We start from the raw sequence: 72,089 nt of genomic DNA on the forward strand, positions 1-72,089 counted from the left end.
AGAGTCATTGTGGCTATCCCTGCCCTGTCTCGTCATATGCCTGCCACGCCACTCCAATTCCGTTCTGACGTTGGCCACACATAGCTACCTGTGGCAGGCGTACTAGCTGTTGGTGTGCGGTCAGTGGTCTAGTTGTCAACATGTCACTCCCACTCCCACTTCCTGAGGGCAGGTTTGCACACACACACTACACCCATCCCACACATGCGTCACAGTCCATGTGTCCACGCAAATATAATGGATCGACAACGTCACATCCTTTATTGCCGGTGGCGACTGCATGGTGGACCCTCCACGAGTCTAAATCATAAAGAGCCCATGAAAAGTTGCTTAGAAGGTTAGTTGCACCCTGAGCTGTATGGCCATCATGGGCCTACCACTCCGTTGCACGGACTTGAGTTGCACAGAGTTAATGCCATCCGAAGATGATTTGGCCGTCAAGAGCCTATTACAACGTGGCGCTGACTTGCGTTGCACAGGGTTAGTGACACCCAAAGCTGATGTGGCCGTCAGGGGCCTACCACCATGTGGCGCAGACTAGAGTTACACAGGGTTAGTCGCACCCTAAGTTGTATTGCCGTCAGCGGCCAGCACCATGTGGCGCTGACTTGTGTTTCACACGGTTACCAGCACCAGAAGCTGATGTGGTCTCCGCCATTGATGACTCAGGACTGAGCGACATGTGTGGGATCTGCTGGGACGTGGAACGAGTCCACATAATGTGCACCAAGCCATGGTGGTGGGACCGGGCACTGGAGCTTTCATGTGCACGTGTACTGACCACTGGTAGATACTTCAGTGGCAGCAGGTAATTTATGTACATGGGCTGCGGTGTCTCTCTCACTTACCTCTCTTCACTCTCTCTCTCACTCTCTTCCTTCCTTTCCTTCTATCTCTCTCACTCTCTCTCCCCCTTTCTCACTCCCTTCCTTTCCTTCCCTCTCTTTTTCTCTCTTGCTTTTTTATCCTTCTCTCTTTCTCTAGGGTTGATTCCGATTCGGGTCAGAAATCGGCCTGACCGACTCATACCCGGAATGGAGTCCGACCGACACCTACCAACACTCTATGACCCGTGCAGTACGATGCAAAGCCTATGATTTACAACCGAGCCGCATGGAAACCAAGCCGTACGACCGAGCTATACCAAATTCAGCCATCCGAACGGAAAATGGACACAAGCCGCACCGACCGAAGCAAACCTGGAATGAACCCAACCAAAACGTACCCGCGACGTCTGACAGTACGATGCCAGACATATTAAATCCGACCGAATCGCACGGGCCCAAGCCGCACGACCGACCCGTACCGAAAACGTACCTGAAGAGAGAGTGATCACGGCGATAGACTCGCATGCAATACAGAACACAATCAGCATGAAAGACACGGAGCAGCCCGCACAAGCCAACATGAGAGTCCGACTTGGTCAGAAGAACGTCTCCTACATGCCCACCAAAAACAATGCCAAAAACACAAAAAAGGACCAGTCAAGCCTTGACAAAGTCAATAAATACACAAAACAAAACACAAAGACACACCCAAATCTCCACCTATAAAAAGGCAAAACTACACTACCATGATCCTTTGCAAATACAACAGAGCAGTTAGCACAGAACAACTTGAGACACGAACCACAGACACACACACAACTCACCCATCACATAACTTTCACACTATCAGCACCCCTCCAAAAGCTCTCACACATACACCTACCAAAACAGACACCCACCCACCCAACCTCACTTGCAGCACACACATCACTCCTTACCACCACCCATCACCATGCTGCCTACGAAGAATCCACAATTCACAGAGAGTGAGTTAGAAATATTGGTAGATGAGATCCTCAGAGTGGAGCCACATGTGTTTGGCACATTGGTACAAAGGACCCCCATGTCACAGAAAACCAAGATGTGGGACAATATTGTGGACAAGGTGAATGCACAAGCACCAATGTATCGCACAAATACGGGCATCTGGAACAGGTGATATGACGTGCGCAGGAGGGTCAAGAAGCTCCTCCAGCAGGAACACACCTTGAGACAGCGCACTGTCGGTGGGCCTCCTGCCAAACCAGTCTACTTCAGGTCCTGGGAGGAGAAGGTGCGGGACATCCTACCACCAGAGAGAGTCCATGGTCTACCAGACATACCAGAGCCTGGTGAGTACACAAACAATACACTCAAAATTATGTTGCAATACACACACATCACTGTTAAGGGGACAGTGAAACCATGCACTGATAGCAAAGGCATAGTAAACAAAAGTTAATCTGCCCAAGAAGTGTATGCTAGTCCGACAAACACAATAATGGCGACATCAAAGTGAATTGTAACTGTGTCATGACATGTACAAAGCTAACAACAAATAGGACAAGGCTGTGGCACTAATCTGCGTTAACACTGTCAGACATCCCTGCCACCACAACCAATATCTCACAGTGAAGCTGACTGACAGGAAGGAATACTGGGTATGCTTGTGAAGTGAGTGTATACCAAAGCATGATGGTGTTAATGTCACAGATAATGCACCCCCTCACAATTACACCATCAACACCTTTCTGAACAATGCTCACCTCACAGGGGCTGGAAATGGGCTGTCAAGTACTCTGGGAATGGGCTCTGTTGTGGGCAACACAAGGTCCTGCTGGGAATTGGCCACCAACAAACAACAGAACTCCACTGTCAGCCATCTTGTCAGCACAGGCACACCCCCTCACAGGGAAGCAGAGTCAGAAGGAGGGAAGTGAGGGCATGCTGGGAAGGGGGTGTAGCAAAGAGCATGCTGGGACTTGTAGTCTCTCACAATACCCACCCACCCAAATGGCCCCGCAAGCTCACACTAAACCATGCTCAATTCACAGGGAGTGGAAATGGACTGAAAAGATGTCTGACACTGGGTTCTGTTGTGGGGAGCACAAGGCCCTGCTGGGAATTGTGCACCAACAAACATCAGGACTGCACTGTCAAGCATCTTGTCAGCGAAGGCACACCCTCACAGGGAAGCTGAGTCAAATGTTAACAGGGATCACACTCCTGAGCTGGGTAAGAGCACATATCAACATGCACATTGAAAGGCTCCATGTTGGCAGGACAATGTGCTACCATAACATCAAACTCTGTCTGTGACAACTGAAGACAACGCAGTGTTCAGGCATTGCATCCTGACGTCACGTTGCAAATGTCATGTGTATCAAACATTGTTACAAAGATCAAGGAGGGGTGAATGGTCTACTACTCCTGTGCAATCTGGTTCATAACTGATTGTGTTGCCTCCATTGAAAGCCACTCATATGTACACATGCGTAGTGTGTGACATCATGTTTTTCAGCATCAGTGTACTGTAGCAGCTGCATCATTGGCTCCCCCTTATTGCAAATATGCTGTGCCTCCACCTGGAGGTAACTTGGCTGGTTCCCCAGTAGCGCCCAGAGGAGTGAACTGAGAGTGTGTGTTTGCGCTCAAGTGCTGTGAGTAAAAGACACACACAACACCCAAAGGGAAAGGAAATGTTTTGAACATTGTGATGTATGAAGTAACAAACAAAGGTGTTGTAATTGGATACAGGTACTGATCCACCATACCTTGGTTTGTCACTGTTGGTCAACATGTAGCAGCCCCATGTGATCCTAGACCTAATATCTCCTCTGCATACTACTGGGAAAGCATATGTAGAGAAAGACAGTGTAGCAAACTCTAAGGGCATAGATAATCCCTAGATAGGAATCACAACAAACTAATAGACCCTCCACAACATACTAATAGACCCTCCACAATATTCAAATAAATGTGTGCTGACACAGAAATTTATACAAAAATTCTTGAATTTATTTTGATTATATTATATTTTGTTTGTTATTTTTATCCTTTGTATAAATTTCATTTACTTATTTATTTCATTGTCCATATTTACAAAGAACCTTGGTATATAATGCATAATGTACAAACACAAGCAAAAAATTGGTTGTTCACAACTAAAGGCATATAAAGACAATAAGTGAAAACAGAACAAAATTACATAACCACAATTACAAAAACAGATAAACCCAGTGATATACGAGATATTCAGTCGTTGGAATAATTGATGAAGGCAATGCGGTTGAATGGAACTACGCGCGTTTCGGCCCAAGGCCTTCGTCAGGTGACCGTCATTCGTATAGTTAAATAAATAGAAAAAGTGATATGACACAACAATAGACAAGTTGACGAATCAACACTTCGCTTCCCATGGCGACAGTTTTAATTTCATTCGTATCAAGTTTGTTATGCTTATATATTTCTGCAAGGTGACTTTCTATGCACTTCGTCACGTGTTGATTTTAGTAAGTCTGATTGGATGGTGATAGAAACGAATCCTTAGGGTCTTTATTCAACTAGGCTGATTCTCAGATGTCCGATGATTAATATCTGTAACTTTTTTAAGGCAACCCGCAGAAAATGTCAGAACTAATGATCATCATCCTTGTAATCAATGTGTCCTTAATGTAGTGACGCTGGCACGTCCGCGATCTCCAAGACATCAGAGGCGTCGACCGATCGGAACCCCCGTCTAAACGCACGAGAGTCAAAAGATAAAGTGGCTTTTTAATCTAATACTCTCGGCCCGCGCATGTGCCAGCGTCACTACATTAAGGACACATTGATTACAAGGATGATGATCATTAGTTCTGACATTTTCTGCGGGTTGCCTTAAAAAAGTTACAGATATTAATCATCGGACATCTGAGAATCAGCCTAGTTGAATAAAGACCCTAAGGATTCGTTTCTATCACCATCCAATCAGACTTACTAAAATCAACACGTGACGAAGTGCGTAGAAAGTCACCTTGCAGAAATATATAAGCATAACAAACTTGATACGAATGAAATTAAAACTGTCGCCATGGGAAGCGAAGTGTTGATTCGTCAACTTGTCTATTGTTGTGTCATATCACTTTTTCTATTTATTTAACTATACGAATGACGGTCACCTGACGAAGGCCTTGGGCCGAAACGCGCGTAGTTCCATTCAACCGCATTGCCTTCATCAATTATTCCAACGACTGAATATCTCGTATATCACTGGGTTTATCTGTTTTTGTAATTGTGGTAATGTAATTTTGTTCTGTTTTCACTTATTGTCTTTATATGCCTTTAGTTGTGAACAACCAATTTTTTGCTTGTGTTTGTACATTATGCAATATATACCAAGGTTCTTTGTAAATATGGACAATGAAATAAATAAGTAAATGAAATTTATACAAAGGATAAAAATAACAAACAAAATATAATATAATCAAAATAAATTCAAGAATTTTTGTATACATTTCTGTGTCAGCACACATTTATTTGAATATTGTGGAGGGTCTATTAGTATGTTGTGGAGGGTCTATTAGTTTGTTGTGATTCCTATCTAGGGATTATCTATGCCCTTAGAGTTTGCTACACTGTCTTTCTCTACATAGTTTATCTTCCCTACGAGTAGCTAACTGAATACATTGTAGGGGCCCCCTTTTTCTCATAGAATTACTACTGGGAAAGCAGCCAGTCTACCTCCAGGTGGAGGCACATCATATTTGCAGTAAAGGTGATCCAAAGTAAATGCAGCTACAGTACACTGATGTGGCAATCCAAGTAGCACGGCCTCATTCCTGTATACGTATAGGAGGGAATGTACTAAGGAATGAAATCATGTACATATCATGGCAGCACAGGATGAGTAATCCACTGCCCCCTCCATTATTAGTACTACACATTGCAAGATGAATGTATCAGTGCCTCTTCCCCCTCCCTGTTGCAATATACATAGGTCAACCATTGATGTATGTAAGAACATAAATGACAATGTCTGTCTCTGCCACACTCAGGTGCCACTGGGGATTTAGCACCAAGTGAAGATGAGTCCCTGGCCCAGACTGTGGTGGAGGATGTGCTCTCTGGTGTCGATCTGGCTCTGTCCTCTTCGGACTTCGACTATCAACCTGGAACCTCCGTAGTGAGTCATCAGGCAGCCCCACCATCAGAAACACCTTCACCCCGTGCAGTCATGTCACCACCGTCTGGCCACAGACCTAACACCCCCACCAACACGGACCGACCTAGGAGACCAAGTTCAAACAGCACAGGGGCCCCTGCCACCCAGGATGCTACCAACAATGACTCCAGTGGCAACAGCTAAGGGGGCCCCGGGCCACCTGTGCCTGCCACCACAGGTACAGCCCGTGTGTCTAGGGGTGGTGGCAGTGGTGTTAGGCAGAGGTCATAGTCTGCAGAGGGGCCTGGACTGCCTGATGACCCCCAACAGGTATGCATCATAGATGCGTACCAGGATAGAACCGGAGGATTCAGCCAGGTAGTGGGGGTCCTCAAGGACATGCAACAAGAGCAGGCTGCCCATCATGCCCACATGGAGGCCAAGTGGGACAAACTTACAGCGGTGCATATGGAAATATTGACCTGTCTCCGCCAGATCAGCACTAATCTGTCCACACCTCCCTGTGTGCCCACAACATCTCATGCAACAACATCTGCAAATGCCACAGGGATGGAGGATGAATCTGGTGGAGAGTCTGATGCACCGTCGGCGCCTGAGGATCCCCCCCAGAAGAAGAGGAGGGGTCGTCCGAAGAAGGACAAGTGAGCCACAGTTGTCCCTGCACATCCCCCAGGAACCCAGAACCTGTTTTGGATGTTGGTCTTTGGGTGCAAAGCGTTCACCTTGTTGCACATTACACAAGTCCCCATCATGACAACGAGGGTCCATGTTGTACTAATGTAGAAGATGAATGTGGACTTCCCTCTGGACATTTCATCTACCAATACTTCTAACTCATGCGTGAACTTTGGATTCTAAACCTCATGTACAACACTATCTCTACACATGTATGTAAATAAAATCACTATTACACTATACTTGCCTATGTTGTGATTCCAACTTGGTATGTGTCATGGAGATGATGAAATGCTGAAGCACAAGGGGCATGCTGACTACTACAGCAATGTCATTACAATGATGTAACTCATGTTGTTGTGACATCTATGAGGGAGACACACCAATTGGGTTGCACAACACATACTCAGCATGGACATGTGACACATTGCCTACAAAGATGGTTACCAGATATACGGTGGAATGCACAGACCCCACACCTTTCCATAGTCACTGCCAACAAACCCACAGGTGAGGTAACCATATGTCAGTCAGATGTGTGAAGACAGATAACACACATTACTAACTGAAGCACAGGTTCATTACAAATCATAGACAAGTTTATTATAAAACAATATCAAGGTGAATCCACATGACAGTGGGCACAGGGTCACCAAGTGTCGTCAAATGGTGCATCAAGGGTGGATACTGGATGTCGGTGTCAGACTTGCCCGATCAACTGGCAAAGTACCTTGAGAAGGACAGAAATGATACACAGTCAGAAGGACACCAGAACATTATGGAAATGCAATAAAAATGTCACAAGGAACATACACACTAACAACTTAGCATGTCAACACCATTGTGGACTACAGACTATCTGATAGGACACATCACTGCACGCTTCGAGTCAAGTACCACATGGACAAACTCTAACATCAACTGAGCCGCACAAACACATCACAAGCTCACACAGGACATTGACATGACAAACCTGTGAACTCACATTCAGCTGAAGAAGTTGTTTATCAGCTGTCTGCAGACTTCACCCTCATCATCCTCATCACTGGCCTCGTGGCCCAGGCCAGGATCCCCCACATGTGGTGGATGTTGGTCTTCGTCGTCCTGGATGAGAGGCACCTCCTTCTGTACAGCCTTGTTGTGGAGCATGCAGCAGACAATGATAATTTTACACACCTTTGCAGGATCATATGGGAGGGCCCCTCTGGTCTTGTCCATGCAGCGGAAGCGGCTTGTCAGGAGACCAAAGGTACACTCGATGACTCAAATGGTTCTGCCATGTGTCTGATTGTAGCGTATCTCGGATGTTGTCACAGGGTTCCTCAGGGGTGTCAGCAACCATGGAATGTTGGGGTATCCAGAGTCACCTACATACAGAGAATCACACATTAGTTGAGTATTGTAAGGGGGTGGGAGACAACATAGCAAAACACATACAATGGTAAACATTACACACCAACAAGCCAGGCACGCTGGTTTGGCATCTGTGACATCACAACAGTATGCGACTCCTCCTCAAGATGTAGGCATTGTCGGCCGAACCAGGGAAACATACACACACATGTGTAATCACCATGTCCGCCAGGCATACCACCAGAGCATTGATAGAGTGGTATGTCTGTTCCTGTGCCCGTGGTGGTATCAGGGCCACATGTGTGCCATCGATTAAGCCAATCACGTGTTGCATCCTCCCCAGTACATTGAAGGCATCCTTGATCTCTGCAAGTTCACCCGGTGTAGGAAACTTGATGTAGGAGTCCAGGTGAGTCAACATCCCCTCCAAGACATCTGGTAGCACACGGCTGAACATTGTTTGTGACATACCACCAATACTAGCCACAGTGTGTTGGAAGGTAACAGTGGCAAAGAAGTGCCGGGCTGCATCACCTTCACTTTTGGTGTCAGTGCTGTCGGGTATGTGCGGCCAGGTAGCAGATTTGGTGCCAACTGCTCCGCCAACTCATCAATCATGCTCCTGGTGAAGCGGTACCGTCGGATGCTGTCACGTTCCACCATGGTCCCGAGGTCAGGGAACGGTCTATGGACTGCTGGGGCCCTGCAGTACAGAGATGAGCAAAGTCACATCATATATTCAGCTACCCATGTGGCACTCACCTTGCAAAAAATCACATTTCACATCATAGCTATTCATAATTAACTAAGGTGTGAGCGGTTGGTTATGGACACATATGTTACCTTCATGCCCATCATCTCACATATAAATCACACATGTGTACATTAGTTACTTGGGGTGCAATGGCAAGTCATTGGGCTGTGTCACCGTACCCATGGACTGCTGTCACGTTCAAAACACACAACACAGTGACAACGGAGGACTGATGTTTCACAGGCATCACAACTCCATGTCAGGGAAATAGCCATGGTCCCTGTATTGCCACATGTGCACTGGAATGACATGTTGTATCATGGATATCACACAACCAATAATGAGCCACACAGTTAGTGGCCCCTGTGGTCCCTGCAGGCCATACATGGATGCCACTTACACACACACACAGCATGAAATTGAATGCACAAGGCACATGGTGGACCCTGTCTCACATTGGGCACATGGAACCTCAAACATCAGAGACACAACATGCACACAGACTGTGTGGGTAGATCATGCTTGTAGCCATGGGTCTGGCTGTGTCCTACATGACATGCAACCCTGTAATCATGGTGTATGTGACAGGTCATACACATTTCAAAACTGGTACTGTGTCCATTACTCATGCCCATAATGCAACTCTTTGAAATTACATTTGTGAGGTGCACCACACCAAGCCTGGGTATGCATTACAGTCATCCGCATCTGATCACATTGATGCCAATGGGCAATGTGTGCACACGGTTCGGTTAATGCATGTTTGACGCGTATGCAATCCGACCCGACGCAGCTGACTTGTAAGCAGACGCGTCGTACAGGCATGGATGGAGCTGTGTGCACGCATAGCCCATAGAATCGTATCCGGACGGATGCGTCTTGTTCAAAAAATACGCGTCGGATAGTCACTTTACCGAGCCATGGACACTCATTGGCAATGGGCTGTCATGGAGACGGGCGCAAAGTCTAAAACATTTGAGTCTTGCGCTGGAAATACAGTTGGATGTGTACAACAATGTTGCAAACCTAGGGCGTCCAGAAGGTGACTGATTTGAACGATGCGGAAGACTTGTAGGAGTCTTACATTTCCATGGATTGGACAGATTCATAGAATGCAACCGTGTCTAGCCTATCAGTGAGGGGCAATGTCACATAATCTGCCTCTACAGCACTAATTTAAGGCTGGCAGGCCGCCAGGGAGCTCTCTTGCCTGCACTACTTGCTACAGGACCACAAAAAAAAAATGAATATGAGAGGTATATTAGACGAAAAGGGTGTAGGTACATTATCTTACATAGCTGACACAACTGAGGCCAGAATCCAGATCAGGGGTAGGGCCCCCCAATGGTGATACAATCGCCTAAGTTAATAAGGGGGGGTTCCTCAAGGGGGGAGGAGGGAGGTGGTGGGGGGCTGGGGTGCTAAAAAGAAAACATTTTCCTTATATATCTAGAAAAGATGAGATAGGCATTGAAGTCAAATTAGCAATTGGATTCCCTTCATTTTACGATAAATATGAAATATGGAGAATAAAATAAAAATAATAAGTTGGAATGTCAACGGATTGAGAGAGAGTAGGAAATTTAATAGAATCTGCGAATTTTTGAATACGTCTGGGGCCCATATTTTTCTTCTAGAAGAAACCCACCTTGAACAGCAGGAATGTAAGGCAGCCTTTAAAAATCAAAAGTGGATACAGGATCTCCTCTGCTCTGAACAGAGTGGTAACACCAGAGGAGTGGCTATAATTATTAGAACTAATAGTGGGATAAGAGTCGAGAAACACGAAACTGATTATACAGGCAGATGGCTGACTGCATCTCTAGCCATAAAAAATACAAAGTTGACATGTGCAATTTATTATGGACCAAATCAGGACTCTCCAGAGGCTCTGATAAGCTTAAAAACTAGTTTTCTTGAATTGAATGCTCCTATTATTTTAGGCGGTGATTTTAATCTTGTATTTGATCCAAGCTTGGATAGCACTTCTAGGGTTGCTTCGCCCCCATTACACAAATCTAAAAGAGAGCTCAGAAGTATGATGAGGGATTTCAACTTACTGGATGTCCGGAGGGTTAAGAACCAGAATAACAGACACTACTCATTTTATAGCCATATACACAGACATCATTCACGCATTGATTTCTTCCTCATTGAACAAGGTCTACTCTTTGAGACTGTGTCTACCTCTTATATTCTGGCCATATTATCTGACCATTCCATGGTAGAATTAACAGTCAAATATCGACACAGTACTCAAGTCAGGTGGTGGACCTTGGATAGATCCCTACTATTACAGGACGGGTTAAAAAATGACTTGCTGAAGCATATGGCTGAGTATTTCAAGTTTAATAGGGCCACTGCTTCCGATCAAATAGTGTGAGAAGCTTTTAAGTCTTATCAAAGGGGGATATTTACAACTATAATGATACAGAGAAATAAAATCAGGAAGAAGACCGAGGATGAATCTTTACTTAAAATAAAACAAAAAGAGCAACAGTTACAGAAAGCCTCCCTAGAACAGCAAACTAACTTGATTTCCATACAGAAAGAGTTGGAGAGTTTAAAGGCTAAATATTAGGCTAATCTGGATAAAATCATTAAAGAAAGGTGGGATGCAAGCAGACTGCAGAATTTCTCCTATGGAGAAAAATGTGGTTGCATCTTGGCTTGGAAGGCTAGATCCGATGGAGCTAGGAACCAGATAAGTAGATTAAAGATACAGCACTCTGGAGACACATCATTTGATAATGATAAGATTTTCGAAGAAGTTAAAACATATATGCAGAATCTATACATGGGGAATAACGATAAAACATCAACCGAAGGTACAGTTCAGTGGTTAGAGGGGCTATGCCTTCCACATCTAACTGAGGCTGATAGTCTGCTTTTAGGTTCTCTGATTAAAGAGGGGGAGGTCCATGATCAGTTGAAAAGAATGGCCAGGGGAAAAGCAGCCGGCCCAGACGGGCTTCCAGTGGAAGTATACCAAATAGGATCTGATATCGTAGTTCCCATCCTCACATCTTTATTTAATAAAATACATCAGGAAGGAGAGTCTATCCCTCTGACTTGGTTAGAGGCTACAGTCATGTTAGTTCTGAAGTCGAATAAGGACCCCCTGATAGTCGAGTCCTACAGGCCAATCTCGCTGCTAAATACAGACTATAAAATCTTTGCAGGTGTTTTGGCAGCGAGATTGGCCAAAGTAATTAAGTCTGTGGTCCACGAGGATCAGAGGGGTTTTATGCCTGTCAGGCAGCTGAACGAGCTGACTTTCCAGGCTATTGCAGCAATAGACTTTGCTACAGACGAAAAAATCCCCTTAACTATCGTAGCAATCGACGCCGCTAAGGCCTTTGACCAGGTTAGCTGGTTGTACTTGTGGGAAGCTTTGTCAAAGTTTGGTTTTCCAACTAATTTTATAGCATCCGTTAAAGCATTGTATCTCCATCCCAAAGCCAAGTTTCTTGTGAACAATTTACTTACAGACTGGGTCCAAATAACACGCGGCACCAGACAGGGATGCTCCCTCTCTCCCTTATAGTTCAATTTATATATAGAGCCCTTAGTGATTCAGTTAAGATTGGATGTTTTAATTAAGCCTTTCCACATGAATGAACTAGATCTAAAATTCGCTTTATATGCGGATGATCTTTTAATGTACACTTCCAATCCCGAGGTATCAATCCGCCGACTATTTCATCAGGCAGAAGTCTTTGGAGAGGCCTCAGGATATAGACTCAACAAAGAAAAAACAGAGGTCATGCAGTGGAACCAGGAGGACCAACTCCCCGAAACAAAGCCCCGGATGAGATATCTAGGAATACATCTGGTTCAGAACATCTCTGAGACATCCAAAGTAAACTTGGAGAGAGTCTACAAGTTTATCTGTGGACTCTTGCATCGTTGGTCGGGACTGCCACTAAACATCTTCGGGAGGGTAAACCTAATAAAGATGGTTATTTTGCCAAAGGTCACTTTCCTCTTCAACTCAATACCCTTGTCATTCAATCCTAAAGATGTTGCCAAATTACAGGGAAGAATAGGATCTTTCATCTGGAACTCTAAATCGCCCAGAATCTCCCTTAAAAAATTGATAGGAAAACTGAAAACAGGTGGACTCGCTATGCCAGACATTCTTCGCTACTGCCATTCTTTTCATTTTAAAAACTTTAGACTAATGGCCAAAAAAGCTGATACATCCTGCTTGGATCAGCTATTTCAGGCGCTACTACATGGTATTCCTCTAGGGCACGAATCCTTCTTGTTTAAATTTGGGGACCCAAGATTCTACAAGAAGGTTAGATTAAAGGTTTTAGATGCGGCCCTGAGGAATTGGGTGTTTGTCAGAAAAAAACTAGGCATCCCGTATTATACACCTCAGGCCCCCGGGAACACCTGAATGCCTCAGAGACCGACTATTGCTTCCCCTTAAAACAGCTGGTATCATGCAGTGGCAGGATCTTCTTGATAACTCACAGCTATTGGGGTGGTATTCACTCTTTAGGCTGACAAATGGAACTCTCACCAGGTTCAAATATTATCAGTCATCTAGCTGGTGGACTACAATATCTTGGGATTTAACAACTAACCCTAAGTTTGAACTGGTAAAGAAAAAAGGGAGATGGAAAAAAGAGATTTCCTTTTGGTATGAGGCATTAAATGAGAAAGATGAAGTCACAGAACTCGAACTTAATAAGCTGTGGGGAGGAGCGGAAGCTTTGCAATGTGATAATTTACCAACTCTATGGGGAGATTCCTTTAAATTGCTAAATACAGTGGTGAAATCAGCCCCCTTAAAACGAAATCATCTGTTCACCTTGTATAGAGCGTACATATCCCCGAAAAAATTGGTTAAGATTACGAACCTTGAATATTGTTGCCCACGTTGCAAGGCTTCCGCTGCGGACGACTTGCACATGTTTGTAGAGTGTCCAAAATTGTCGCCCTTTTGGTCTAAAATCGAAGAATTTATAACAGAAGTTTTGGGTATACATTTTCTCATTACCCCAAAGATAATTCTCTTTGGCCTAGGTGTAGATTACCAGCTCAATGATATGAGGACCAAATTTATATTTTATGTAATGATTTCAACTAGGCAGGAAATTTGCAAGGCCTGGGAGTCAGAGAATGCTCCTACCTTCTCTGACTGTCTGAAGTATATCATAAATATTAGTGAGTCTGATATAGCATGCAATAGCTCTAGCCAAGATAAGATCTGGGCGGCCCTAGTGGCTTGGCGGAACAGATGAGAGTATTCCCATGATTTCACCTGGGTACTGTTGGCGCTTGGTCTTCAACCCAACTAAGGGCCTTCCAGTTTAAGGGTATGGAGTGGACATAGCAAACAGCAAAGCCTAGAGGGGTTTTCTCTTTCCTCTCCTATCCTGGATTAAATCCTTGAGGCCGGTACATCGCAATATGCAGAGGAGGAGATACTCTATCTAGAATACCCATTATTGGTACATTAGGAATACAAAAAACATAGAAAAAATAAAAGGACAACATTCACAAATCCATTGCTGCTGCTGTCTGTGCTTCCACTAGATCCTGCAATGGCACGCACTTTGGAGAAGGCCCCAGCATTCACTGAGGAGGAGAACCAGGCCCTGCTGGATGGGGTCCTCCCAGAGTACAGCAAGCTGTATGGGAAACAAGGGGAGCAGGTAAGTGTACAGTCCACTGTGCTTCATTGTATGCAAGTTGTATGAGTAAAAGTAATAGAAGTGTGCACAGCAGTGTGAGGGATATGCAATGAGTACTTTGAGCTAGATATTTAAGTGGATACATTTGATGAACAGGTGTCCTGTTGCAGTAGTGCAGGAGTTCTAGCCTTAAATTCCTAGCCAGTGTTGCCATGTCAGACTTACAGCACAAATGCACATTCATATGAGCCCACTACCTGTGTACCTCTTTTACCTTTGTGATGACACAATTATGTGGATGTATGTCGTTACTACGCATGCTTTTACAACGCATGCCTTTACCACGCAACTTTTACAACGCAAGTCGTTACAACGACTTGCGATGGGGGGCGCTGGATAGTGAATATTTTAATTTACTATTCCAACTCCAGTTCCCGTGGATAGTAGGGAAGGTTTTGGATAGTAAATTAAACCATTCCCTATCCTACTGCGCCCCCCAGCGCAAGTCTTGGTAAAGGTATTGCGTGGTAAAAGTTGTGTTGTAAATGCTGTTCCCCCAATTATGTGCCATGTGTGGTAATGTCCTCTTCACTTTGTCATCCTCACAGGTTGATGCCCACCAGAAGCAAGAAATCTGGCTGACCATCGCTCGGACAGTGCGATCTGTTGGGGTCTACAAGCGCCGGATCCGCAACTGCCAGAAGAGGTGGCAGGACCTATGTGGCTGGACCCTGAGGATCGCAAGGGTCCAGCTGAAGTGGATGAGTCTATTCTTTGTACTATGTCTGGGCTCTGACATGTGTTCTGTATGTGCTGTTCATATGTATTCACATTGCTGGTGTGGGTCACAACATGTGTGATGGGGTTCTAAAAACATGCATATGCATCAGGTGGGTCCATTTAATGTCCTCAGGAGTATGTTTAGGAAGTATGTCACACTTGCCCAGACACCTGCCTACAGTCCAGGACAATACACTGTTTTAGGTTTACCTGGACAGTCATGCCAACTTCACAGCCTTGGGATAGTCTGTTCTCACACTCACGTGTATGGACCAACTGATTGTGCTTCCTGAAATGTGCCATCATTTGTCTGACACAATGTCATTGTGTTGTGGCTTCCTTTTTTGAGACAACTGGTGTGTAGAGGATTTTAGTGTCAGCAGGACATCTGAGTTGTGATAATGGTGATCATACCTATGCAACATAAAGGGGTATGGTCAGTTGAATGTGCACAATGCTGTATGCACGAGTGACTTTCACACAGCTGTGTGCCATTGTCAGCAGACTGTGAGGTGCTCATATTCATTTAGTTGTGTTTGCAGTCGCTCATATGTAAACTCTGAGAGATGTAGGTTCATCATAGTCCAAGAACAGAGTGTGGTAGGGGACAGAGTGGTGCACTTGTCAGCTGCAGAGTATGGTATGGGCCTGACCTATGAATGTGACGCAGTGCAGACTGATGTTGTCCAGATGCATTGCCCCATGACATGTGACAGTGAAGACTGACGTACCATGCATGTCTGTGCAAGGGCATTGACTTGAGATGAGTGATCCTGCATTGGAGTCAGAGGTGCTCCATGCACCCCATTGTGTCATTAACTTTCAGGACGTAAGGACATTATTGTGTGTTGTGCTGCTAGGCGTCGCAAGATTGGGAAATGTGAGTGTGGGCATACATTCATCCAGACCCCTGTACTGAGTGATTGGCATTTGATGTGATGTTTGTCTATAGTACTGTACTTCTGCATGGTCATTTGCATTCTCAACAACTGTGTATGTCGTGCATGTGTGCACTTTCGGGTATCATCAGCCAGCATGCAACAGACATATGGATACAGGTCCAGGAGGGATTTGTGTGCCATGGTTGATGTTCAGACTGGCTATTGGCCTATGTACACCTATGTGTGCATTATGAGCACATATCAGCTAAGGAGGCCATTGCATGGCCTTTGATGTGGTGTATATTATGTGCAGTCAGTGCAGGCAACTAATGTGATCGTTATTTTCCTACTTATATGCATAAACGTTCACGGGCATAGGAGACAGCGCCATTGAACAGGAGGAGCTGCAGAGCCAGCCTGGGCCAGGGACTGAGGAGTCGGAGGGACCCAGTGGCACAGAGGGTGAGGGGAGTCACACCGAGGAGTCCTCAGCACCATCCACCTCAGCTGAGGACCACAACAGCTTGGAGGATGACTCCCTTGTGGGGGCGGGTGTCAGCAGCCAGGAAACAACTTATAGTAAGGCTCCTGCCACCGCCACCACCACCACCACCCTCCCCTCGGCTCCCATCCCAGAGATCCATTGCAGCTCCCTTGTTCGGGAGCATGTTTCATTCCTGCCAGGCACCGCACCCCCTGCCCCTGTGTCCCCTTCTGCCCTGAGTGTGGAGTCTGTGTACCTATTTAAACAGATCCATGTAGGGCAGACATCAATGCTGAGTGTCCTCCGTGCAAACACCAGTCTGTTGACACAACTGGTGTCGTTCATGGAGGGCATCTCATCTGGCATGTCTGCCCTACAGATGAAACCTATAATGATTGAGAAAAGAAACACTGGTGTACCAGGCGTCACACCCCCCTCTTCGTGCCGAGGATATCCCCTAGGCACAAACCTAGAACCACTCTGGACCCTAGGTGGACGTCTCCAGGGGGAGGGTGGAGGCGGAACCAAGGCAGGGTGACGGGCGTCAGCCAAAGAGCCAGGAGCGCCCGGGGCGTTCCTCATAAATGCCAAAATATTAGGCCAGCTCCGCGTAGGCGATGGTGCTGGACCCAAGTCAGAGCTCATGAGAACAAATAAAATCACGATCAACAAATACACAGTAGAAACAAAATCTAGTAGCCAACCTGGCCACTCGTATCGCGATACCTAACAGGCACAAACACTATGTGCAAATCTGGGGAGCAAAACTGCCACGCCCTAAACCGGCGAGCTATCTGCTACCACCCACAGGGTAGAAAAAACTGCCACAGCTCACAATGAGGGGCCAACTGCTACAACCCAATACCGGATGGTTAAAATCCCCCCCCAAGTGTACTCACCGGGCTTCGTCCAGTCTGTTAGAGCATACCGACGTCCGCTGCACCCAATGGGAATGGTCTGGCGAGGGTATCCCGCATCCCAGCGGCCGGTGACTCTCTGCAGAGGGGGGGTGCAGACCTTCACCCTCAATGGCTGGCCAAGGGCCCACTGATACGAAATCACCAAAGAGTTACTGCCGGCCAGGAATCCTGCAGAAGCTTGCCGTCACCAGCCAGCCAGGGAACGTAGGGGACCAAGGCCAGACCCTATAGGATAAAAAGAAATGTATGTGAGAAAAGGCAGCGGACTTCAGGTAGCAATGACAGAGATGAACACACGCCTGTGGCACAGAAAGTAAGAAAGGTCAACAGCACCAAGAGCGGGAGAAGGAGAGAGAGAGAGAGAGAGAGCTAGACGGGAGTTACCTCCTGGGCCGTGTGGTGACAAAAACAAACATAAACCATCAGAGCCAGGAACAGCAGAATGAAGAAAGTGATCAGAAAAGGAACCACGAAAGACATGGAGTCCGAACAAGCTGTGCAAATATCCCCAGGACACAGGCACACCTGGTCAGACATAGAGAGTCAAGAATAAGAAGAGTCAGGAGCAGAAGCACAACACAAGCGTGCCGAGAGCGAAAAGAGCAGGACAACACCAAAGACAACAGAGAGGCCACAAACAGACCATCCACCGGATCCGACCCCCTCCAGCAACCAACCAGGCCAGGGAGAGATAAACAAACAGAACGTTATCACCTCAAATCCCCGCCCTCAGAAGGGTGCCAAAGGGTCCGATCACCAGTGTCCGCTCCGTTGGTGTAGCCAGTCAGTTGTAATGGGTCCGCATTCTCTCCACCAAATGTAGAAGCTCAATATTTAACAGCAAAAATAAAAAGATCAATGACAACAGTAAAATAAACAATTTGCTCCCAGCACGTTTAAGTTTGCAAGATTTATTGGGAACCCAATCAGAATGCAATCACAATGCAATATAGGTGCAGCACGGAGACCTCAGCAAAGCTTACTGAGTGCCCAATTGGTATGACAGTGCAGAGACATTTTATAGGTATAAGCCCCCACAGGATGGGCATCATAGCATTCGTAATCTGGATCAGGCTATGACCTTCTGGACCAATCAGTGAAGTGCACATGTGGTGTGATACCCTTTTAAGGCTCGAAGTGTGCCTATACCCTAATGTTGCTGCCCACGTGTCATCTACAAGAGCAGATATGGGTTTTCCCCTAAAGGTGAAATCTGCGTTTCTAGTGTACTTGGATTTGGCACGTACTTGACCGGCTAGGGCTGGTCATGTCGGCATCATTTTCTGAAGATATGATGTTTAGCAATAGCAAGCTGAAAGCTGGAAGCTGGCGAGTTTGTTCTCGGAAGCCTTGCGTTATTTTGCATGTTGCAGCTGACTGAGACTAACTTGACACACAAAATGGAGCACGCGACCATTTTGTGGATTTCTGCTGGTGTCTTTCTTTAGTAGTTCAAAGAAGACTATAGGCCTGAAAACACATGTATTTGGTATCATATAAATGTCTGCTTCGTCATCCCCAAATCTGATACTAAATCATATGTTAATCAGAAGTCATTCATTTTTATCATCTCCTGTCCCTCATCCTCATCCTTATGTGTGTGGTGTGGTGAATTACCTTTCCTGAATATGCAGTTGGCACAGGAACTGAAAATTGCTGCACAACAAGATGGGCATATTTTCATCAGAAGGCACAGTGTCAAAAGGGCTGCTACCACTATTATAACTGCCTCAAGTATCCATGAGCCCCAGCCTGTGAACTAGTTCATCACATCTTCTCATAGGCTACCTGTGTGTATACCGTGGGCCTCATCCCTTATATCTTTAATTTTTTTATGGCTTTTATTATATTCTCACTGTTATCCGGAATGAATACACAGCATTGGCTCTGAGCCAGGGAAGTTGCTAGGGTAGATGCCTCATGGAGGACAGAACAGACTCCTCCCTCCTTGGCCAGAATCATATAGAGAGCAATCCTGTTTTGAATTACGACAGCCCTCATGGAGGTGAGTTCTTCTGTTATATTTCCTAAGGCATCAGTGGTAGAGTCCGCTAGGTCTTCAATCGTCCTGGACAACTGGTGTATCCATTCTGAGGTATAGATATTGCCTGGTATTGGAACCATTGCCCCAACACCTGTTAACACGTGGTCTAACCAAGGGGCCGTTCTCTTGGCCCTAACCAGTGTCAATTCTGTCTTTTCTGCTGGCACTAATTTTGTGAAGTGGGTCATCTGTGGGATGATGGATGCTAGGTAGCAACTTCCGTACCATCCTGGGGGCAGGTAGAAGTATGCCCATGGACCACGAACAAAGAAAAGGCCCTTGTAACCTACCAGACCTGGTGACGGCTCGTCACGACTCCTAACTCGAGTTAGTCTGGTTGTGTGGTTACAGCTGCTCATTCCCATGTAAATCTGGGGAACTGCCTTTGTGGGTAGTATGCCTTTTATCTTGTTTATCCTGTCCTCACAATCAAATAAACCCTGCTCTCCTTGAGCAACCTCCTCGAAGGTGCATCCAAATGAAATGCACTCCTTCCAGTTGTCTTTGGACAGCAGTTCCGAAAAAGTGCATGTTCTAGTAGCTCCTTTCGGAAAAACCGGCACTCTTTTGGGTGTTACTACTTCTTCCTTGAGGATGCAGGAGGGGGCTGGAACTTCCCCCACCCTGAACCTTGGTATTTTCAAGTGGCCTGTTTCCATGTCATTCCAGCCTGCTTGGCCTTTCCATTCTTCATTTCTAGAAGCCCTGTCAAATCCTTTTAGCATCTTTAAGTCTCCCTTAGTTGGCTGCATATTCATACAAGGGATCCTCTTAGGTCTGAGAGGGGGGTCTGTTGTCCTTCTGCTATAGCTGTAGCCATTGCTACCACTGGGATCAACAGTTAGTATTTCTATATAGTGACACAGACATGCTGTGTTGACTTTGTAACATGTCTCGCAACAGGACACAGCCTACATATTTGGATACTGGCAGTACGTTGCACTTCAAACTATGTGTGGCATCTGTGGGCAGGTGTGTACAGACATAGCAGTCAGATATATTCAAAATTGTCACATACAGTTTCAGCATTTCAACGTACTGGTACCCTTCGTATGTATCCCATAATCCTTCTTGGTCCCCTTTATTCACATCCGCCCCCCCGTTCATTGTTATATTTTGTTCATAGTATCTTGGTGTTTTTGTTGGCTCAGTTCCATCACTACCACCCCCCACCCTTCCATTAAGATGTGGTATTTCAAGCTCAGCAGAATACACTATTAATATTGCCGTTACTATAATCCCTGGAACTGGTAACAATATTGCAAGAATCACCGCTCTCCAGTTACATGTGTGTCTTTCATTGGACTGCATGACTCTGTACAAACCTTTCCCTTCCCTATGCTAAGCAATCTTCTTGTGAAAAGGCCCTACATTTATTCTTGGTCCACTCGGGCTTGTGAATAGGCCCTAAATTTATTCTTGGTGCACTCGGGCTTGTGAATAGGCCCTAAGTTTATTCTTCTTCCTCTTGGCGCTATGCTAGCTGACCCTTTGAGTCAAGCATTTAACCACTGCTCTTCCCTTAATTTTTAATGTCTCGAACAGGTCTAGGACCAGTGACTTCTGTTGCAAAAGCGGCACAATGGATGGTGTTCAAGGTTTTGAATAATACTAGAACCAGTACTCTCTATCTCAAAAATAGAACTATTGAGAATGTCAAAACGTAGGTCTGTTAATTCTTGCTCAGGGACTTGCTGCTCTGGGCCAGTTGGAAAGGCAATGTCATTAAAAATTAATCGTATTCGCTCACTGAGCAATAGTGGCCTTGGTACAAGCAGTGTCAGAACTGCAGTTATGTCTCTTCCTGGGCACAAAATGGTTAATTGTATCCTGGACCGTTGTCCGCAGGCTTGTATTGACACAGATTGAAGTATATTTGTCCGGAGCATTTGCATTTAGCCAGCAGTCCATTGATGATTAACAGGTTTGTTCATGTTTCTGTTTGCTGTGAGAGCGAAGGTGGTATCCTCGGCTGGGCTCTGCTGCTGATATCTGAATCGGTGGCGTCCTTTCTCCGTCCGTTACTTTTTTCGTGTGGGACGCGTGAATCCACAAAGTTATGCCGTCACACTTAACAGCTGTGGCCGTCGTTAGAATGACCTGTCTTGGCCCCTTCCATCTTGGCTGCAAGCAATTCCTCCATGTGTGGGCTTTGACCCAAATCCAGTCCCCAGCTTTTAGATCGTGGGCTGGTGGCGTCGCGGCCTCTGGAAGGGACTTCAGCACCTGGCAGTGGAGGTAACGTAAAACACGGGTTAACTCTTTACAGTAACACAACAATAAGTCGTCCATTACTGACAGGGGGGCTGTTGACATATGGCCTGGTATTTGCATTGGCCTGCCAAATACTATTTCATGGGGGCTTAACTTTGTTACTCTGTCTGGTGTACATCTTATTGCTAGAAGCGCTAAAGGCAGAGCATCTACCCATGAGAGGTCAGTTGACGCACAAATCTTTGCAATTTTATTTTTCAGAACTCCATTTCTCCGTTCGACAGCCCCTGCTGCCGGTGGGTGATAAGCGCAATGTAGCCTTTGTTTTATGGCCAATCCCTTGCACAGTCCCTTTCTGACATGGGAAATGAATGCAGGCTCATTGTCGGATGCCAGGAGGGAAGGTACCCCAAATCTTGGCAATAGCTCCTTAAGTAGACACTTGGCCACGCTCTGTGCATCACAATGTTGGTGGGGTAGGCCTCTGTCCATTTGCTAAACATACAGACGATGACCAAAACAAATCTATATGACTGGGAGGGGGGCATGTCCATAAAATCAAGCTGAAGGCTTTCAAATGGTCCAGGGGGGGTGGGAAGTGGCCAGGCGCAGTTGGGGTACCTTTTCAAGTGTTGTACTGTGCACAGACAGAACACTGCTTGCACAGCCTTTCTGCTGTCTGGCGCAATTTTGGGTTATACCAACACTGGGAGAATAACCTGACCATACCATCACGCCCCAAATGTGAGGGTCCATGGAACAATCTGCTCATTGAAGGGAGCATGGTGGAAGGCAAGCATATCCTGCCATTAGGTTCTACCCATAGTCCCTCTTTTGTTTGGGTGCATCCCTGTTGCTCCCACTCCTCTTTTTCATTGTCTACTGCATCCCTCTGAATACGTATTGGATCAAAATGTAGTGAACCATTATCCTCTTTTGTGTCTGACCTGTTGTCTACTAGTTGTACCATGGCTCGCTCGCAGCCTGTAAAAACTATTCTCTTTGCTTCTTGGTCAATTAAAGCATTGCCTCTGGAGATGGGGTCTTTTGATGAAGTGTGGGCAGCACATTTTATTATGGCCACCTTGAAAGGTAGTAGCAGTGCTTGGAGGAGGTCCCAAATCAATTGTGCATGCTGTATCTGCTGGCCTGCTGATGTAAGGAGCCCCCTCATTGACCATAACTGGCCAAAATCGTCGACCACCCCAAAGGCATACTGACTGTCCATGTATATATTTAATTTCTTCCCTTTAGCCCATGCACATGCTCTGGTAAGTGCCACAAGTACGTCCGCTTGTGCACTTTTTGCTGCTGTCAGTCTCCCTCCTTCCAATAATTTAGTAGCTATGCCCACCGCATAGGATGCTTGTAATACTCCTGTGTCATCCTTTAAACATGACCCATCTACAAATAGATCTCCTTGAGCATCTGGGAGTGGTGTGTCTTTAAGGTCTGGGCGTATCTTAGTATGCCTGTCTATGGCCAAGGCACAATCATGAAAGGCATCATCTGAATCAAAGTCCTCCAGCTCATGTTCCGTGGGTAGCAAGCATGCAGGGTTCAAAGTGGTACACCTCTTGATGATAATGTGTGGTGTCAGGAGTACCAACTCATACCTGGTGAGGCGTGCATTAGTGAGGTGCTGTGTCTTAGTGGATGTCAGAAGTGTGTCCACGGCGTGTTGCACATGTAGCACTAGTGTGTGTCCTAACACCAAGTTGTCTGACTGTTCCACGGCAAGTGCTGCGGCTGCTACTGCTTTCAGACACGGTGGGAGCTCTGCAGCCACTGGGTCTAGTATGGCAGAATATTATGCCACGGGGTGGTAGAAAGCTCCATTTTTCTGAGCCAAGACCCCCATTGAGCACCCCCCTTCACGTGGCAAAACAAGTGAAAATCTTTTCCATAATCTGGTATGCCTAGCGCTGGTGCTCCCTCCAATACTCTTTTTAGCGCATTGAAGGCTGTCTCATTCTTGTGACCAGGGTACAGTGTCAGGTATGCCTTTGTGTGTCAGTGCCTGCAGGGGTTTTGCAATGAGAGAGAAATTTGGTATCCAGTGACGACAATATCCTGCAACTCCTAAGAACGCCTAACTTCCTTCTGAGTGCGGGGTCTGGGAAAATGTGTTATTGTCGAGATTCTGTCTGGCAACAGTTTTCTTGTTCCTTCTGTTAACTCATGGCCTAAGTATTTCACAGAGGTGAGGCAAAACTGTAACTTCTTTGGAGAAACTTTGTATCCCTTTAATGCTAAGTGGCATAGGACAGCGATGGTGTCCTTTACACAAGCCTCCTTTGAAGGCAAGGCCAATAGCAAATTGTCAATATACTGGATAAGTGTGGACCCCGCCTTTAGTACCAGGGAGTCTAAATCTGTTTTCAAGGCATGTGTGAAAATGGATGGTGACTCTGTATAGCCCTGCACCAGCCTTGTCCAACAAAACCTCTTTTGTCTAAAACTAAAGGAGAAGAAATGTTGGCTGTCAGGGTGCAAGGGGATGGTGAAGAAGGTGGAGCTAAGATACATTACAGTGAAAGTGGTAGCCGACACAGGTATATTAGATAATATTGTTGCTGGGTTTGGGACCACTGGGAAAGATGGCAAGACTATTTTGTTCAATTCTCCCAGGTCTTGAGTGAATCTGTAGACAGGGGCCCCGTTTGGGCCCTTGGAGGCATTCTTCACAGGAAGAATAGGGGTGTTACATTGACTGTATTGAATCTCTCTTAAAATTCCTTGCTTCAGGAGGTCTTTTATCACTGGTGCGATGCCCTCCTCCCCCTCTTTTGAGATCTTGTATTGTGGCCCTCCTGGGAGAACTGCCCCTGGCTTCAGTTTTATCTGTACTGGTGGCTAGTTCAATACCCGCCCTACGTCATTGGCACTTGTTGCCCAGACCTCCAGCGGCACACAATGGCGTAATTCTAGTGGTATTTGGAGGTCGGTGCATGTCATAAAGGCTTGTATCATTAAACCGTTTGCCTTGCTCTCTAAAAAGACCCCTGTTGGTGAGCAGTGTATGGTGCATTGTAATTTGCATAACAGATCTCTCCCCAGCAAATTCATGGGGCAAAATCTGCTTTGAATAAATTGGTGGTGCACTGTAATCGTGCCTACTACAAACTGTAGTGGCTCAGTAAGGTATTCTGTAATAGGTTGGCCAGTCATGCCTACTGCGGTTATCGTAGTCCTAGAAAGTGGAGCTTCAGGCGTCGTTAGTGCCTTCAGCATTGATCTTTGAGCCCCTGTGTCAATTAGAAATGGAACAACCCTGCCCAATACCTCTCCCTCTACATATGGTCCGGATTGATCTACTACTATTGCTGGTGCTGTTATCATGTAGTTTCCCACTTTCAGGCATCCCTAGAATGATGCTGGGGGTGGGGGTGGGGGCCAGTCATTCATTACTGGAGTCCATCCTTCCCCCATGCCCATTGCTGCTGGGACTCATTTTCATGTGTCGTGTTGTCTCAGTACCCTGTGTGCAGAGTGTAGTTGGCGTGCTGGTGTCTGCCCTCTTGCCCGCTGTTCTGTTTGTACCTACTGTCCTCATTTCTTTTCTTTAATATTGGACAATCTGCTTTCCAATGATTAGGGTCCTTGCAATAGAAGCATGCTGTTCCTTGTGGTGGCAGGGAGGTTGATCTGGGGGAAAGGAAGGTGTCCTACTGGTCTGCTGTCTTCCTACGCCTCGCCCCACCCCCACCCCTGCTCCTTTCCCTACCTCTGTTATTGCTATAAAACCATTCTTGTGCTACCATTAACCTCACTTTTTCTTTCTTTAATTTTTCTGTCTCCATCGCCTGCGCACTGGACTGGAAATCTGCGCAGTACTTGGCTGCCGAAAGGACCTTCTCTATTGACTCTTGTTGCCAGCAGACAAAAGAAGTCTGCAAGTGTGTTCTGATGGGTGGTGTAAGGCCTTGTACAAATGTAGTTACCAGAGCTGGCATGGCATATCCCATAGGATCTTTTAATCCACTGTTCTGCCTATATACTTGCAGGAGGCGGTCAAAGTATGCATTCGCACTTTCATCTTTCTCCTGTTTGGTACTTGTAATTTTGCTCCAATCAACCCTATCTTCAGGTACCTTCTCCTTCAAGTGTTCCACTACATTTTTGTGTAACTCCCCTACTTCTGGGCCTGGCGTCCCTCCTTTCCCCCGTTTTGGTTCAGCAACTGGCCACACAATCTTTCTTTTACAATCTTCCCAAAGATCTTTTGGGATGATGATGTTGAATAGCGTGTCGAGGTCTCTCCACAGCAAACCTCCTAATGCTGTCATTCTGCTAAGCTCTTCATGCCATCTCCTTGGTTCGTCTCTTAGCCGGGGAAAGTCTCTGCTGAACGTGCTAATGTCCTGCCTTGACCATGGGACATAAACATATGCTAAATCATTTGGCGCGTTGCCAGGTGGTGGCGGTATCTCTCGAAGGGGCATGATAAGTGATGGGACTCTGTTGTTGTAGAGTTGCCTGTTGTGTTGGCTGTGGTGATGGAGTGGGCCAGAGAGTGAGCTACGTCAATTACTGCACATGTGTGTATTGGCTGCTTCCATTGTTGTAATTTATCTATAGCATATTTAAGCGTGTCCTGCAACTTAGACTCTTCCCATGTTAATAAATCTGGGTCTGTGAATCCGAACTTCCCTACCTCCCAATCATATTTTTCTGGAAGTTGGGCACGACTACCTGTAGTCGTCTGGGCGTCGCCTTGCTTAGCATATGCTAAGTGGGCCTGGGGTGCTTTGTTCATTAACTCTGCCCGTGCTAAGGACAGTGTTTTCTCTAAGTACCACCTATGCTGTGATTGTATAAAGGAGTCCACAGTTAGTGAGCCCTCCACGAGCCGCTGTAGTAGCGCTTGACAATTTAAAGAATCACTTTTTAACAATCGTTTTGGTGAATTTGGATTTGACGCCGAAGCTCCTCCCACCATTCCCCCCCAAACTGCCTCTTCTTTTGTTCTCTGAAGCTGACTCTGTTTCTGTCAAACACTGCTCTTGTGTTAAAATGTTGTGTTCTGTGTGATGGACATATGTAAATGCATCCCATATTAGCGAGTGCCATTGTTGCTTGCTGAATGAGTCATCCTGTGATTCATCCTCAAATAATTGGTGCCACGGTCTGTCTATTAGTTTAGGTATTTTAACCTGTTTCTTAGCACATTCTTTGAGGATACTGTGTTTCTTCTCGTTGTAGTCTGAAGCGGCTTTGACCGCTATCTCTCTCATTAGTTCAGCGTACCCAGGTCTTGGATAGACTCCAGTTCTGGTCTCGCAACCTTATCTTGCAATGCTCTGTGTATAAAGGTTATGGCTGCCTTTCGTTCCCTGAGAGCTAGCTCAGTGTGTTCTGACTCAGGTGCATGCAGCGGTGAATCACCACCCAGGCATCCCAAGAGAATATCTTCTAAGACTTGGTCTTCTGCCCTTGCCCCACCTTCTACCTCCTCTTCTTCATTAACTTGTACGCATGGGAATGCGCCGTCTGTGTCTAATTGGTCTTTTGATTTGATTGATTTGATTTGATTTATAAATTTATAGAGCGCAACGATTGCCCATGGGCGTCTTGGCGCTAAGATAAATCCTTTCTAGCTATACGGCAGTGTCTGATGTTCATTCAGAGAAAAGCCATGTTTTTACTTCCTTTCTAAAGGTTTCTAAAGATGTACAGGTTTTTATGTTCAGAGGTAGTTGGTTCCATGTACGTGCTGCATGTGTCAGGAAATTTCTCCCTCCCCAGTTAGCTCTTTTAAATCTGGGAACAGCAATTAGTTTCATTTGGCCCAATCTCAATGGTCTTGTGGGTTCATACAGTGTCAAGTGGTCCCTCAGAAATTGTAAACCTTTTCCCTGAAGTACTTTGTAGGTTAGGCATAGGGATTTGAATTTCACCCTCTTTTCAATTGGTAGCCAGTGTAGATTTTTCAGTCTATGTATAATTGGCTCAAACCTGGGTATGTCTAGAACGAGTCTTGCTGCTGTATTTTGTAGACGTTGTAGTTTATCTATGATCTTTTTCCTGGCTCCGGCATGTAGACCATTTCCATAGTCCAGTCTTGCTAAGGCTAGTGCTGTAACTACCGTTTTGCTAGGATCTTGTGGTAGGTATGGAAATAGTTTTTTTATCATCTTTAAGATGTACCAGAGTGATGATGACAGCTTGTTGGCTTGAGCTTCAAATGATAAATTCATATCAAGTGTGAAACCCAGATTCTTTACTTTTTCTGATGACCCAGGGCATCTGCCCATGTCCTTGGGCCACCAGGCAGGGGACCAGATGTTTGTGTCACCCCCTATTATCACCACTTCACTTTTGTCTCCATTGAGCTTTAGGCAATTCCTTTCCATCCATTGGCTAACCTGTATCATACAATGTTGACATTTTTCTGTTGTTTCTTCTATGTCTTTGTTAATGGTCACTACAATTTGAGTGTCATCTGCGTATGATACTGGGGTGAAACCACAGTTTCTTATTATCTCTGCGAGTGGGGCAACATAAAGGTTAAAAAGGGTAGGACTTAATGATGATCCCTGCGGAACTCCGCATGGTAGGGAGAAGGCTTTAGATTTTGATCCTTCTACTTCTACTATAAACATTCTATTAGCAAGATAGGATTCAATGAGAGTACACGTTGAGTCATGTATTTCTGCTGTTTTTAATCGTTGTAAAAGAGTTTCATGACTGACCGTGTCGAAGGCCGCCGATAGATCGAGTAATATCAAGGCGGCCTTCGCTCCATTGTCCATCACTTTTCGGAGTTCTTCTACTGCTGTAATTAGAGCAGTTTCTGTTCCGTGTGCTTCCCGAAATCCAAACTGAGAGTCATCCAGCCGGTTGCCATCAATCAGATAGCGGGATAGTTGTTTATTCATGAGTTTTTCCAGTATTTTAGCAGCAAAAGGAATTCTGGCTATAGGTCTATAACTGCTTGGTTCGTCTCTGTCCAGATGGGCTTTTTTAGTAGTGGTCTAATGGAAATCTTTTTCCAGTCGTCCGGAAAGGTGTTGGTATTGATTATTTGGCCAAATAATCTTGCTAGTACAATGCTCAATTGTTCTGAACAAATGTGCATTATTTTGGGCGGACATGGGTTTGTTGGGCTGCCTGAATTCATGTTAAGTAATTCCTTCTAAATTTGGTCTTTTGTTGGACTAGTGAATTTGAACCCTGTAGGTTGGACTGATTGTTCCTCTACATTTATTGTTTGAGTCATGGCTTTATCTGTTTGATTGGTGTTGTCTGGTTTGTATTTTTTTAAAAGAGTCGTAGACTGATGAGACTTTATTTACAAAGAAATTACCCAGGATATTACAAAAATCAGGTGATATTTCTGCTGGCATGTTATTTTCTATTTTTGAAAGTTTTTTGACAGTGGAGAAAAGAGTTTTGCTAGAATTTTTTGATTCATTAATTTTTTGGACAAAGTATCTACTTTTCTCAGATGTTCTAGTCTTTTCTGTACCTCATAGTTAGTTCTCCATTTCTTTTCTGCTCTTCTACATTCTTGTTTTTTTTCCTTTAAAGCTTCTGAGAACCATGGCTGTGAAGGAGTTTTTCTTTTAATAGTAGTTTGCTTCATTGGAGCGGTTAGTTGTATTGCGTTCTCTAGCCATGTATTAATTTGTTTACAGGCTTTATTGCTGTCTGCATATAAAGTTGGGTATGAGGAGCATAAAGTGTCTATGAGTCTTTGGGGCTGGATTTTGGACCATTCATGATATGTGTTTTTTTTGGTTTTGACCGGTCTTCCCATCTCTTGTGTATTTTCTAATTGAAAAGAGACCATCTTATGGTCTGACCACGGGATCGAGAGCGTATCAGTTATATCTAACTTCCGACATGAAGTAAAAATTCCATCCAGAGTGTGGTCTGCGCAATGCGTATCTGTATATACTTTCTGCTCTAAGTCAAAATTTGCCATTTCATCTTTAAATGACTTCACCTTAGGGTCTGATGTTTTTTCTAGGTGTACATTGAAATCTCCTAGAATTGTATAGTCTCTGTACGTCAAGCTAGATTCTAGAAATGGGCTTATTAGTTCTATTAGAGGTGTTTTAGCATTTGGTGGTCTGTAAATTAGTAGACCACTAAAGGTGTAATTGTTGGTAATTTTTATTTGAAAGGATAACGTTTCACAGTCTGGGTTACTTCCTTTGTCTGAGCTTTTAATCTGTAGTCCCTCCTTCGCTAAGATAGCTAAACCTTCTCCTCGTTTTATTTTTCTGTCTGCTCTATAAATAGAGAAGCCCTCTGGGATTGCTAGGATCAGATCTGTGTCTGAGGCCTCATCTGCCCATGTTTCGGTTACAAACATAAGGTCCAAATGTTGGCTTTCAATTAGCTCAGCACATTATGCTTGACCATAGATCTAACATTTAAGAGGCCAGCTTTAATTGATGTTTTCTTGTAAGTTGTCTTTTCATGTTTGTTTCGGTTTATCTCTAATCTGTGAAAAGGCGAATGTTTGTGAGCAGGTTTTCTCCATCTGCCCTCCAGTTTTGCCTGTAATATATTTTTTTTTAATTTCCCTAAGTTCGCTGTGGACCTTAGATTTGACTGCGCTTGTTGAACGCATATCGCTTAACACAGAGTCCCAATTATGGTACGCCTCCCATTCTAAACTTCTAATCTTCTTTCCCTTTATATTTAACATCTGGCCCAAGTATGATAGTTTGGCCATGTCATATGTGCCATTACATGGGAACTGGAGATCCTTTTTTTTAGATGTCAGATCATGCCACTTATGTGTGCCTCTCTTTATAGCTACATTATATGCAGGTGAGTTCTTGGGTGGGGCTGGCTGAGCCGTATATAAATTCTTTTTACTATTGAGGTTTCCCATGGTTGAGTCGTGTGTAGCAGCTAGTTCTAAACGCCTTACAAATAACTGTTCAAGTATACCAGACGGATGGGTTGCAGGGTACACTTCAATAGAGTAACATGTGACACAATAGGTTGACAGAAATACTTCACTTATATTTCAGCCGCACATTATTTGCAAGAGGGCAACAAGAAAGCCATACATCAATCACCCCAACAGGTCATGTAGTGCCAATTCACCAAAGCATTTTCACAAGGGAGAAAAGAAGCCAGATCCTAGTTTGTTTGTTTGGGCCTTGACGGCCTGTGAAAACAGGTAAGATAGGAAAACAGACCCTGTCTGTGGCTGTGCCACAGGGTGCTGGCATTCAATAATAGAGCAATAGTGGTGAATTGTTTCGTTCAGTTCAGTCAATCACATAAAACATCTAGGACAAATACGGGGATCCTACGCGGCAGCGCTGTAGAGAATGTGTGTGGGTCTGCTTTACTTAGTCCCAAAGGAGTGAGGGGAATATCAGAAATTCTATCAAATTTTCAATTTTAGAGAGGTGCACTTTAATCAGCCTTTCCAGCCAGTCCCTTCCTGAGGCCAGGGGGTATTATGGGCGGGAGTGGGTGTGTGAGGTGAAGGTTTTCTACCAGATCTCCTTAAGTAACGTTCTAGTATCCAGGTTGAATGAATAAGCTGGCAAAGGTAACCTAGAACCTAGCACTAGGCAAAATACCCCACCTTCCTAGCAATATTTGGCCACTACATAGGCCAAGCAAATCACAAGTACACAATAAAAAAATGCAATCAAACCTATAATGATTGAGAAAAGAAACACTGGTGTACTAGGCGTCACACCCCCCTCTTCGTGCTGAGGATATCTCCTAGGCACGAACCTAGAACCACTCTGGCCCCTCGGTGGACGTCTCCAGGGGGAGGGTGGAGGCGGAGCCCAGGCAGGGTGACTGGCGTCAGCCAAAGAGCAAGGAGCGCCCGCGGCGTTCCTCATAAATGCCAAAATATTAGGCCAGCTGCGCATAGGCGATGGTGCTGGACCCAAGTCAGAGCTCATGAGAACAAATAAAATCACGATCAACAAATACACAGTACCTGTTTTCAGGACACTCCCGCACCGCACGGCCACCAGCTGTAGCTTGTGCTACTACCTCCCGCTGCCGCCCTCAGCCTCGCTGAGCCCGCCCCGTGGACCCCGCCCTCCCCCGCTGTAATTCCCGTCCTTTGTCGCCTTGCTGCCGTTTTTCAGTTGGTTTACTGCTGTACTTTTGTGCCCCGTCCTTTAGTTACCTTGTTGCCTTGCTACTACTGTGTGAATGTTTTATTGTGTTTTTTTCCCCCTGCACCTCGCTCTGCCCCTGTGACCCCTGACCCGCTCCCCGCTTCCCGCCGCCGAGCTCATGGCCACGCCCCCTTTGCCTTCTGTGCCCTCCCCGCTCCCGCCTCCCAGCTCCTCCTCCCTCCCTCTCACTTCGCCATATATGGCGACCGCGTGTACGCGCAGCGTGCACGCGCAGTGGGCGCGCCGATTGCGCGCCGAAAACGCGCCAAAGGTTAGCCCGTCTGCGCCCGTCCGGCCTGGACCGCGCCCAGTGCCAGGACCCCTGGCCCCCGCAAACACCAGCCCACCAGACCTACGGCGCCACCGAACTCAACACACTCAACGCCGGCCGATTCCCGGGTTGCTACCGAGCCACCCCAAGACGCACCCACGGACCCTTCTGCTGCCACTCCTGCAAGTTCACCTGCATCCGGCCCTGCACTACACCAGCACCCACCAAGCCGAGCACCAGCAGCAACCACCTGAAGTGCATCCTGCTCAACACCCGCTCCGTCCACAGACATGCCGTCGAACTCTGGAACCTGCTCGACACCACATCTCCCGACGTCGCCTTCCTCACGGAAACCTGGATGAACGCCTCCTCAGCACCCGACATCGTCATCGCCATCCCAGGCGGATACAAGATCACCCGGAGGGACCGCGTCAACCAGACGGGAGGAGGCATCGCCATTGTCCACAGGAACACCATCCGCATCACGACCAACACCGACGATGTCCTCCCGACCACCGAACACCTGCACTTCCAGATACACACCGACCCCAAGACCACCCTCAGAGGCACCCTCATCTACAGACCCCCGGGACCACACACACAATTCAGCGAAGACATCGCAGACTTCGTCAGCCCACACGCCCTTACCTCCGCTGACTACCTCCTCCTCGGGGACCTCAACTTCCACCTGGAGAACAACAATGACCGCAACACCGCCACCCTGCTGGACAACCTCACCAACCTCGGTCTCAAGCAACTGGTGACCACCCCCACCCACTACGCTGGACACACACTCAACCCCGTCTTCTCATCCAGCAAGGACATCACCTTCAGCCACACCACCGGACTCCACTGGACGGACCACAGCTGCGTCCACTTCAGCTTCAGAAGGACCACGGTCCACCACCACCAGCAACAGCTTGCATGCAAAAGCTGGAACAAGATCACAGCCGACCAGCTCGCTGCTTCCCTGAGCCTGAACCCTCCCACCAGCACAACAAACCCCAGCCAGGCCGCCAACAACCTCATGAAGTGGATCAGCAACTGCGCAGACGACCTCGCCCCTCTGAGGACCCCGCCTAGCAGACCCGGCAGCAAGAAAGCCCCATGGTTCACCGACGAACTCAAGAGCTCCAAGAAGAACTGTCGAGCCCTCGAGAAAGCCTGGCGCAGAGACCGAACACCGGACAACATGACCACCCTCAAGCTCGCCACCCGAAAACACCACCAACTGATCCACGCCACCAAGAAAACCGCATTCAGGGAACGACTGGACAACAACGCACACAACAGCAAGGAACTCTTCAACATCGTTAAAGAGCTCTCCAACCCCAACGCTGGAAACAACGACATCACCCCTTCACAAGACCTCTGCAACTCCCTCACCTCCTACTTCCACAACAAGATTGCAGACATACACAACAGCTTCCACACTCAACCGACGCACGCCACGACCGCACCATCGCCCCCCACCACCACCCTCCTCGCTTGGACCCCGATCAGCACCGAAGACACCATCTGCACGATGAACTCCATCCACTCCGAATCTCCATCCGACCCCTGCCCTCACCACGTCTTCAACAAGGCCGATTCTGTCATCACACCCCATCTGCGGGACATCATCAACACCTCCTTCGACACCGCTACATTCCCGGAGAGCTGGAAGCACGCCGAACTCAGCGCTCTACTGAAGAAGCCATCGGCGGACCCCACAGAACTCAAAAACTACCGCCCCATCTCGCTCCTCCCGTTTCCGCCCAAAGTGATCGAAAAGACCATCAACAAGCAGCTGGCCGCCTTCCTCGAGACGAACGGATCCCTCGACCTCTCACAGTCTGGCTTCCGGTCCAACCACAGCACCGAGACCGCCCTCATCTCTGCCACCGATGACATCCGAGCCCTGCTCGACAACGGAGAAACAGCGGCCCTCATCCTCCTGGACCTCTCCGCGGCATTAAACACTGTCTGCCACCGCACCCTAGTGCAGCGCCTCAGCAACATCGGAATCCAGGAGAAGGCACTGAAGTGGATCATCTCCTTCCTCGCAGGAAGGACACAGAGAGTCCGACTCCCCCCGTTCAGATCAGAAGCCACCGAAGTCATCTGCGGTGTTCCTCAAGGCTCCTCGCTCAGCCCAACACTCTTCAACGTCTACATGAGCCCCCTCGCAGCCATCGCACGCCAACACAACCTCAACATCATCTCCTACGCCGACGACACTCAGCTGATCCCCTCCCTCACCAACGACCCCGCCACCGCCAGAGCCAACCTACATAAAGGGATGACAGACGTAGCCAAGTGGATGATGAACAGCCGCCTGAAACTGAACTCAGATAAGTCGGAAGTCCTCATCCTGGGATCTTCACCCTCCGCCTGGGATGACTCCTGGTGGCCCCCCGCCCTGGGCAGCGCACCCAAACCAACAGACCACGCACGCAACCTGGGCTTCATCCTGGACTCCTCTCTCTCCATGACCAGACAAGTCAATGCCATCTACTCGTCGTGCTTCAACATCCTGCGCATGCTTCATAAGATCTTCCGGTGGATCCCCACCGAGACCAGGGAGACGGTCACCCAGGCCCTCGTCACCAGCCGACTGGACTACGGCAACTCCCTTTACGCCGGAACCAGCGCCAAACTCCAGAAGAGACTCCAGCGGATCCAGAATGCCTCAGCAAGACTCATCCTCGACATCCCTTGACACAGCCACATCTCCGGCCACCTGAGAGACCGGCACGGGCTTCCGGTCAACAAGAGAATCACCTTCCGTCTCCGCACCCACGCACACAAAGCCTTACACAACCAAGGCCCAAGATACCTCAACAGCCGCCTCAACTTCTATGCTCCCACACGCCAGCTTCGATCGACCGGTCACGCCCTCGCCGCCGTCCCCCGCATCCGAAGAGCCACCACAGGAGGAAGGTCCTTCTCCTACCTGGCCGCCAAGACTTGGAACTCACTCCCGACCCACCTCCGCCTGACCCAGGACCACCTCGCCTTCAGGAAGCAGTTCAAGACCTGGCTGTTCGAGCAGCAGCGGACCCCCCCTCCCCAAGCGCCTTGAGACCCTCCGGGTGAGTAGTGCGCTATATAAATGCCTGATTGATTGATTGATTGAGTAGAAACAAAATCTAGTAGCCAACCTGGCCACTCGTATCACGATACCTAACAGGCACAAACACTATGTGCCAATCTGGGGAGCAAAACTGCCACGCCCTAAAACGGCGAGCTACCTGCTACCACCCACAGGGGAACAAAAACTGCCACAGCTCACAATGAGGGGCCAACTGCAACAACCCAATACCGGAGGGTTAAAATCCCCCCAAGTATACTCACCGGGCTTCGTCCAGTCTGTTAGAGCATACCGATGTCCGCTGCACCCAATGGGAATGGTCTGGCAAGGGTATCCCGCATCCCAGCGGCCGTTGACTCTCTGCAGCGGGGGGGGGGGGGGTGCAGACCTTCGCCCTCAATGGCTGGCCAAGGGCCCACTGATACGAAATCACCAAAGAGTTACTGCCGGCCAGGAATCCTGCAGAAGCTTGATGTCACCAGCCAGCCAGGGAACGCAGGGGACCAAGGACAGACCCTATAGGATAAAAAAAAAAAATTATGTGAGAAAAGGCAGCGGACTTCAGGTAGCAATGACAGAGACGAACACATGCCCGTGGCACAGAAAGTAAGAAAGGTCAACAGCACCAAGAGTGGAAGAAGGAGAGAGAGAGAGAGAGAGCTAGACGGGAGTTACCTCCTGGGGAGAAACATCACTAACAACGCATTTATTACAACGCACTACCATTACAACGCAACCATTACAACGCAAACCATTACAACGCATTGCGCTGGGGGGCGCTCTAGGATAGGGAATATATTTAATTTACTATCCAACACCTTCCCTACTATCCACAGGGACTGGAGTTGGAATAGTAAATTAAATAAATCACTATCCAGCGCTTAAAAGCACTATGTGTTGTAGTGGTATGCGATGTAAAAACTGCGTTGTAACAGCAGGCGTTGTAATAGCCTGCGTTGTAATGACACCAATCCCCTCCTGGGCCGTGTGGTGACAAAAACAAACATAAACCATCAGAGCCAGGACTAGCAGAATGAAGAAAGTGATCAGAAAATGAACCACGAAAGACATGGAGTCTGAACAAGCTGTGTAAATATCCCCAGGACACAGGCACACCTGGTCAGACATAGGGAGTCAAGAATAAGAAGAGTCAGGAGCAGAAGCACAACACAAGCGTGCCGAAAGGGAAAAGAGCAGGACAACACCAAAGACAACAGAGAGGTCACAAACAGATCATCCACCGGATCCGACCCCCTCCAGCAACCAACCAGGCCGGGGAGAGATAAAGAAACAGAACGTTATCACCTCAAATCCCCGCCCTCAGAAGGGTGCCAAAGGGTCCGATCACCAGTGTCCGCTTCGTCGGTGTAGCCAGTCAGTTGTAATGGGTCCGCATTCTCTCCACCAAATGTAGAAGCTCAATATTTAACTGCGAAAATAAAAAGATCAATGACAACAGTAAAATAAACAATTCGCTCCCAGCACGTTTAAGTTTGCGAGATTTATTGGGAACCCAATCAGAATGCAATCACCATGCAATATACGTGCAGCACAGAGACCTCAGCAAAGCTTACTGAGTGCCCAATTGGTATAACAGTGCGGAGACGTTTTATAGGTATAAGCCCCCACAGGATGGGCATCAAGCATACGTAATCTGGATCAGGCTATGACCTGCTGGACCAATCAGTGAAGTGCACATGTGGTGAGATACCCATTTAAGGCTCGAAGTGCGCCCTTACCCTAATGTTGCTGCCCACGTGTCATCTACAAGAGCAGATTTGGGTTTTCCCCTAAAGGTGGAATCTGCGTTTCTAGTGTACGTGGATTTGGCACGTACTTGACCGGCTAGGGCAGGTCATGTCGACATCATTTACTGAAGATATGATGTTTAGCAATAGCCAGCTGAAAGCTGGAAGCTGGTGTGTTTGTTCTCGAAAGCCTTGTGTTGCTTTGCACGTTGCAGCTGATTGAGACTGACTTGACACACAAAATGGAGCGTGCAACCATTTTGTGGATTTCTGCTGGTGTCTTTCTTTAGTAGTTCAAAGAAGACTATAGGCCTGAAAACATATGTATTTGGTATCATATAAATGTCTGCTTCGTCACAGTGTATGTGGTGCATGTGTGCACTTTCGGGTATCATCAGCCAGCATGCAACAGACATATGGATACAGGTCCAGGATGGATTTGTGTGCCATGGTTGATGTTCAGACTGGCTATTGGCCTATGTACACCTATGTGTGCATTATGAGCACATATCAGCTAAGGATGCCAGTGCATGGCCTGTGATGTGGTGTATATTATGCGCAGTCAGTGCAGGCAACTAATGTGATTGTTATTTTCCTACTTATATGCATATACGTTCACGATCATAGGAGACAGTGCCACGGAACAGGAGGAGCTGCAGAGCCAGCCTGGGCCAGCGACTGAGGAGTCGGAGGGACCCAGTGGCACAGAGATTGAGGGGAGTCACACCGAGGAGTCCTCAGCACCATCCACCTCAGCTGAGGACCACAACAGCTTGGAGGATGACTCCCTTGTGGGGGCGGGTGTCAGCAGCCAGGAAACAACTTATAGTAAGGCTCCCGCCACCGCCACCACCACCACCCTCCCCTCGGCTCCCATCCCAGAGATCCATGGCAGCTCCCATGTTCGGGAGCATGTTTCATTCCTGCCAGGCACTGCACCCCTTGCCCCTGTGTCCCCTTCTGCTCTGAGTGTGGAGTCTGTGTACCTACTTAAAACAGATCCATGTAGGGCAGACATCAATGCTGAGTGTCCTCCGTGCAAACACCAGTCTGTTTACACAACTGGTGTCGTTCATGGAGGGCATCTCATCTGGCATGTCTGCCCTACAGAGGACCAATCAGTCCATGGCCTCCTCACTGACGGCAGCAGTATCCCTCCTCCAACAGTCCCTCACCCCTTCAGCCTCTGCCCCATACCCTACTCCTGGCACCCTACCTGTCCCCAGCACACACACACTTGCACAGTCACCCAAACACACAGACAGCACACAATCACCCAAACATAAGTCTAAACGTGCACCCAAGCTAAGTCAGGGGACTGATACCACACATACAGGGGATGGGTCACATCCACACACACAGGCATCCACATCCACTCCGCAGTCCTCAGATACCTCTCCCTCCAAGAGCCCTACTCTTGCCTCACCTGCAACCCCATCTCCTAAGTAGCTCTTCCTGTGTGACCTAGACCTCTTCCCCTTTGATCCAGAAGATCCTGACTACAGGGGAAAGGGGAAATCCCCACACACAGAGAAGAGTGCCTCTCACACCCAGACACACTACCTCAAGCGCAGGCAGACTAAGGCCACCACCCGCAAGTCACCCCGTACCCAGAAGAGCAAGACAACACCCCCACCTCCAGCTCCACTGCACAGTCTCCTTCCTCCATCCCCCAGGTCAGCACACCACAGGTTCCCCCGCCACTCCCTGTCCCAGGTTCCCCACCCACACATACATCATCCCCAAAAAGCTCAGGCCCTCCACAACTCACACTTGCTCTTCCACTGACGACACCACTAGTCTGTCTGCTGCTGCAACTACTGTGGGAAGCATGTCCCCCCAGCTGTCTTGCCCACCTCACCTGCACCCCTTTCCACTCCCATGGTTTTAGGCACTGCAGTGGAGTCCATGCCCACCCAGTCTGACATGGGCACTTCAGTGGGGACCATGTCCTCTACACCTGACCTGCCCACTGCAATGGTTCCAGCACCTACCCCATCAGACTTCTGCCCCACAGTTGTGAAGGCACAACCCATGTCAGACCCTTCCACTGCAGTTGCCACTGACTCTCCTGCACCCAGCACCCCTTCACAACCTCCTTCTGCTGAGCCCTGATCCTGTCCCTGCGGTGCCTGGCTTGCCCCATGTATGCCCCTCAGAGCGGATTTCCCCAGTCCTTATCAGTACAGGCAAGCAATGGGTGACAGGTTTTACTCACTAGTGGAGGAGTGTGGCTCAATGGTTAGAGCGGCAGACCCTGATGCAGAGCTCTGGTCCGGGACAAGGGTTCAATTCCCGCCTCGGCGGGTCTTGTGCTCAATTTCCTCGGACCTGACAATTCTCGCCTCGGTGCCTATTCTAATCACGGGCCCCACGATGCAACTCTTGGCAATAGCTTGCTTAACCTCCACACTGGCCCCAACAGCGCTAGGATGCCTGGCTTCACCCTGGGGGTGCCCAGGAGTGGACACTTCACAGGGAAAGACAGGAGGGATTCCACAGTGGTATGAGTAATAGCGCCAGGAATCAACTTGGGGAAAGTGCGCTCTACAAATACCTTGACATTTACATTTACATTTACATTTACTCACACCATCATTGGACTTTGGACTTTCAAAGGGACATTGGACTACATTTCCTTGTTGATTTTCCCTTCCAGATGGCAGATCGCTGATTAAAGCATTTTTTGTTCTCCTTGTGCATTTGATTGTTCTATAGATTTTGTTGATGCTGTTTAGCCTGACTTTTGTTTGATGATGCAGGATTTTCAAATGTCTGTTACTGAGATGTTGATGTGGTGTACTCCATGTGGCCCATGAGATGTGTCTCATGTTCAGGTTGGTATCCATTTCATCCTTTGCAGCTGAGTTTGGTGTGTCTTGGTTAACTAATTCAGCCCAGGGATGGTAACACTTTATTGGCATGGCCACATCTGTGATTTGCACCCATGCACATATGATGTGCTTCACAATGTCCAATTTGACTTTTTTCCTGACTGTCGTGACATCTCCACTTTACATGCAGGTGTGATCATCATTGGTGTAAAGTCAACTATGTCCTCAGTGCAACTTGGTAGACATATGTATTGTCTACATGCAGGTGACTTAAGGGGCACTACTGTACCCAGGCGTATGTCACCAGTGCAGTGCCTACAATGGGTGGTAGATGAAGGTTGAGTGTACAAGTGTTGTGCTAACATGCCCAGGAATCTTACCTACTGTTTGGCATGTGATGCTATTTCCATGATGACTAAGCATGGGCGAATTTTGCAAATTTGCGATCCGTGAATTAGCAAATTCGGAATCCGCAAAATTTGCGAATTCGTGCGAATTTGCGGATTTTTTTATTTTTGCATGTTCGCGGGGCGCTTCGCGTGTTCACGGGTGTTTGCGGGGCGCTTTGCGTGTTCGTGGGTCTTTTTTTTTGCCTGGTTAATCAATGCCACACTCTCGTTTTTTATGCCCATCTACCTTCTGTACCACTCGTTTCTGTGCCCTTCTGCCCTCTGCCCCGCAAGCTGCCAGCGCCATTCTAAAATATCTACAAATAGCTTCAACAGGAAGCACTAATAGATAAAGTAAAGCAGGTGCTCGAGTTGAAGGTCAAATTTAAGTTACACAAGTTTGGGGTGATTAATGATTGTGTAACTGAATTTGAGCTCCAACTCGAGCACCTGCTTTACTTTATCTATTTGAGCTTCCTGTTGAAGCTGACTTTTGTAACTATTTTAGAATGACTCTGGAAGCTCGCCGTCGCCATTCTAAAAGAGTTACAAAAGTCAGCTTGAACTTTTGACCCAATCCGTTCCGCTCGCAGATTTTGCGGGAAATTCGCGAATCTCGCGGATTGCGAATTTACCGAACATCCGCAAAATCCGCGAGCGGAACGGATTTTCGGCCCATGCTTAATGATGACACCTACCTTGTGCTCACTGTGATGATGGCTGATTTTCACCCTTTGCTACAGTTTATGTCCACACATTTTACATTGAATGTACACACTGATGGGGGTCACATGCCCCTATCGGTGGGATAGCATCAGTGATAGGTAACATGCCCCTATGGGTGGGGTGGCATCAATGATAGGTAACATGCCACTATGGATGGGGTGGCAGTGGGGGTGGGTAACATGCCCCTATGGGTAAGGTGGCATCAGTGATAGGTTACATGCCCCTATGGGTAGGGTGGCATCAGTGATAGGTCACATGCCCCTATGAGTGGGGTGGCAGTGGGGGTGGGTTTCATGCCCCTATGGGTCGGGTGGCATCAGTGATAGGTAACATGCCCCAATGGGTGGGTGGCAGTCAGGTGGATAACATGCCTCTATGGGTGGGGTCGCATCAGTGATAAGTAACATGCCCCTATGGGTGGGTTGGCAGTGGGGGTGGGTAACATGCCCTTATGGGTGGGGTGGCAGTAGTGGTGGCCATGGTAAGTAAGTAATTAAGTGAAATTTATTTGTTGATTACTTAAAATCATTACGATCAGCAAAGTACATATCCAAAACAAAATCAGATTAAAAATATACAGATACAGTGTGCTTTTATATCCAAGACAAGAACCACAACTAAGCCCTAACATGGTTTGTTTACCTACAAATATTCGGTTTACTAATAAACGATTAGCATCAAAAATTAAAGTGCCTTGTGCTAGGAGCTAGAATTGCAAGTCAAAATTTTAAGTTTGGTAAGAGTACATGGTATACAACACCCCAAATAGCAGCAAAAATTAAAGTGCCTTCTGAATGAAGTTAGAATTGTCGAGTAAACTCTTAAATTTAAAAAGTGTGCATGAAATACCATCCACCATTATGGAGTTGCATTAAAAACAGTACGGTACATGGAATACAACCCACCGAGTAACAGCAGTAAATAAAGTGCCTGGTGCTAGCAGCTAGAATTGTCAAGTAAACTTTCAGATTAAAAACAAGTGTACATAAAATACAATCCACCATTATGGAGTTGCATTAAATACAGTACGGTAGATTTATAATATTACATTTTAACCAAGCTTAAAAGAGCCTACACTCTCCCTAAAAACATTTAAAACCAATATATCATTGCCGTTTTTTAGATAATTTTCATAGCACACATTTCTTCATTAGAAATGTCTATGTTACAAAGTTTCTTTTCAGAAATAAAAATAAACGTAACTAATTGGTAAATGAGAAGGATGGTAGCACCACTTAAACATACAATAATTACAGTCCTGCAAGATCTTACTCTCAGTTCATGGAAAATGGGCTTTAAGATGGTCTTCAACTCTTCTAACAATTTTGGGCATAAGGTTACTATATGCAGTAGGGTTTCCTCACACAACCTACATAACCAACATAGGTTGGACGGCCACTTCTTCTCCCATTTTGGAATTCCATCTTTAGTTGGATATTTCCCAAACCTTAAATACATGAATTTATTCTTAATTAAAGGTTTTAAATGAAGCAACAAATAAGGTTGGGCAGCCAGTTTACCAAAGGAGTTAGCTATTGACTATAGATGTTTATTTTTTTCCTTAATTCATCTTTATCCATTGTAGTAGACAATAAAACAGCTGATTGATTAATTGATTTTTTGTAATCCATTTTACTCCTCACTTGATCTACTAAATTTGGACAATCAAAGTTACGAAAACATTTATTTAAATAAGTTTGCCAACTACTCGCATATTCATTTTTTATTATCTCAAGCTAACCCTGATTTGCTAGAGAACCCTCTTCAGCTCGAAACAATATCAATAAGGACTTTAAAAATGTAGATTGTCTGGCCAAAGTCTGTTTCTGTAGACCAAATTCTAGTCTTATATTGGCACGAATAATATATCTAGGAATCATAAAAACTGATTTATGTGTCCTTAATTCAATATCATCAAGAATTTTTGCATCTTCGCCATGGAAGATAATGGAACCATAATCTAAAAATGGAATTAACTGTGCTTTCATAACTTTCAGCAAGTGATCATAATTTGGGCATAATAGCTTATCTCTCAGTTTTCTAAAAGCAAATGAGGGCGATGTACCCTTAGCTTCAAGGTTATTAAAATTCTGCCTAAATGACATACTATCATCAAATGTGATTCCTAAATATTTATACGATTTTACACATTCAATAACCAAACCAATATTATTCCATTCTTTTAATCCTAGCTTGCCTCTTCCCACCGTCATCATTTTCATTTTTTTGTATTTATTTTTAGACCATTTTGTGCAACCTATAGATTAAAAAAGTCTATTGATCTTTTTAGTCCTATGACAGTTTGGCTTAATAGAATGGTATCATCGGCATATTGTTAATATTTAATCTCTTTACTCAACATAGCAGGAGAGTGGGCATTAACATCATTAAAATGGGCTGGAAGATCAGACATAAAATGTTTATAAAGGCAAAGAACCAAGACACATCCTTGTTCCAAGCCAATATGGGTCTCAAGGCGACGAGTTGTGTGTCTTCCATAGCCTACTTTGATCTGTACCCATGTATCTGAGTATAATAATTTGATCATCTTTAAAAGAGTGTTAGATATATCCCAATTAATTAACTTCAACCATAGTACATTTCGTGGCACAGAATCAAAGGCGGCTTTTAGGTCAATGAAACAAATATACAACTTTTGTTTCCTATAGTTGGCTCTTTCGCCTAATAATGTTAATAAAATCAAATTAGTAATAGTCGATTCTCCCTTTCCAAAACCGGTTAGTAAATTTGGGATCAAACCCTCTCTCATGGCCCATGATTGCACTTCTTCCAGCAGACAACTAGAAAATATTTTTGCTTCTACATCTGTTAATGCGATTTAGCGATAATTTGCAGGGTTGTCCTGGGGACCACTTTTATAAATTGGTTGGATGATGCTTCCTTGCCATGATTCCGCAATTAAGCCTATTTTAAGCACATCATTAAATAGGAGAGGTCATACCTTTGGCCAATCTTTTAAGTTTGCTTTAAGAATAGCGTTCGGAATTCCATTCAGACCAGGTGCTCCATTTGATCTAATCTTATTTATTACTTTTTAAATTTTATCAACCAAGTATGGCTCTTTATCAAGGGAACTTAATGGTTCATAGGCACTTAGGTCTAACCCACCATTTTCTATTATCTCTAGTTGGCCATGATGAGTGGGATTAATTTTACTGTCCCACGTACTTGTGGTATAGAGGAACAGATTTAAAGATTATTAAAAAAGTTTACCCAGCTTAGTTCTTTAATATTGGCCCCATTACTTCTATGATTACCAGATTCAAGATTGTTAATAATAATCCAAAATAACCGTGAATCTTTAGAATTACAAGCAAAATGTAATTTAGACCAAGTGTCTTCATAATATGCTTGTTTAGCCTTCCATATTTCGTTCCTATATCCCTTTTTCAATTGTCTAATTTGTTGGAATATCGCAAAATGAGATGTGCCTTTTGCTTTCCTATACAATGCTCTTATTGTTTTATTAAGACTTCTTTTAAGGTATAGTAAGCAATGGGAAAACCACCCTGGATTCTTTGGAGTCAAAGTTTTACCTTGAGAAGGTTTTAAATTAGAAAAATTTGCCAAACGAGCGGAACATAAACAAGGCCAAAGAGCAACCATAAATTTCCATTCAGCAGTAGCCTCTTGGACATTTAAAATTAAATGAGAAAGGACTTCCAAGATATCTTTTTCAGTTCTCTCATTCCATATTAACCTTTAAAGGTTAAATGGAATAGAAACAGTTTTGATTATTTTAGTTTCTGGTAAATAATTAAAAGAAACTTTTGGGTTATGATCGCTCTCAATCCTTGGTACTACCTCATAACTTTGTAATAAGTTAAAACGTTTCTCAGAAATTATGGAGTAATCAATTATAGAAGGGCTACACGTTTTATTAAACGTCTGTGTATTATCTTCATCTTGCATAATCTTAAGGTTACATTTTATAAACTCACTGTTGATCCATTGGGATAACATTTTTGAATGCGTATTCAGCTTTTTAAGACTATCATTAAATCTAGATGGTTGTAATATAACACTTTCACCATTTCCCGTAGACATGAAAGTTGCGTGGATCTGACCCTTTTTTTTTTACTTGAATTAACATTTAAAAAAATAATTGTTTGGAAAATAATTTTATTACACTGTATCCATTTTGCCTGAAGGTCAATCTCAAAATTTGTAAAATCCAAATTCAAAGAAACATAGATAGAAAGGCCGCCACTAGGACGACCAGAAGAGACCTCACAAGTAGCCCCATTCAAATATTCAAAATAACCAATAAGCGGTTCACTAAACATAATCCAAGTTTCTTGTAGCATTAATACATCAAAGGTTTTTTAAAAACCTATTACATTCAAATCTTCAAGAAGTGATTTAAAACCATTTGTGTTCCAACAACAAAGGTTTGAAAGGTTTTAGTACTTTTTCAAGGGAAAACCTGCATCAGTCTTTTTTCACAGAGTTTCCATTTGTTAATATTGACAGAAGCCAACTCCAATCCTCAACCGGATTGATTACTTTCTTTAACTCTTCACATATTCGTATACCTGGTAGACAACTCCTGATCTTAATACCACATGACAAATTCAACTCTGTTGATGGGCCTGAGACACCTTTCAGCACTGAGACCCATGTATTCTCCAAACTTTGATGCCCCATTTCTCAAATTGGTTAATGTTGGCAATTATTTTACTGACAATTTCATCAGTTTGCCAAGTTGTTACAGTTATTTCATTATAAATATTATTACAGTCTTTTTTAGACTCCACTGATTCCAAATCATCTGATGTTACATCCTTCAGATCTATAATTGGCGCATAAACGTCCTAAAGCGTCAGTATAAAACAGGCACATGAGCACGCATAAGTACAAACCCACAGTCCGGGTGGGGTAGCAATTCACAAAAGGCAGGCATCCATTTAGACAGTTATTTACCCATTTATTCTTCCATCGACCTTGAGATATACGTATATAAAACATATTTAAATTTCAGAAAGACACATATTCACAGGATGATGTCATCAGTGATGTCATGAGTGATGTCACTGACCATGTCATGAGTGATGTAATATGTGACGTCATCAGCAGTGCATTGCGGGCACATGAGTTATAGTTAGCTGAACTAAATATAACGGGGGAATTTCAAAGGTTTTGTATGAGTGAAATGTCCAGCTAACTATAACATGTGTGAAACCCATAGTTTTTTTAATGAATTTGCAAGGTTTTTTAAATGCTAATTCCTAACTATATCGTTTGTGAAACCCATGGTTTATTCAGTGAATTTCAAAGGTTTTGTAAATGATAATTATTAAATGTATTCATTATTCTATTTCTTTATTTTTCTTACATTTTTATTATAAATCTTTATATTTATTTTATTTTTTAAATTATATTTCATATTCTTATTGTAAAATAATACCAAAACTAAATTGCAAAATATATATATATATTTTTTTAACCTTTATTTGTAGTACATGCAGTTACAAGTATGGGCCTACAACCATCCCGGCCGGCCTCTAAACAGAGCGAGAATACTGCAAGCAATATGTATAGTTATAGCAGTTCGAAACCAGGGGTTATAAAATAACAGTACATAGCTTGTAATCAGACACAACAGCTTGAAATCATGATTTAAGAGGTTCATTTTCAAATAAGGAACTAAGGAAGAGGTGTCGCACAGTCGTACATAGTCCCGCAATAGTGTGGGAATCAGGATATCTACAAACAGTATTAATACGGAGGAAATATCGGGGGATAAGATATACAAAGCAGAAGAAATGCAGGCGCAACCCCAGCGTGCAGCAAGTCTAACACCCGCCCCTCAACACCAAAAATACCGCAAAGAGCATGAGCGACGACGACACTAAAAAGAGAAGAAAGGCTAAAGGGCCATAGAAACAAATACCGATCAAACACCCATCCCGCAACCCCCCACCCTGCACACCCGCAGAAGGCCATGGCCTACCCCCCCAGCAGCGTGCCTGTCGCCCTAATAGAGACCTGAAATATAGAAAGATAGGGGAAAGAGGAAAAGAAAATAAGCGGAGGAGGGCCTTCATTGTGCCGCCCGGGCTCGCCCTTCACCCCTACACCTCGGAAATCCCAGAAAGGAAGCAATACTGTAATGAAGAAAAACAAATCCCGAGCACAATAGCGATGAAATATCGATCGAACATACCCACTGCACCGTCTGCCAACAATGAAGCCAATAAACCATGAACCACATCATCCCTGACCCTGTCTGGCAGCGGTACCGCCAGAAGTCCACTCGTTAATCAATTTAAAGCACAGTCCTGAGGGTCCAAACAATATGGGTGGGTTCGGTTGGGGCGCAGCCATAGAAGAGCACAACAGTCCAAATCCATCTAAGTATAGACAGCAAAAATCAGGCAATATTGACGCCGGTCTCGGGAACTTCCCAAAGCTCATCATCCATCATCCAGGAGAGGAGAGTCGCACAGTTTGGCCACCGCCGCAACAGGACCAGGCCAGTCCAAGAGGGAAAACAGCGCTCCATCCCCAGCCGCCAGTTGGACATGTGTCCCAAGGAGACATCCATACGAGCAATCAAGTCGGTCCGTGCGGGCACGGGAGCCCGGACCTCAAGCGGCTCCCGTTGCCTCTGCGGAGCTGGAACTTCCTCCATGGACTCAGCAGCAAGTTCATCGGCAGCCCCCTGGAATCGGACCGTGGCCAATAGAGACGGCGAGACAGCAATGGCGTCCATTCTTTCACTCAGGTCCCAGGCGTGGCAAATCATGGTCTCGTGCAAAACTGTTAGGGCAGCCAACACGTCCCAGGATGTGAACTCCTGCGTATGTTGCGAGCATCCCGGCCCCATCCGTGCAACAGCCACCTGACGTGGACACAGGCCGTAGAGGAGGGCCCCAGCCGCCATCTTAATCCAGTCGGCCCCTTCCCTCTTCACCACTGTCAGGGACCAGGCCTCACCGCGAGGGCGCCACGGGATGCGTCCCCGGGGCAAAAATCTGTGAGGCAGGCTCCTGAAAGGAGAACCACCAAAAGGCTAAAATCCCTGCCGGGCCCCGGGAGTCGCCCGCCTATGTCGGGGGCAGTCCTTGGCTATGCCCGGGCAACAAAGTTTGGGGAGGGGGCAGGAGGCATGCGCCCCCTCCGATCCTGTGCCACCACACTGCCCCTCAAGGGTCACCGCCAAGCGGACCGGGTCTTCACTGCTAGCAGCGGTCCTTCATGTCAACGGCACCCACCGACGGGCCCCCTACCGCCATCAATGGCCGCCGGTGCTGCAGCTGCGGCCGGAGGCCCTGCCGAGTCAACACCCCGGCCGCATTACCGCGTGGGCTGCGGAGCAGTCGGGGACAGGATCTGCTACACGCAGGAGCTTCGGGAGCAAACAGTAGGTGCTCGTTTTCTTTCTCCTATTAAAGCATGCCTTTGTGGCTCAGGATAGACGTCAGGATAGACGTGTCGGGCAAAAGGGCTCACGGAGCTGAGCGACTATGCGGCCATTTCGAATGCCTGCTTGGCTCCTCCCCCGCAAAATATTTTTTTAATTAATTATTTTTTTTCCAATATATTAAAATTGACTTCTATATAATTCCTTTTTCATTGTTTTTTTTTTGGTAATCGTACCGTACGCATACTGTAACGGAATTACACCAAATTTGGCAGAGAGGTAGAGTTCAGTTCGCAGATTGTGCTTTTAACTAAATGGTATAAATCCGTTCAGTACTTTCTCAGAAAATCCCTATAGACCATGCATGCAGTGTTCTATACACCGGGAAACTTGTCTTTTATATCTTCAATTCCCCTATATGTATTCTTAAACTTCCAGTAAACACTATCATACTTCTGTTTCAGTATTGTACTGACCATACAGCACTATGAGGCACATTAGGATTGCGGATTTTCCGCATCCTCTGGAACGGCAGAAGCCACCGCCGGCCCGGAGGATGCGGAAAAACCGCAGCGGACCCACCAAAGACCCATTGCCGCATTAGGATGGCTGGTGGGTCCTGGTTTCAGTCCGCAGCTTTTCTGCCACGGTTAGCTTACAACCGCGGCAGACTAGCCCTAATATGGTGGCGGTGTCTTTCAGACACCGCCAGCCATATTAGGATGCCCAAAAAATATGCTTTTCCGCGTCGGGTTTTCCGCCGTGGAAAAGCATACGGACCTTCACTGCGGGGGCCCGTTGCAGGCCCCCTGGGTGAATGGGGGGTGGGGGGTGCACATGGGGGGTACCTATGGTACCCCCCTGCATTTGTATGCAGAAATCAGCAGGCACCGCACGGTGCCTGCCGCTTTCTGCATACAAATGCATTGCATGCATTTTGAACATTGCGGGGGGTGGAGATTGAAGCCGCACCTGCCGCAATGGTAAAAATAGAGGATGTGACCGCCATGGTGGTGGTCACCTACTAATTGCACAGGAGGGAACTCCGCAGGCCATGCGGTGGTTCACTCCTACTCAGTGATCGCGGACGGACTCAAGTCCGTCCGCGATCATAATGGGCCCCTAAGTGTTTATCTATACACTGTTCTATTAGAATCCATTCACTACATTAAAACACTAATCAGCAGATCTACATTAAGTGGTACATCCCCAGAGATATGCCAATTATTGTGTACCGTGATATGACCTCCTTCTGGCGCAGGGCTTCATAATGTGATGCACCTTCCAGATGTGTCACATTGTAAATACTACACACCATGGCACATCTTTTGCACCAAAAAAGAGGGAGAGAACTCTGGGTAGTTCTGGAGTATAGGTGGAAAGCAGATATTGTTAGAGCACTCTCAACACCAGCTACACTCTAGATTTGCTCACCTCAAATATGGCCGGGATGCCCGTCACCCCCTCCCAACACAATCCCCAAGGATGGGAAGACGGACACAGGCTTGAACTTTTGGAAGGCGGGAGGGAGTCACCCTCCCGGCCGTATTTATTAAAATATGAAACAAAATTTAAAACATTAAATAAAAGTTTCATAATCATGTACAATTTTACATTTATTACATTTCGATGAAGACATGTTCTTTGGCTAACCTTAACAGATCTCTAATACAAAGGTTTCCTAGCCGAGTCTAACATCCTGCAAATGCAACCATTCTAAATTAAAATTGTACATCCTAGCATTAAGGGCCAACGGCAAGGTCTTAACTGGTGTCAGATCCCTACTACCAAAACTCTCGCCCTCACGGTGTGAGTGGCGCATGCGCAGAGGACTCTACCCTCATTGCCAACTGTAACTTCCCTTGTCGTGGTGGGGGCCCCCTTTCCACTCGACGCCATCTTAAAGGTCGTCCGAGTTCCTGTGTGAGGTATCTGTAGGAAGGACAGCGTGGACTCCCCCCCCATCCCCACACTCTCTATCCGCCGTCGCGGATATCCGGCCCCCGGGAAATTAGTAGGAGGGGCATATAGCCGCCTCCCCCCTGGGAGGGGCCTATGGCCGTCTCCCCTTAGGCGACCCATCCTTAGTGGGTGCCGCCTCCCCGTGGGAGGGGCCAATGGCCGCCTCCCCCCGGGCGCTCCCATCCATTCTGGGTGGCGCCCCCTCTAGGGACCTTGAAATTACTGCTCACCGATCATGACCTTACCGCCCAACCAAAAAATAAATACGACAGTTGTTCACCTACTAAGGAAGGAAAATTCAGACTTGCCTAATTGTGTCATCGACTGTTTACTCCTAAAAAGAAAAACAGTATCCTTCAGACAGAAGTCACATCCTTAACCTAAACATTCCTTTACTTTTCTACTAAGGAAAAAAAGGGCCTATCTCAGCAAAAACTTTATTACAAAAACAAACATTGCCATAAGGGGCTGGTGGGTGGGTCAAAATTGCTGCTTGTTCCGTCGAGGGCTCACGAGCACGGGTGGGTGCAGCCTTCAGAGCACAGGAACAAGAGGACGCTTCTTCGGATTCCCGCTCTATTTATTCTTCTGCGGGAGGGCGTGTACCCTCCCTGGTACGCCTACTGGGCGTGGTCATTGGTGTAGGTGTCTAGGACAACCCCTCTTGGGCGGGAAAAAGGCGCTCCCCGGCTACGCCGCTTTGGGCATACCAGCCGAGACACGCCCCCCGCCCAAAATGGCTTCCGGGAGGATCGGGGCACCCTACCATACGTTCGGGGGGACCGAGTGGTCGCCCCTTTCCATATGGCCGGGATGCCCGTCACCCCCTCCCAACACAATCCCCAAGGATGGGAAGTCGGACACAGGCTTGAACTTTTGGAAGGCGGGAGGGAGTCACCCTCCCGGCCATATTTATTAAAATATGAAACAAAATTTAAAACATTAAATAAAAGTTTCATAATCATGTCCAATTTTACATTTATTACATTTTGATGAAGACATGTTCTTTGGCTAACCTTAACAGATCTCTAATACAAAGGTTTCCTAGCTGAGTCTAACATCCTGCAAATGCAACCATTCTAAATTAAAATTGTATATCCTAGCATTAAGGGCCAACGGCAAGGTCTTAACCGGTGTCAGATCCCTACTACCAAAACTCTCGCCCTCACGGTGTGAGTGGCGCATGCGCAGAGGACTCTACCCTCATTGCCAACTGTAACTTCCCTTGTCGTAGTGGGGGACCCCTTTCCACTCGACGCCATCTTAAAGGTCGTCCGAGTTCCCGTGTGAGGTATCTGTAGGAAGGACAGTGTGGACTCCCCCCCATCCCCACACTCTCTATCCGCCGTCGCGGATATCCGGCCTCCGGGAAATTAGTAGGAGGGGCATATAGCTGCCTCCCCCCTGGGAGGGGCCTATGGCCGTCTCCCCTTAGGCGACCCATCCTTAGTGGGTGCCGCCTCCCCGTGGGAGGGGCCAATGGCTGCCTCCCCGCGGGCGCTCCCATCCATTCTGGGTGGCGCCCCCCTCTAGGGACCTTGAAATTACTGCTCACCGATCATGACCTTACTGCCACAGGCCGGATAGTTGACCGACTATCCGGCCCCCCCTACTCCTCCTAAAGGTCATGCTTCTTCAAACCCCTTAGCCATGCTATGAAGTCTCCTATGAGTAAATCATTCCCCTCCCTGGACAGGTGAACCCCATCATTCAAATACATGAGATCACCCCGAATACACCCGTGAGGAATGCTATGCAACTGCGAAGAGCGAAACAATTTACCAATTTTATTGTTAACCCTTTTCACCGAATGGTTCAGTGCTGACACCGAAAGGCCCCCCCGCCATACCTTCCTGGGAATTATGTGAGACCAGGCAATCGTGCACCCCGGGATTCTTTTAGCCAACCAGCTAACAGCAGACAAAATTTGTTCAAACAACACCCGTCTACCCAGTGTCACCAAGTCATTGCCCCCCAGGTGTACTATGACTACAGATGGCGGTGACCTTTGCCGCCCTAAGAGACCCTCAAAAAATGATTTGAATCGGTCAAAACAGAGCCAGCCCTTCCCGTGGAAGGTCACTCTGTACCCGTATTCCCCAGCTGCGCGAGTCGCGTCACCTGCCTTGAATACGTCCCCGGCGCGCCTCACATATGAGTGGCCCACGACCCATACCACTCTTTCTCCAGACGGTGGTCCTTGACCGCTGGTCTCCTGGTGCTGGGTCAACTGCAAATTCCGCCCCGCGTGACAGGCTCGCGAAACTGTAATTGAAACAAAAGACAAGAAGCGTGAGTGCATGTCACTTGATCTTCACAACATGTGCAATCGCACATACCTTCTGAAGCAATTCGAGGACCATCGTCCCAATTGTTTCACTTCTTCCGCACTCTGACCCCTGGCTGTAGCCTCAGTAGCAGCCCCTATCCTAAAGGAGTGGGTCCCACAATTGCACGGGTCCATGCCTGCCGCCGCGATTGTCAGTGCTAGTACCCTCTGGAACTGAAACCTTGTCAGTGGGGTGCCATCCTTGTGTCTTAGCAGACTCCCCCCCCATGTAACCTCCCTCAGTGCCAAGTATTCCTCTATACACTTTATCGGGCATGTGGGGGACCCTCGCGTGCGCTGCACGACAACACTATTTACCATAGCCCCTTGATCAGTTTTGGACCTGGCTATCGAGACAACCATCGAATCACCCCTAATTTGGACGTGATGTCTGCACAAACCTCCCTCAACGTCTTTCTTATTCCTTGCGACCAGTTCGCTCACCCGCATAGCCCCATGGAATGCTAATGCGAAGGCTGCCCGGAACAGAACTGCCTCGAAGTGGGAGGAGCACGTCTCGTCTAGTTTCGCTACCAGTAGAGACAACCTGTCTAAACCAATCGGGCGCCTCGCATCTTGCTTGCGACCCTCGAGGCGCTGCCAGCCGCGAAGGGCCTTCTTAACTAAAAAGGAACCCGTTGGGTCTTTAATGCCATGCACCTGCGCCATGAATGAAATGGCCGCCCTATGCCTACTGGCCATTGCCGCTGATCGGCCTTCTCTGTGCAGCGCCACCAGGAACCCCAGGAAGGATTCCTCCGACCCCAGTTCTGATTCCCTGTCGGACCCAAAAATGTGCAATAGGAATGAAACACTCCTTCGTATGCCTTCCTTGTCCTGGGAGCTAAGCTTGCTGCCACGAGGTCTTGTAATCCGGGGCACCGATTAGCCAAAGTGCTTCGGGGAATGGTGCCGCCACTAGGTCCGCTGTAGGTAGATAACCCCTGAACGCCTGCATATGTGAACGAGAGAGTGCATCAGCTGCATGATTCAGTACGCCTGGCACATGTTTCGCCCTGAACTTTACATTCAGTCTCATGCAAAGCAGCACAACTTCTTTCAACAATCTCAAGATCCATTTGCAGCGTGCTGCCTGTTGGTTAATGCATTCGACAACAGTCATATTATCAGACCAAAACACCACTGAGCGGTCCCTGAAGTCGTCTGGCCATGCCATCAGAGCAACCCAAATGGGAAACAACTCCAAGAACCCAATGTTACCTGTGGGACCGCTGGAGTGCCACCACGTCGGCCATGTTTGCGCCGACCATTGATTACCAAAGATGGCGCCAAATCCCATGCTCCCCGCTGAGTCAGTCCACAGACCTAGTTCATCTGAAGACGCTGGTGGCTTGTTCCACACGACTCGACCGTTGAAGTCTGCCAGAAATGCCAACCAAATGCGCATATCCTGGCGAACCTCTGCAGACAGTCTCGTACGGTGGAGTCCCTCTTTGAGACCAACCATAGCTTGTGCAATAGAGCGTGAGAAGGGGCGGGCCATTGGTATCACCCTCAAGGCAAAGTTAAGCTGACCCACTGTTTGTTGTAACTGGTGCAGGGTCACTTTCTCCTTGCCCAAGCATTGCGTCAAGGAAGCCCTAAACTTGGCCACTTTTTCCATCGGTAAACGGAAACATCCCTCCACGGAATCGAGCTCAATTCCCAGAAACTCCAGTGAAGTAGATGGTCCAACCGTCTTACCTGGTGCCAATGGGACTCCAAACTCCCTCATGAGGATGCAGAAGTCATGCAGCGCCTGCGCACATTTCGTATCGCCAGCTGCTTCTAAGAACAGGAAGTCATCAAGATAGTGCATAACATGCCTATGCCCTGTGGCCTCAGTAAATGCACACTCTAAAAAACAGCTGAACATTTCAAAATAGGCACAAGAAATGAAGCAACCCATAGGCATGCATTTATCCATGTAATAACTCCCTTGAAATGCAAAACCTAGAAAGCGCTGATCCTGTGGGTGTACCTGGAGCAACCGGAACGCCGATTCGATATCTGATTTTGCCATCAGCACCCCGGGGCCCAGGCGATTTAACATGGCCACGGCATCATCGAACGATGCGTACCGTACTGAACAAACTTCTGGGTCAATGGCCTCGTTCACCGAGGAACCCCTTGGAGCAGACAGGTTATGAATAAGTCTAAACTCCCCTGGGTCTTTCTTCGGGACAACCCCTAACGGGGAACAGATGAACTCCGCCACCGGCGGGCAATGAAAAGGCCCTGCCACTCGCCCTAAGCTGACTTCTTTTGCAATTTTTCTCTCTGCCACGCTTGGGTTGTGCTGTACCGATACCTGGTTTTTACAAAAGGAGTCCCCCCGAAAATCCCCCGCCGGGATGTGGAAGCCGTGTGAGAATCCTTTCCTCAACACCCCAGCGGATACATGATCAGGGTATTTGTTCAACCAAGGAGTCCTAGCCATGAGATTAACGGGTGTAGGCAATCGGTCACAACGTTCTACCTCACTCCTGCTTGCACCCTCCTTTTCCTCCCGTCCCGCTATTTTTAGATCTACATGAACTCTCCGGGTGTGAGGAATTCCAACAGCCCGCACACACATGCTTGAACCTACATGTTCCCTGCGGTCTGTTACAGTTGCCTCGATTGAAGCCCCAACAGACCCCCCGCTTGCCGCCATTCCTGCCAGTTTTTGGCTGGTAATCCCCACCGGCGCCCGCTCGAAAGGGCAACGCAGGCTTTTGGCGGACGACCCCTGACCCACTCCCGCCCGGTGAGGATGTACCTGCCGCCCCTGGCAGGAGCTGCTTGTGCCATGACACCGAGTCGAGGCAATCCCATGTCAGAGAAGCATCATATTCTTTTGCTTTCCGGAATTTCATGTCATAACCTTTCCATTCCTCCCCCTCATACATTGCATAAAAATCCATAATACGATTTTGATAGCAAGATAGTTCAGTTAACACCTCGGGTTTACGTTCCCCCATAACTGCAGTAAATATAGAAAAGGCCTTAACCCAATTCGTTACTGTCTCATCCACCCTGAATTCCGCCATCTTGGCGCGCCACATGCTCGGGTGCCACAAATCCTTCTGGGTTTTAGCATATTCCATCTCGCGATGGTCAGTTAATAATGAAAACATGTTGACATATTTGTCTCCCCATATTAACTTTTTCGTGGCCATAGGGATGTGCTGTGCCACCTTCTCCCGCCTTGAGGGTAATGAACCCTCCCCTGCCATTGGCAAAGCGAGCTTACCTGGTTCGGCCGTTGTTCCCGCCGTTTTCTCGTGACCAACTGCAGGTCCCACCGGTGCCACCTGTGGGGAAACAAGAGGAAGATTCGCCTTTGCGGCATCTCTCGACTGCCGCAATTGCTCGATTAGTAGCTTGGCCTCTTCGGCCGTGTCTCCAGGTGCCACTGCACCCCCTGCCTTCTTATTGAGCCATGCTGCCAACTGGATGGCCAATTCGGGAGGCATTTCCTCATCGTTAGCGGGAGTAATCACCACCGGGATCGGCTGACCCGCATCTGGGATTGGTACCGGGTTGTCTGCCGGTGTGACGGGGGCGACTGGGGGTACCTCTGGGACCGAAACCTCTCCTGAAACTGCCCTCTTCTTGACCCGCTTCCCTCTTCCCTCGGGGACGACTCCCGGCAAGGCCGGGCCTATTACCTTATTAGGGTTACCGGGGTTGCTCAGTGCAGCCAGCTGTTTTTTGACCTCCGCCAAACCTCGACCGATCGATTGGACTTGTCCGAATCTCGCGGTCCATGCAAGCCATCCGGTTCGACAATAGGCGTAGCACCTTATCCGTCTCGGAACCCTTTCCTGCTTTCTTGCCAGCCATGGTTTCAAGTATTCTGCTCCTAGCCGATCAACGAGGTCCTGGACTCTTCGACTCCAAATAACTGAAAGAGAAACAACAAGATTACAAGTTCTCAAAATTGCTGCTTGTTCCGTCGAGGGCTCACGAGCACGGGTGGGTGCAGCCTTCAGAGCACAGGAACAAGAGGACGCTTCTTCGGATTCCCGCTCTATTTATTCTTCTGCGGGAGGGCGTGTACCCTCCCCCGGTAAGCCTACTGGGCGTGGTCATCGGTGTAGGTGTCTAGGACAACCCCTCTTGGGCGGGAAAAAGGCGCGCCCCGGCTACGCCGCTTCGGGCATACCAGCCGAGACATGCCCGCCGCCCAAGATGGCTTCCCGGGAGGATCGGGGCACCCAACCATACGTTCGGGGGGACAGAGTGGTCGCCCCTTTCCAAATGTCTGTTTTTCTATCAAAGTCTTCAAGCATAGGATTAGGAAAGTGTCATCCACACCAAAGTCAGGATCAATTTGTGGGTGTGGACTGCTTGCTGAAAATACTGCTGCAGCAGTTGATGTGCTTGGTGCAGTATCAGGTGGGTTGTCCTGCAACCTCCGTCTTGCAGCTCGAGCAAAGTTGTTGGGGTGCAAGTTCTACATGTGTCGCACCATATTTACTGTGCCAAAAGAGTATTTTTTGGATGGATCACCCCTTGAAAGAGTTGTTTGGCAAATTTTACAGGTTACTTTTGGAGCATTAATCTTTTTTTGCCCGTCTGGAAAAGTAAAAAACTTCCAAATTAGAGCTCCTTTACTCTTCTTTGGAGGTTCTTCAGGAAGTAAATCTTCCTCGGAAGAATGGCTGAAAGATGAGTCCATTGCTGTTAATATGGTGATCTTCCTTCTGTTTGACAAGATTCTCAGAACAGATCCTTCTTCTTAGAAAGTCAAAGTAGAATGATTAAAATGGGACGGAACTTTCAACAGTTGCAATAGGAAGTGTTATGAACCAATCAAATCTCTTCTGTTAAAGTCACATGGCTTAGCATATGCTTATGGTGTGTTTACGGTGCTCTTACGATACTAGTACGCGTTTCAGATGCCACTAACTCGTTCCACCACTTATCATTGCTGTATTCACACACACTAAATTACCAATTTTGTACAGCTGTAGTCAATGTTACGTAGTCATGGGCTCTTCCTAACCGCTGCCTCCTGCCATCACCACATGGCCGTATTCAGGCAGAATCTGACTGATTCTTCATTCATTACGTATAAAGTGCAGTGCCAAATAAAGTAACTTCCCTCAAAACTACACAAAGTTGCCAATTGCCCTTACTAAGCCACAATTGACAAGACAAAAAACATTACTATCAGTATGTCCTGCCCGGACCACACATCTTAGCAAGCTCCACAGAACCTTGTTGTTTCAGGTACCACTAAGTCAGTGGAAGCCAAACTAAGTACAACACCTATGTTATATTCTGATTCAAACTCAAAGCCATTTACCAAGCCTTTTTGTTGTAACAACTACCCCGGTCGAAGGAGTAAGAAAATCTGGCAAGAATTAGTGAATGTTAGGAAAGTGAAAAAGGCAACGTTGTATCTGGTAAGAAATAATCAATATTATAAAAATGTGTATGTGAGACTAGAAGAAATAACTGTAGAAAAAGATAGTGACTCGCCATCCGGACAAATTGAAAAAGTGGATGTGCCCAGAACTGAAGAAATCTATGAACATTACAGTGTTCATCCACGTCGTTCCAAAGAAGTGATGAGGAATCCTATAGAGTTATTCCAAATGAAATAAGCAAAGGGAAGTCCCATTACTGTATGGGAAAAAAGCTTGAAAGCTCGTTGTTTCCCTCCGTTGTCTCCCACAAGAAAAGGAGGACGATATGATGACCGACCTGTGCAGTTTCCTGCATCGGAATACCAGACATCAAGATTATATGCAGAACATCCAAGATTTCGACAATTTAATACATATTTGTTTCATCTTTTGTTTGAGTTTGATTTGTCTTGCCTTTCTTATGCAGTAAACCATATATTGAAAACAGCTGTACATCTGCAAAATGTTTTGGCAAAGGAATTTATGGATAAAGTACAGCAGAAAGATAATGTTTTGGAATCTCAGCTGATTAATCCCATGGCATGTCAGCGTGGTACTAATGAGTACTGGTACCGTCATCATGGAGAACTGAAATGTATACTAAGGAACTTAGGAACTCCTACATGGTTCCTTACTCTAAGCTGTCCTGATTATGCTTGGGAGGATTTACTTACATTTCTTCGAGAAACAAATCCAAATATAGTAAATATGAATGTTCAGATTGCTTATCATCTGCAAGTCTGTACTCCAAATCTAGAAGAATCATTTGGGTGAGTCTAGTTCTTCATGCAACACGAAATCGAGTACTTAAATCTGTACAAGAAATTGGATATTTAACTGAAAAAGAGCCAGAAAGTATATGTATTATAGTGTATTCGTTCATAACACCTCCGATTACAACTGTTGAAAGATCCCTCCCTTTTTATTCATTCAACTTTGACTTCCTAAGAAGAACCATCTCTTTTGGGAATCCTGTCAAATAGAAGGATGATCACCATAATAACCGCAATGGACTCATCTTCCAGCTATTGTTCAGAAGGAGATTTCATTCCTGAAGAGCCTCCAAAGAAGAAGAAACAATCTCTAATTTGGAAGTTATTTACTTTCCCTGAAGAGCAAAAAAAGGTTAATGCTCTGTTAGTAACCTATAAAATTTGCCAAACAACTATTTAAAGGAATGATCCATCCAAAAAATACTCCGTTGGCACACCAAGTATGATGCGACATGTCAAGAACTGGCACCCTAAAAACTTTGCTTGAGCTGCAACACAAAAATTGCAGGGCAACCCACTTGCTGCTGCACCAAGCACATCAGCTGCTGCACCAGGCACATCAACTGCTGCAACAGCATCTTTGGCAAGCAGTCCATACTCACATATGAATCTTGACTTTAGTAAAATAAAATTTTTATGCATTTATTGCGATGAACTTTTCTGTTACTTGACAGTCTATCAAATTCGTAAAAACCAGGAAACAGGAGCATCGCTGTCCTCAACATTAGTCATTATACATTTATCAAACTTTTTTGTTGTAACTACCCCAGCCGAAGGCAGTGGTACATTTGCACACTTGCTGCCTTTCTTGGCTGTGGTTGTCAATTATTGTTCAATTTCATATTCTGATTCAAAGTCAAGACCCTTTATCGAGCCTTTTTGTTGCAGCTACTACCCCGGCCAAAGGCAGTAAGAAATTTGCACACTTGCTACATTTCTTGACTCGGGTTATCAATTATTCTTCTTGTAATACAAATTCAAAGTGCACACCCTTTATTCAGGCTTCTTGGTAACTAATTACCGTAAATTGCAGTGGGAAATTTCCACACTTGCATCCTTTTTTGCAACGCACAATCTGTGTAATAAGCTGGGTATCTAAAGATCTACTTCCCTGATAAGGCAATGGTTACTTTGCCCATCTTCAGCCTTTCTAACTTTTTACCTTATTCATCTTCCATTCAATGAACACATCATCCACATATTAACACAGTTACTTGCAATGAACTTTTCTGTTACTTGACAGTCTATCAACTTCGTAAAAACCAGGAAACAGGAGCATCGCTGTCCTCAACATTAGTCATTATACATTTATCAAACTTTTTTGTTGTAACTACCCCAGCCGAAGGCAGTGGTACATTTGCACACTTGCTGCTTTTCTTGGCTGCGGTTATCAATTACTCTTCAATTTCATATTCTGATTCAAACTCAAGGCCCTTTATCGAGCCTTTTTCATGGAGATACTACCCGGCAGAAGGCAGTGGGAAATTTGCACACTTGCTGCCTTTCTTCGCAGGAGTTATCAATTATTGTTCAATTTCATATTCTGATTCAAAGTCATGGCCCTTTATCGAGCCCTTTTGTTGTAGCTTCTACCCCGGCCAAAGAAAGTGGAACATTTGCACACTTGCTGCCTTTCTTGGCTGGGGTTATCAATTATTGTTCAATTTCATATTCTGATTTAAAATGATAGCCCTTTATCGAGCCTTTATGTTGAAACTAATTCCCCAGCCTTTCTTATTTTTTACATTATTCATCTTCCACTCAATCAACACATCATCTACACACACCTACTTTCTGCTTTTTTTAACTGGGGTTATCAAATATTCTTCAATCAGTTGTGATTTCCTAGACGAAATCTTGGATGTTGATTTTGTGGCAGCATTAGATGACATAGAGTATGATTATATGACTTTTGAAATTGATAATCAGGAAAATGAAATACATGATGAAATTATTTTAGAAGCTGTATTAAATTATGAAATGCTACAAGAATACATTTTTTTATTTATTATTATTATATAATAATAATGTTTTGAGCCACACAGCACAATGTATCACATTTATTTTCTGTTACCACCTCAAACACTGATATTACAGTAAAGATTTTTTTTTAGAATAGTTGCAATGTATCCAAAAATGTTTTATGAAAGCGGAGAAGTGTGGCTCAATGCTTAGAGCGGCAGAGGTCTGGCCCAGGACCAGGGTTCAATTCCCGCCTCAGCGGGTCTTGGGCTCAATTTCCTCGGACCTGATAATTCTCGCCTAGGTGTCTATTCTATTCATGGTTCCCACTATGCAACTCTGGGCAATAGCTTGCTTGATCTCCACAATGGCCCCAACAGCGCTGGGATGCCTGGCTTCACCTTGGGGGTGCCCAGGAGTGGACATTTCACAGGGAAAAGCAAGGAAGGGTTCCACAGCAGTATGCGTACAGCGCCAGGAAACCCCAAGGGGTGGGGGTATAAGTGCGCTTTACAAGTACAAATTAATTTAATTTAATTTCATTTCTTCTGCAGCATTTCTTCCTCTTCATTCTAGCTACTTACAAAAAAGTATGTTCAGCTTTTCTATGACACTGTAATTAATTGCGAAACCGTCTTCCAACTTGTTTTGCTGATTTTCCATACTGTATTTCTTATGTTATAGGTCCTTGTACAAAAACACTTCATTTTATCGTTACTTTAATATCATTATATGTGGTGATTCATATAATATATTAAATATTTATCTTGGAAATGAAGCAACAATATTTTGTACTTGAGTGTATATTATTTTGAAAACATTCCAATAAATAGTGTCACTATGCATTGTGTCAAGTCCTTTATTTAGGATATACAGGAATATGTTACCTTTGATTATAATGACATACAAACCAAGACAAGATAGAACCCTGCAACTCAAGCATATTACACCACATAAAATGGGCAAGAACAGATAAAATAATGAATTGTATGTGCTTGGACTATGATGAGAATACACTGTAGGAGGACCACAGTCAAGTGCAAAGATTAAATACTTAAGACACAGCAAACGAGGTGGCAACAAGAACCAGGAGGGTCCAAGAGTGGTGGAGGCTGAGTTTCTTAAACCGTGTCCTACCTACTATGTTGCAAACTTAAAACAGTGACGACAGCAGTGCTTCACTTTCACTCCCCCATTACGTTGTCAAGTAGGGAGGAGGAAGTGAAAGGAGTAAACTACATGTCTACAGATGTACTGCTATGTTCATAACACTGGATCAAGCACTGAATAAACAAAGTCAGATACAAAAGAAGATACACCAAACAAAGCTACACAAAAGATACACAAAGGAAAGCTACACAAATAAGATGGCGAATCTTGAACACAAACTGGTAAGTCAGCAAAAGAACAAAAAGGCTAAGAACACTGCAAAGGACGCTACGCTGTGGAACTCATTGTCAGGTCCATGAAACTGTGCGGGCAGCTGGTAGGAGCCCACACAGGACGATGGCAGGACGAGGCCGCTAGGGAAGCTTGGGGGAGTAGCGGTCCCTGGGGCTACGAGGTGGGGCCATGAGCCCCCAGTATATTTCAAAATAAAACCCCTAGGGGGTGGCGTTCCATGGGGCTCGGAGGGCCTTACAAGCCCCCCATTATGGAAAAAAATAGCCCACGGGATTTGGCCTCCCCAGGGGCTAATTAAGAATAAAACAGACTTCTACTTTTTTTTCCATTTCCAATGCGTATGCGTACGATACACGTAACCCGCGATTTCTTATTTTTAAAAAAAATGTGGGGCCTAAAGATCTATCTAGGACCCCCAGAGCAGGCCTAGAGGGTCAGGATGTTTCTAACCTGCTCCCTTTCCTTATTTTTCAACTTTGTTTTACTTTTTTCTTGTGACTCGGTTCTACCGAGGCACAAGATGGCTGTCAACACTTCCTGGTTTGGCGTGTTGACAAACAGCTGACATCCAATCAACATGCAGCTCGTAATTGTACGGTTTTCGGTACACTTACTGTACGCATAGGGAGAGGGGGGGCTGAAAACATACTAAAAAACCCCGAGGGGGTAACGGTCCCCGGGGCTGCGGGGAGAGCAGCCGTAAGCCCCCCCACATACTTCAAAATAATACCTCGGGGAGTGCCGTTCCCCGGGACTCGGGAGACCTTACAAGCCCCCCAATATTGAAGAAACTTGCGCCCTGGAAGCTAGTTAAGAATAAAACAGACTTCTAGTTTTTTTCCTTTTCCACTGCGTACGATCATGTACCCCGTGATTATTTATTTTTAAAAATAAATAAAATGTGGGCCTAAAAATCCATGTGGGACCCCTGAGCAGGCCTAGAGGGTCATGATATTTCTACCCTGCCCCCTTTCCTTATTTTTCAACTTTGTTTTACTGTTTTCTTGTGACTCGGTTCTACCGAGGCACAAGATGGCCGCCAACACTTCCTGGTTTCGAGTGTTGGCAGACAGTTGACATCCAATCAGCATGCAGCTCGTGCTCGTAATTGAAAGGATTTCCGTATGCGAACAGCACTTTGTCTAATGATATCACTATGATTTTACGTTTGATGTTCTCAGGAACTACTGAACAGATTTACACCATTTAACAAAAAGCACAATCTGTGAACCGAAATCTACCTCTCTGCTAAATTTGGTGCGATTCCGTTCAGCTGTTCGGGCTGTAGCCCTGGCTAAAGGTCCCTTTGGAAAATTGCATGGGGAAACATGTTTTGGGACCCCTTTTTTTTCTCAGCCCCCACTTGATGAATCACCCTCAAACTTTTAAGGGAAGGAGCCGAGCTGAGCAGACCATTTTCTTGGAGGAATTCGCAGAGATTCGTCCACCAGCGCCAAAGTCATTCCAAATAGAATGTTGTGGATTTCCTATGGAAAGTAGGTCCTAACTATAACTACTAGTTATATATATATATATATATATATATATATATATATATATATATATATATATATATATATATATATATATATATATATATATATATATATATATATATATAGTTTTATATATATATATATATATATATATATATCACCAGCCCACAGGGGTTTTAATCACACAGTTATTTACTGCTTCATTGATGACCTCACTTGTGACAATTGGTTCATGCACTACAAGATCCAGAAGGCCATTTCATGTGACCACGCCCTTGGAGGCAGGCGCTTTAAATAACGTGCATGCTGCATTATCATTGCTAGCAGATGCCATTGAGAAAGGGATAGGATTCCCGAAACCGGTTTGGCTAAAAAGAACAGATGGTGACTGTTTTCTCTGCGTCTCCTGTTGCAGTTGATTCCTAAATGAAATGGATGCAAATTTTACCGATCTTGTGGCTTCTTCCTTCAAGGGCTAAACTCTACGATGGAATGTTTGCGGCTGTAGCCCAGCCGCGGAAGAAAGCCTGCCGCTTGCTGCGGACGCGTGATGGCGCCCAATGGCGATATCAATATACGGGAGCTTGGTGTCCAGGAGCAGCTGACCACAGACAATAGGACACCCAGTGCAACATTTTCACCAGCGCACAGGGGGTTTAATCACATAGTTATTTACTGCTTCAATGATGAACTCACTCGAGACAATTGGTTCATGCACTACAAGATCCGGAAGGCCATTTCATGTGACCATGCCCTTGTATGCAGGCACTTTAAATTACGTGCATGTTGCATCATCATTGCTAGCAGATGCCATTGAGAAAGGGATAGGATTCCCGAAATCGGTTTGGCTGAAAAGAACAGATGCTGACTGTTTTCTCTGCATCTCCTGTTGCAGTTGACTCCTAAATGAAATGGATGCAAATTTTACCGAACTTGTGTCTTCTTTCTTCAAGGGCTAAACTCACGATGGTATGTTTGCGGCTGTAGCCCGGCCGCGGAAGAAAGCCTGCCCCTTGCTGCAGACCCGTGATGGCGCCCAATGGCGATCTCAATATACGGGAGATTGGTGTCCAGGAGCAGCTGGCCACAGACAATAGGACACCCAGCGCAAAATTTTTACCAGCCCACAGGAGTTTTAATCACACAGTTATTTACTGCTTCAATGGTGAACTCACTCAAGACAATTGGTTCATGCACTACAAGATCCAGAAGGCGATTTCATGTGACCAAGCCCTTGGAGGCAGGCGTTTTAAATTACGTGCATGCTGCATCATCATTGCTAGAAGATGCCATTGAGAAAGGGATAGGATTCCCGAAACAGGTTTGGCTGAAAAGAACAGATGGTGACTGTTTTCCCTGCGTCTCCTGTTGCAGTTGATTCCTAAATGAAATGGATGCAAATTTTACCGGTCTTGTGGCTTCTTTCTTCGAGGGATAAACTCTACGATGATATAGCAGCTGCGAGGCACACAAACCGGATGGTGAAGACAGCATAGTGTGCCCTCTGTAAGCTCAAGGACATATATATATATATATATATATATATTCACTGAAAAAACCATAGGTTTTACACACGTTATAGTTAGGAAATAGCATTTGAAAAACCTATGAAATTCACTGAAAAAACCCTAGGTTTTACACACGTTATAGTTAGGAAGTAGCATTTAAAAAACCTATGAATTTCACTGAAAAAACCATAGGTTTGACACCAGTTATAGTTAGCTTGAAATTTTACTGACATAAAACCAATGAAATTCCACGTTATAGTTAGTTGGACTCACTATAAGTTGCGCGTGTAATGCACTGCTGATAACATCACATATTACATTACTCATGACATGGTCAGTGACATCACTCATGACACCATCCAGTGAATGTGTGTCTTTCTAAAAAATAAATATGTTTTATATATGTATATGTAAAGGTCGAGGGAAGAATAAATGTTTAAATTATTGTCTTAATGAATGTTTTTTTAAAAAGAAATGATTGGATAACTGGCTTATTAAGTGTATCTTAGTGAATACATATATTAGCGAGTAATGTTTAAATATTTAAATATATGTATCAGTGTTTCACTTTGTGTATAAGTGGCTGCATGGGTTGGTGAGTAGCTACATGTGTGTGTATATGGGTTATTAGATGTTTTTTTAGTATCAGTATGAGTTTCTGTATGGTTTGGTGGGGGTGTTACTTATCATATAGGTGCATCAATAACTGACTCACTGTTTGTATGTTTTTTGAAGACAGCATATGTGCAGGACTGTATGGGTGGATGAGTGTGTATATGTGTGTGTTAGTGAGTGAATGCCTGCCTCACTAGTGTCTTTATCAGTAACGACATATGTTTTAATTTAGTATATGTGAGTATTGATATATATAAGTCAGTATATGTGAGACTGAGAGATTGAAAGAGTTCCTGTTTAAATAAGTATGTGTTTCTATAAGTGATTGTTTAAGAGAGTAAGTATATGTAAGTTTCCTTAGAAGTAAGGTGGTAGTGTGTGTATATCTGTATATGTAAATAAATAGATGTTTATTAGTTTATTTGCATGTGTGAATATGTGTGTGAGTAACTTTTGGATGACTGTCGGTGTGTAACAGGATGTATAGATGTATCAGTACATACGATGAGTGAGTATATGTACGAGTGACTATATAGAACTGTTGGTGAATGAGTGGACGTGTATATAGATGGTGGAATTACTGAATTGGTTGTTGTAACTGGTGTGGGTATATCCACTTTTTTGAAAATGTTAGTTTCAATTTTTGAATATGTGTTTCAAGGGTTACGTTACAGTGAAAGGAGGTCTATCACTCTGTCACAAGTATGGTGTGATCAGTGATGTCATGAGTGATGTCACTGACCATGTCATGAGTAATGTAATATGTAATGTCATCAGCAGTGCATTACACGCGCAAGTTATAGTGAGTCCAACTAACTATAACGTGGAATTTCATTGGTTTTATGTCAGTAAAATTTCAAGCTAACTATAACTGGTGTCAAACCTATGGTTTTTTCAGTGAATTTCATAGGTTTTTTAAATGCTACTTCCTAACTATAACGTGTGTAAAACCTAGGGGTTTTTCAGTAAATTTCATAGGTTTTTCAAATGCTATTTCCTAACTATAACGTGTGTAAAACCTATTGTTTTTTCAGTGAATTTCATAGGTTTTTTGAATGCTAGTTCCTAAGTATGAAAAATATACCTGAAATAAATATCGACATACCAATCTTACGTGCACAACCGAGTGCACCCACCCTCCTATTTATTTCATGAAAGGTTTCCAATTTAAACCTAATGAATTTCTTCATAGACCAATGAAAGTACTTATAGTACATTAAGACACTGAACCTAGGCTTTTTTTTGTCATATAAACCTTTTAATTAAATGGAGCCGAATTTTTTTTAATCGTTCGGGCGTGACTGGTTGTACACACCTTAATATTTAAAAAAAAATATATAAAAGGTTTTATAATTTATTTATTGTATACTTAAATCTAAAAATATGTGAAATCCGTATGTGTTTGAATTCACTTCTTTTCACGTTTTTAAACTTCAGTAAAGAACATCGCTACTTCCAAATCACGTTCGTAACTAGATAGTGTCACCGCCTACACGTCCTAAGAAGCGCATGTAAAGTCATGTTACTTGCAAACAACACTTGCAATTGGTTCTTAGTAGTTTCTGTTCTGGAATTTACACGAAGCACTCCACCCACTTTCCTCACAATCTTTTCTACTCTCAAGAGACAACAACGTCGAGCATCTTCCGGAAAACTTTCCTGAAATGGCTGCCCTTCCGCATTCATCTTCCGAATCTGAAGGAAATGAGCGACCACCGTTAAGAAGAAAAAAGGAATCTTTCATTTGGCAATTTTTTACTTATCCTGAAGATCAAAAGAAAGTGAATGCGCCAAAAGTAACCTGCACGATATGCAATTCGGAGCTCTCTAGGGGAAATCCAAATAGAAAATATTCCTTTTCTATACACACCATGCAGCGGCATGTTAAACAAAGGCACCCTGAGCATTATGCAAAAGCATCGACAAGAGCCCTGGCCACGCTATTACCATCAGAGGTGGCCAGCACATCTTCCGGTGGACGACCTGTATCTCCATCGAGTGCTGAGATGGACTTGAGACCATATCTTGCAAAGGTGCATATGAAATGCAACGATTGTGGAGAAATTCTTTTGTATGGAGAGCAGAGCCTCGTTCTTATTAAACTGAAAATTGAAAGTCACAAATGCCCCAAGAAAAGATACATTTCTTCACTTCATTTTCATAGTATTACATACTGAAAAATGTAGTACCAACTTTAAGAAATCGAAAGCATCATAACACTTGTTTCCAAAAAAAAACTCTTTCTACCAAAACGTGCTCCAAGAGCATATTATGAGATGTTTTTTCGCCGCTTTATTTTAGTGCGCGACCGGGTGCGCGCACCCTCCTATCGCGTACAGGACCTGAGACTTGCATGTGAAGTCATGTGACTTCAAAACAACACTTCTAATTGGTTCTTGGTAGTTTCTATTCTGGAATTTACACGCAGCACTCCACCCACTTCCATCACTTTCTTTTCTACTCTCAAGAGAGAACAACGTCGAACATCTTCCCGAAGACTTCGCTGCAATGGCTACCGTTCCGCATTCATCTTCCGAATGTGAAGGAAATGAGCGACCACCTTTGACCAGAAAAACAGAGGCCACGCTATTACCATCAGAAGTAACCAGCACATCTTCCGGTGGACGACCTGTATCTCCATCGAGTGCTGAAATGGACTTGAAACCATATCTGGCGAACGTGCACATGAAATGCAATAACTGTGGAAAACTTCTTGTATACAGAGAGCAAAGCTTTATTCTAATTAAACAAAAAATTGAGAGTCATAAATGCTCCAAGAAAAGTTAAATTTCTTCACTTTATTTGGATAGTATGACATACTGAAAAATGTCGTAGCAACTTTAAGAAATCAAAAGCATCATAACACTTGTTTCCCAAAAAAAAAAAAAAAAAAAAGTTCTTTTCAGAACTAACTCTTTGTACCAAAACGAGCTCCAAGAGCATATTAGCTGATATTTTCTCGCCGCTTTCTGTTAGTGCGCGACCGGGTGCGCGCACCCACCTATCGCGTAGAAGCAGCGAGACACGCATGTGCAGTCATGTGACTTTAAAACAACACTTGCAATTGGTTCTTACTAGTTTCTATTCTGCAATTTACACGGAACACTCCACCCACTTCCCTGGAAAACCAGTTTATCGAAAAACTTTTAAAGCCTCCCCTTATGAAACATTCGACATCGTTCACATAGCAGTGTAGTAAATAGCACTAGATACACTCCGTCCCTTAATTATAAGAGACTTATTGCTATGTAAGAAAAACTTTTGTTTTCACACAATAATGTGAAATGCTGAGCCTGTTAAAGAATTTTCTTTCACATATATGTTACTGTTCTCCTTAGACCACTAACACCGTAGAAAATACCACCAATAGCGGTGATATTTTTTACACCGACAACGGGCGATTTGTATCGCTTAGAGCCCTTGCTATTATAAAGTTTTATTTCCTAAGTCTCTGATCTCCAACTGTGCAACGTGGCTCCCCTGTGTGTCGTAATGAGGTGCTAAGAGCACCACGTACACTCTACTGTGACTAAGCATCCATAAATTCCGCGGACATCTCTACCCTGCTATCTGCAATTATAAACATCAAAAGGAGCTACGCTGCGCCCCTTGGAGAGGCCTCACTCCCACTGCTACAAAGGCTTGGCAGTCACCAAGATGCACACGAACAGCGTCTCGGATCCATTGAACTTCTGTGACGGTCTCAATGAAAATAAGCACTAAACAATATTCAAGTATGTAGCAGTCCTTCTACTTGGTTAGAGACTAAAAATTTACCGCAGCGCTGCAGCGATTTCTACCGCAAATAAACCTTGGTATTAATGAGGTTTAACGCAAATGCGGTAAAAATCGTTGCAAAGCATAAGTATCACAGAAAAGTCAGCATTATTCATGCATAGCGACCTAATGCTATTAGCCATGTTATCCACCTCCCATTGAATAACATGGCTAAGAACTGCTCAGGGCAGTTGTTAGCTTTTAGAAATATTCCCGCTTAGCGCAAATATCTCCAAAAGCTAGTAATAAGAGATAGCGATGTTAAAGACTATTTTCAGTCGCTAACATCTTGGCACACCCACTTTGCATCTCATTAGATATAAATGCAACTGACATGCAAAGTACGGCCCAAAATGTTCACTATCTTCTACTAAGTGTTGCTAACTGGTGTTAGCAGCAGCTAGGTAATAGAGAGATAATTTTATCTCTGCTTTCTTGACGTTTAAAGCAAAAAAAAACACAGATAAACACCCTTCATAATATACCTCTATATTCAAATTGAAGTAGGCGTAGGTCTTGACGCAGCAATCACATGCACAGTTTTGAAACAACATGGCCCAGAAAGTCACTGAGTAAAATCTCATAAATTACAGTCAGCCACTTTCAATACGTATTACTTCAGAAGAATACTTCTTTATGATACAGGGCTCTAGAATGACACGCATATCTCGTCTTCATAGAAACCCTTCAGTGTTTTTTAACAGCTGGTAAATGCTTCCATACTCATCACAAAGCTGCTCCATCATGAGCATTGCCTCATCTGTCCTCAGGACGGACAACATTTGTGATGAACTTGCCGCTGTGCATGCACAACACTAACATTGTGCTTTCTTAACACGTTCTATTCACTAAGCAGAACTATGACGGAACCACTCTATCATAAACACACCTGAACCATGGCTCATAAAAGGAGTAGCTCAATCATAACCATACAAGTACCACTAAGCCCCCCAGTCCCCTAATCTTGAGGCAGAATTGGAACTGCAACACAGGATTTAAAGTCCTGCAAAGAACACCATGTAACATTTAATATCATATGCACCATTGTTTTCATATATCACTTTTGCTAAACTCACTCAGTGAAATGTCGCTCATTTTATTAAATCACTTTTAAAGCATACCTTCTAACAATGCACCCAATCCTATGTGGAAGTGTTCAATATAAAAGATGACATTGCTTTAAGAAGGATAGAGAAATAAATAACACAATGTTGTAAAAATTTCTTTATTATATATACTTACATAATAAAAAGAAAAAAAAAGTAAATTTCTTATTAAAACGTAGCACCTGTGGAAAAAAATTAAAAATAAGATTATAAAGTATATTATTTAAAGAAAAAACAATAGAAAACAATAAGAGAGATGCAAAGAAAACAGTCAGATATTATTAATTAAACTTACCTTATAAATATAATATCTGTGGAGGAGAGTAAAAAAAAAATCTGTTATAATACATATTTCTAAATGCAATGTAACAAAATAAGTAAACAACATATTAAATGATTTATTTTTGCTGTTCTCAGAATACATTGATTTTCACTATCAAGAGTGATTTCAATATTAATCATCATATAACAGCGGGGAAAAAAAAACACAATCAAAATGATTGTGTTTAAAAAACCCATACAAAATCTGCATACATATTATAAATACTTGAAAAAAACATGTCTTAAATGTTTTCCTCAAATTCGCAATTTCTTGAGTAAGCACACTACATCTTCCTCAGTTACAACCTAATTAAAGTATACCACTTATTTTTCAAGATATCTCAACAAAGACCCGTGCAGCAATCTCCTTTAAAAATATGTATTTGAAAGACACAGTTTCATCTCTCATACCTTTCCGCGTGGCCAAATTGTATAAGCTAACTCATTATCTTTTAAATACCTCTCCCAAACACATGCGTCCATATAAGTTTCTAAATAATTCACAAAAGTACACATTTTCTTCTCTCATATTTTTCCACGTGGCCAAATACTAGGAGTTAAGTTGTTTTTTTCTAAAATTATTTAATCTTAGTCTTATCTATTGTTCTCTGTACTTTCACAATCAACATTTGTACCATATTTTATACCATTAAACATTAAGTAAATTTGTACCTGATGTTATCACTATGCAAAACACAAATTTCATTTATAGATTTGTACACCCTCATTTACATATTATTTATAAACTAGTAAGTTTCAGATCTTTATAGTATACATATTCCTACAGCAAATCATTCTACTGAAATTTGGGTTCCAAAAATAACAAATAAGAGTTACTTAAGGCAAAAGGCAAACGTTTTTTAAAAGTCAATTGGCTATCATTGCAAAGTGTCCAGCCACTAGCACATTTCAAATAAGCTGTATAATGTCCTGATGATGTAGAATGCCCTTCATGATAAATAATGGGTACAGTTACAAATGTTCTTCTAGAAATAGAAACTTGAGAAGCCACAACATTTTTAATTAAAGTGGATAATTTACTGCCATCAGCTCTACATCGTTGAAACATTAAAATTACATATTGTCCGTATCTATGGATAAATAAAGTTGATAACATTTCAGACTTGCATTGAGAACAGACCATGTTTTGATGCGCATCTTTAACTAG

This window comes from Lissotriton vulgaris, chromosome 2_2 (assembly GCF_964263255.1).
Source record: "Lissotriton vulgaris chromosome 2_2, aLisVul1.2, whole genome shotgun sequence".
Classification (NCBI taxonomy): Eukaryota; Metazoa; Chordata; class Amphibia; order Caudata; family Salamandridae; genus Lissotriton; species Lissotriton vulgaris.